Source organism: Lygodium microphyllum, chromosome 11 (genome assembly GCF_053477565.2).
Source record: "Lygodium microphyllum isolate KBCC chromosome 11, Lygodium_microphyllum_v1.1.10, whole genome shotgun sequence".
NCBI lineage: Eukaryota > Viridiplantae > Streptophyta > Polypodiopsida > Schizaeales > Lygodiaceae > Lygodium > Lygodium microphyllum.
In genome coordinates, this window is record NC_141145.1 from 4,456,462 (window position 1) to 4,528,550 (window position 72,089).

Below are 72,089 nucleotides of genomic sequence, written 5' to 3' on the forward strand. Positions count from 1 at the left end.
TAATAATGCAGCTAGCTAAGGTTAAGGCTCTCTCTTTTTAAGCTTGAATGAAGCAGCTGTACGGGGTTTTGGTAATGGTAGCTTTTTCGCTGCATTCTAAAGTGCAAAAAGCGGGGGGGGCAAAAGACGGTGGGTGGATCGATGGCCGTGCCGGGCGGGTAGGGTCATTTTATTTTTTCTTCTTTTCTGTTTTTATTATTTATTTATTTTTATTTTCTTTCTTTTCTTGTAGCGGTTTGTTGCTTGTTCCGTTCGTTGTTTGTTAAGTTAGGGTGGTGGAGGTGGTAGCAGGGGGCCGTCCCAAGCCCCCCGCGGCAAGGCTGTCCCCGCGCCTTACCCCCCGCCGAGAGACAGCGCCTCCTCGGACGACAGGTGGCATGGAGAGCTCCCTCGGCCCGGCCATCGTCTCCGTTGCATCATATCCCCACCGACGCGAGGTCTGCAACAAGGAGAGCCCACCGGGGACAGATGAGATGGGAGGCGCCGCTCTCCGCACACTTTATAAGCAAAGCCCGGATTACGCGCCGTTGCATGTGGGATACGCGGGATGCAACAATGTTAAAGGATAAGACATCATATACGTACCGAACGCAATAAGCCTACGTACCGAAGGTTTTCTTGAACATGGAGGGCTTGCTCTCAGAGGATGTGTAGTGTGCTCAATTATAGAAAACTTGAATAGAGCATGGTCCTCGAATAGTACTTGCAAGGTAGGATTCAAAGGGTCTCCTGCATGCTTATGCTTTTGCCACCCCACTCGCTCCATCTCATTTTCTCTTGATGCATCCCCACAGGAATATTCCTCAAAATCAAAATGTTCAAGAACCAATCGAGTGTTGTAGCCATCGGTTTCCTTCAAGGCTGTATACATCATGCAAGGGGGTGCATTCTTATGAAGCATAGGGCTTGTTTTTCATGTCATGGTCCATCGTTTCGTTTCTTTAGGATCTGTAGCATATGCTAGGAGTATCTATAGAAAACTTAGAGATGCTTTCTCATTTTGTAGCATACTAGGGCTACAGCATGTGAGGACTAACACATTGTACAAATTGAGGGGCACATTGCATGATGCTCTAGCTCATGCTTCGTTGACTTGAATTTAAAAACATGTGCATAGCTCTAGCTTCTATTTTTTGAGAGCCAAATTTTGATACTAATCTTACCTTAACTCAAAGTGGTGTGAATTCTTATACTCAATAGCTTCCAATGCATTTCTACGAGCTCAATTTGCATGTGCATGCTTCAAGTCTTTACTTTTGGGAAATGGTTTACTGCGTTCCTTCAAAACAATGTAAGTTTCCTTATCCCGCCTTCTTCGATACACTGTATGCTATGTGCAATATGGCCAATGATAAGGCAACCATGATGTGGCTGAGCATGCATATCGGAAAATCAACAAAAGTTCCTCAATTCAATGCCATGCACATGTTTAGTATTGAAAACGCATTTTGGGGCTAACGTGCAGAGGGGGAAAAAAAGAGACAATAAGCTTCTACCGGCTCTATGATGCACACATGCATGATGATTGAAAAGGTAACTAAGTTGTGAAGGGGCATATGATAGGAGGGGAAACTAGAAGTTTCCAATATCTCCATTGCATGTATATACCCTTCCATAGCACAACTACATGATAATAAAGGGTTTTGTGTATGTGGGTAATTATAATGATATCTCAAAACTTGATAGGATTAAATGGCATGCAAAGGTAAGTGAAGGAAAGATACATATGAGAGAGAGATACACACGTATGCAAAGCATATGGAAGGCCTATCTATTCTAGTTGTTGCTGTTTATAAGCCCGGGGAGTCTACCTTATAGAACATGTAAGATACCACACACAAGCTCAAAGGATAGGATATTTTGTTTGATTTTATTTATAGGATTATATCTATAAAATGGGGTTCTTCAAATAATAATTTAAAAAAAAAACAGGGAAAGATTAGTTTATGGCCTTAGATCATGTAAACAAAGAGTATTTCTTAATAGCCTTTGAGTGCACATTATATAGATGAGTTTTTATAGGTGCACCCCTACGTTTATAAGTCACTGACTTTATCTTCATGTTCAGATTTGTCTAGTAAGTTCCCATCCCAATTGTTATTTTGATTCATGTCACTGGCCTTCAATGTTGCTTTTGCCTAGTTACTCTTCCTATTGTGTTCCTATCATTGTCACTAAAAAACGTTTCTATAAACATTTAATATGTAGGCACAACAAGCAAGATTCTTAGAGAATTTCTAGTTGTAACAACTCTTATATATACAGCCACATGCAAAACATGTTGGAAATACGACAAAAGCGGGTGCATGTAGTATACCCATTATGCTAGCCTTGTACTTCTAAATCTTTTGTATCGTGAATGGTTAATTTAAATCTTGAGACTTGGTGAATTCAATGTTTCATTTAAGAAAAGTGATAAACAAAGCTCCTCTTGAATTTTGACGAAGTTAAAGAGAGTCGTCTAAGACTACCCCTACCCCTTTTGGACATCTTGATTCGCTAATGTAATATCGAATTTTTTGTTCAACTACCACCACTTCGACATGAGAATATTCACCTTATGTTATTTCTTCCATGTAAATGGCTCCACCCAAAAGGTAAGACCCATCAAAGACACGACGAACTATGACAAAATCTTCTTTACTTTGAAGCCACAATAGGCCTACAACCTCCAACTTGTGCTATGGAACATGGGGAATTAGAAACTTTTCTTGTTGAACAAGATAGGCAAGGCCATAACAGGCAATGATATAGCCAAATTGCTGATTAAGTCAGTGTAGACTCATTGGAGGACATCAAGGTCATGAGTAGACTTGCACAAATGCTTGGCTCCATGGCTTTCATTTGGGAGTTCATGCTAGATATTAAGGCCTCTACAATGTGTGCATCATAGAAAAAAGGGGAGATCATGCTTGCCAAAGTTACACAACAAGAATTGGTGGAGCTCGTCCTAGGCATGGACATCGGTTGCTCTTTAGTGCTATCTAGGACAATGATTTTAGAGTCACCACCCAAATCTTCCATGCTACGTTCACTTATGTTAAGCTGATTAGCTATATCCCCAAGGGCTTAATGGAGGACATCATGGTAGGAAGATTAGCCAAGTCAAATTTGAATGAATTTTGGCTTAAGGCTATTACAAAATCCACCATAAGTATTAGTAAAGTTTGATTATTCTATTGTATTAGAGAATTTTTCACACCAATGAGGACTCCAAAATGACAAATATAACGTATTCCAAAATGCAATTTTATTTCGAGAATGTGAGATAAGCCTTTAATATACAAAAATGATAGATTACTCTAACACATATTTCCTTCTTTAACAAACACAATGAACAAATCACTTGAATGCAAGAAGATTCTTACACTTTTATTGTAACTGGAAATACTAGTTTCTTACGAACACAAGTACAAGCATCACAGTTTAAATCCTTTTCCAGAGAGTGGCTGAAGTGTTAACACTCTTAACAATAATATTTTTATTACCTAGATACGCTATTGGAGTGTGAGTGCACATGTCAAATAGCAAAGACTAGGTAGTTTCTATGCTTGTATTGTGAGTTAGTGTGAGCACCTCCAACGCAACACAAGTATACAATACCACAAAGTTTAAATCCATTCGTAGAATGTGATACAAACCTTTAATAGACATAAAAATGGATGTTTTATAGCTTACACTTACTATTGGAATGCAAATGCAAGTCTTGAGGACTAGCAATAGAAAATCCAAGAAAATTGTATGCTTGTATTATGAAGGAAAGTGCAAGCCTCTAATACAACATAACACAAATGAATAATCCTAATATCCTATTTCTAGAGTGCGAGGCATGTCTCTAATCCACACATATACAAAGGGAGACTAAAATTATAAAAATACTTTTAAAGTATGAGGGAGACCTCTAGCACAACAAAAGTATTTAAAATAGAAAATGATTTATAAATTATATTTTAAAATTAAAATAAAATTATCCCTAAAAATGTACCTATGGACTACCATTAGTTGAGTCGGAGGCGAAGCAAAAAGGGAAGAAACTAGTCAAAGGCTTTCAAAATGAATAAAATGTTTTGAAACCTTCATTTATGTACTTAAATTTTTGTTTGTAAGTTTTACAATCAAAAGCTTTTGATCACTACTCCAATAAAAGATGATAATGATGATTGTAGTCTTTGTTGAGATGTGGAGAGAGAAGATATGTAGAGACTCGAGAGGGAGAGAAGAAACACACCATGTAGACTCCCGAGGACTATTTCATATTAATCACAATCTACATATATATATGTGAGACCTAGTCTAGATAGGGTGAGCTATATATAGCTCCAATATCCCCACTCAAACAAAGGTCTCTAGTTGCAGATGAAAAAACCCTTGGGGAGCACAAGGGAAAAACCCCAGCTCCTAGATACAAATTTACAACCATGATCAAGAAGGATTATTGTCAGGATTGTGGGAGAGAAGGAAGGAGTCTCGCTTGAAGCTTTCTTGCTTGCACAATGGGGGAAGACACACAAGGGTGGAGGCTGAAAACAGTTTTCCTCTTCTTAGTTGTGTAAGCCAAAAGAACTCTAGTACAAAGAAATAGAAGAACCCTATATATGGGTCTCAAACCAAACTCAACTAACTAAGGTGGCATACTAACTGAGCCACAAACTAGAGTAGATAAGGACAGCTATAAACCAACCGCGTCTGCAACTGACAAGTCGGTGACATAAATACATAACGGTCACCCTGGCGTATCACGAGTGGAGCTCGATATCTCAACACTCCCCCTCGAGCTCAATCCCAATTCCTGCATACCAAGCAGGTCTCTGAACTTGCGCAACTTCTCTGCGCCCAATGCCTTCGTGAATATGTCAGCTACCTGATCCTCTGTGCTGACATAAACTAGATCAATAAGACCTAGTAAAACCCTTTCTCGCACATAGTGATAATGCACCTCAATGTGCTTTGTTCTAGCATGATAGACTGGGTTATTTGCCAAGTGTATACTAGTCATGTTGTCACAATAAATGACAACTAGCCCATCTGTAGACTGATGCATATCATAAAGTAGCTTATGCAACCAAGCTACCTCACATGCAGCCATTGCTGCACCCCTGTACTCAGCCTCTGTGCTTGACAAGGCAATTGTAGGCTATTTCTTGCTGCTCCAAGTGACTGCAGCACTCCCAAAAGAGAACACATATCCACTGGTAGATCGTCTATCAAAAATACTACCAGCCCAATCAGCATCAGTGTATCCATGTAACTGTATCTGAACCCCAGTCTCATAGAATAGTCCATACTGCAATGTGGACTTCACATACCTGAGTATGCGTCTAGCCACATCCAAATGTGGTTTCCTAGGAGCCTGCATAAATTGACTTACCAATCCAACAGCATAGCTCAAATCTGGCCTGGTAATAGTCATATAAATCAAACTTCCTACTATGCGTCTGTACATAGTAGGGTCTTCTAGAAGCTCACCTGCATCTGTGCTCAGCTTCACATTCTGCTCCAAAGGAACTGAAATAGGCTTACAGCCTGTCATCCCATATTTGGACAGCATGTCCAATCCATACTGCCTCTGCAAGAGCTGAATCCCACTTGGTGATCTAATCACCTCAATGCCCAAGAAATAACGCAGCTCTCCCAAATCCTTCATCTCAAACTTCTACTTCAATAGCATTTTCACATGAAGGATATCTTCATCACTGTCACCTGTCATAATCAAATCATCAACATAAATGACAAGTAGCATAATACCTTTCTCTGTTTTTCTCACATAAAGTGAGAAATCTGCCTTGGAAATATGAAAGCCAATAGTGACAAGATACTGTCCTATCTTGTCAGACCATGCTCTAGGTGCTTGCTTCAAGCCATACAAGGCTTTCTTCAACCTGCAAACAAACTCAGGATGAACAGCATGCACATAACCTGGTGGCTGCTCCATATAGACCTCTTCTTGCAAATCACCATACAAGAAGGCATTCTTTACATCCATATGATGTAAAGACCATCCCTTTGATGCAGCCATAGCAATGACTGCTCTTACGGTTGCCATCCTTGCAACCGGATTGAATGTTTCTTCATAGTCAATGCCATATGTTTGTGCATACCCCTTGACTACTAATCTTGCCTTATATCTGTTCACAGAACCATCTGCATTGTGCTTCACCTTATAAACCCACTTACAGCCAATTGCATTCTTACCTTTAGGAAAATGTACTAACTCCCATGTAGCATTTGCTTCCAAGGCATCCATTTCTTCATCCATGGCTTTCTCCCATTTTTCTTTTCCCATGGCTTGCTCAAAAGATGTGGGTTCTGGTTCCTGTATCACTTTGACCATATATGCATAGTGAATGGCTATAAATCCATCATATTTCAGCCTATCCACAGGATACCTAGCTCTCGTAGACCTGCGCAAAGTAGGTTCACTCCCAGGTGCTCTCAAAACATCCTTGGTCTTCCTTACTCCAGGTGTAACAATAGAAGGAATACCCAACTCATCATCAATGCTCTGTTCTGAGCCACTGGATTCACCATCCACATAAGAGTGACCTGCATTCACATCAAACATGGGCTGATCAACCTTCTCTTTTCCTTTTCGTGATACCCGCATACCACTATTTGCATTGCTTTGAGAAGATTCTCCTGATCTCAATCTGCCTGTCCATGGCGAAGAATGTGAATCACTGCTAGAGGACGCTCCAGGTCCACTAATATTTTGTGACTGCTGCTGTGAATTCTGTGCAGCATTACCATTTTGTGCATCTACATCATCAATCACATTTACTGGTTTATACCAGCTACTCATCTCATCAAAAACAACATCTCTGCTCACTATAAACTTACGAGTAGAAGGGTTATAGCATCTATACCCTTTTTGCTGCAGAGAGTAACCAATAAAGATGCACTTCTCAGCTTTTGGATCCAACTTGGATCTCAACTCATCTGGCACATGTACATAGGCAATGCAACCAAAAATTTTCAAATGAGAAATATCTGGTTTCCTACCAGTATACCTCTCCTCTAGAGTCATTCCATGTATTGCTGCAGTGGGAGTCCTGTTCATTATGTAGACTGCTGTAGCAACTGCTTCAGCCCAATAAAAAACTAGCAAGTCTTTTTCATTGAGCATGGCACGAGATACCTCTCCAATATGCCTGTTTTTCCTTTCTGCAATTCCATTTTGTTGTGGTGTATGACTGCATGAATATTGCTACTTTATGCCATGCTCCTGTAGGAACCTTGCAAACTCATTTGAGAGGTACTCTCCCCCTCCATCTGACCTTAGGCATTTTATCTGCAGGCCTGTTTCTTTTTCAACCATAGCTTTAAGAGTTTTGAAATGCCCAAAAACTTCACTTTTCTTTTTCATAAAATACACCCAAACTTTTCTGCTATAGTCATCAATAAAAGTAACAAAATAATGACAGCCTCCAAGAGATGCAGCTTTAGTAGTCCACACATCAGAGTGGATTAATTCCAATGGCTTCTCACTCTCTTGCACATGTCTAGGAAATGGTTTCCTTGCCTGTTTTCCAAACTGACAGGCTTCACATACCTTATGCATTTGTGCAACCTTGAATTTAGGCAAACTTGCAACAATATTTTGGGCCTGCATTGATTTAAGTCGCTGTACATTAACATGACCAATGCGTTTATGCCAGATATCAATATCTGCAACTACACCGGTCCCATGTGCAAACATTGCTGCACTCAATTCAGACATGTCTGCATCCAATGTAAACATTCTGCTCTTCTTCTTTCCTTTTGCTATCAAGCGACCTTTATTTTTCATATCCTCAACAAAGCATCCATGAGGATTAAATCTGACCTGCAAGCCCTGCTCAACCATTTGACCAACAGAAACCAGATTCTTGGTGATATTCAGGACATGAAATACATCGGACATGTATTTCTTTTTCCCATCCTGCATAGACAAAGGAATTTTTCCAATCTGCACAATAGGATGTGCAGTATCATCACCAGTCTCCACAAATCCTGGTTTTTCCATTTTCCTTGCATCCTCCATCCATTTTGCATGACCTGTCATGTGGTTTGATGCACCTGAGTCAACATACCATACATCGTTGCTTTCTTCTGCACTTGTCACAGAATTGTTCATGTGTTGCACCATAAACTGATGCTCATTTCTGTCATCACCCTGTCTACTAGAGGATGCAGAATTTCCTTGTTGCAGTTTTCCATTCATGATGTCATTCTGCTTTTTATAGCAGTCTTTAGCCATATGACCCATTTTACCACAATAGTAGCATTCAACATTACTGTTTGCATTTTGGCCTCTTTGCCATCCACCACGACCTCTTTGGCTCCCCCTGCCTCTAGAGTTACCACGTCCTCCTCCATAGGACTGGTTTTCTTGAGTTTGCTGCATATTCTGATTTCTACCACGGCCTCCAAATCGGCCTCCTCTACCTTTGCCTCTACCTCTTCCAGCATTTGAGTAGAAGACAACTTCTTTTGAAGTTCCTCCTGAAGAAGATGCACCACCATTTCTCTGCTCCTCAGAAATTAGAAGAGCAATCAACTCCTCAAAATCAGGAAATCTTTCACGGACAGAAATGGATGTTCGGAACTGTGCATAATCCTTTCCTAGAGCATTCAAGGTCACGGAAACCAAATCATCATCTTCCACTGGCGACCCAATGGAAGCAAGTGCATCTGCAATCTTCTTCACCTTCATGTGGTAGTCATTGATGCTCATATTTTCTCTTTGCACATTGTGCAACTCTTGCTTGAGCTACATTTTCCTGGCTTGCGTATTTGTGCTATACATCTTTAACAGAGTATCCCATGCCTCCTTTGGCGTACTTGCATCCTGAATATGCACAATCATAGAGTCTGAAATGTTGATAGACAGCCAATACATAACTTTCCTGGCTCTCTCATGCCATGCTTTAAATGCCTGCATTTGCTGTTGATTGGGAACATCAAGAAGAACTGGTTCTTCTTCATTTCCTGCAACAAATTCCCAATATCCTTTTCCCATGAGAAAATTCGTCATTCTAAACTTCCATGCTTGGAAGTTGTTCTTGTCAAGCTTTTCAGTGACAATCTGTGAAAGAGAATCAGACGCCATTACAGAACACTGCAAAAAATTCTGTCACTGCAAAAAACACAGCTTCACCCTCACAAGGGCAAATCTGCAAAACTGGCGAAAGTGGTATTTGACCACACAGTCACTTCCTAGTGACGATTTTGCATCAACAGGCAACAGGGATGATTCTGTAACTCCCAATGTCTCTGCACACAAGCATATGATGCAATCTCTGTGATAACTTTTCACCGACCTGTAGAACAGTGGTCGCACAGCATAAAACAGGGCCTTTTCCTGAGTGCGTGCAGAAAACTTCTGCCTTCAAAATAGGCCCCGAAATGGCCTCAAATCAAAAAAACAGGGTCGCCGAGAGCCAAAGCTCTCACCCGCAGCATATACTGCCCTCTTGCTTCACCGCGAAGGGCGTCTCAACCTGAGACAATGCACTCTTGCGATTTTCGGCTGTGCTACCTGCAGAGATCTGCTCCCAAAACAGAAAATGAAAGCAACACTGCTCCTCTTACCAGAACACCGCGAGCTTGGCTTGCTTTCTTGAGCTCCTTACCACGAACAAGGCTCTGATACCATGTTAGGATTGTGGGAGAGAAGGAAGGAGTCTCGCTTGAAGCTTTCTTGCTTGCACAATGGGGGAAGACACACAAGGGTGGAGGCTGAAAACAATTTTCCTCTTCTTAGTTGTGTAAGCCAAAAGAACTCTAGTACAAAGAAATAGAAGAACCCTATATATGGGTCTCAAACCAAACTCAACTAACTAAGGTGGCATACTAACTGAGCCACGAACTAGAGTAGATAAGGATAGCTATCATGTAGCTATTATTCATGGGCGGTGTACCAACCGCGTCTGCAACTGACAAGTCGGTGACGTAAATACATAACGGTCACCCTGGCGTATCACGAGTGGAGCTCGATATCTCAACAATTATTGTGTGTATGTAAAGTGAATTTGTGTATGTGAAGTGAAATTGAATATTTATTTACAAAGATGACCAAGAGTTCTGAGATGTATACGCATGTGTGAAGTATCCCATGTATGCACACAAGTGTCTCTTATGCTGGCCGAAAATTATACAACAAAGGTGGACTTAATTACCCTTGATATGGGCCCCATGGATGTTGTTTTGGGTTGTGATTGACTTCATTAGTTGGAAAAAATCTTTATGGACTTCTCTCAGCTGTATATGGAGTTTGTAATGCATGGGCAGCTTGTACATTTGGAGGCATTAAAGAAATTGCAGATTTTTGGCTTATAACAGTAAGAAAACTCAAATAGAAATTCAAGAAATGCTCCCAGATCTGTCTTGCATTTGCATAAGGATAATGATAACCAACACACCTTGGGGAATTAAAATGCAACACTAAAAGCACTTTTGGCTGTGCCTACAAAGAGTATGTACAATGGCACTACAATGTCGTAGTAGATTAATTCCCAAAGATTGAAGTTGAGACTACTCCAAGTTCCAATTCTAGTAGAATAAAGCGTACTTCATTGAGTCCTTTAGTGAATATATATGCAATCATCTGATCACTTGGACAATGTTCAATCATGATCATGCCTTTCTTTACTTCATACCAAACATAATGATAATGTATTGCAATATGCTTAGACTTGTTATGTTGAACATAGTCTTTAGCAAGACTAATGGCACTTTGGTTATCACATCGAAGTGGTATACTGGAGAGAGGACGATGGCCAATATCTGATAGAACTTGTTGAAGCCATACTAACTCTCGAGCCACTAAAGATGCAGCTACATATTTAGCCTTTGTAGTGGAAACAACAACACAATGTTCTTTCTTGCTAGTCTAAGAAACATGACAACCATTGATAAAGAAACAAATTCCACTTATAAAATGCATAGATAATTGAGAGCTTGCCCAATCTACATCTGTATAACCCAAAAGCTGATGGGTTACCGTCTATGGGATCCACAGGCACATAAAATCATCCGCAGCCATGATGTAGTCTTCCATGAAGACAAGATTCGTAGACAACTTGAGAGAGTTGTGGAGATATGTAGGGTTATATTTCAAGAGGAGCCAAGTAGATGCTCATGGCCAAGGTGTTGGATAGAATGTTGGGCATGCAATAAAGCTTGCAATGCAGTGTTCTACGAGAGATAGATGCCCACCTGATAGATTTGAGCCCTCCATGCACTATGTCTTAGTTACAGATGAAGGATAGCCTCTCACCTATGATGAGGCTATGCGTAGGGGTAACAGTTACTCCTAGGAGAGGGCTATGCATTTTGAGATAGATTCCTTGGATAAGAATATGACTTGGGATTTGGTTTCTTTGCCCTTCTACTGGCAATAAGGCTCTGCCATGCAAGTGGGTGTACAAGCTGAAAAGTACCCCTGGATATCCCAACCCAGCATACAAGGCTAGATTGGTAGCAAAGGGTTTTAAGCAGGAGCATGGTAATAACTTTGATGATGCCTTCTCTCCTGTGGTTAAGATAACTACCTTGTGCTTAGTCTTGGCTTTGGTTGCATAGCTTGACTTGGACTTGTACCATATGGATGTCAAGATAGCTTTCTTACATGGGGACTTGCATGATGGGATTTACATGGAGCAATCTAAGGGCTTTGCAAAGCCTGGCATGGAGTACCTAGTGTACAAGTTGAAGAAAAGTCTTTATGGATTGAGGTGCCTTTTTCTTCCTTTGTCCTCTGCCCTTTTGGCTATCTCCTTTTTCTATTTTCCCACTCCTCTAATCCATTTTCCCGCTCCTTTGCTGCGGTAAACATTACCCCCCTCCTAGCTAAGTGCCAGTCCCATGGCGCTGTGGTGGGGAGTAGTGGGGTAGTTGGGGTTGTTGCTAAGTGGAACTGGTGGATAGATGACCACAATCAAAAGATGCTATTGTGAATGAGAGGTGATAGAGTTTAATTAACGATAATTGGGAGAGATTCCGGCATGGTTTAGACTTCATGAAGATGCTTGGTATTTCTTACACAGTTGTAGCTCCCATTCTACAATGGCTGATAAAGGTTTTGCATGGGCATCTCTAATCCTGTTCATTACCAGTCAGCTATTGAGAACCATGTAGCCATGCATCCCGTGCTGATCGAAAAACACTTAATCAATAAGCAATGTGCAGGTCTAGGGGTTTGAACATACATTTGGAGAATATGAGGTTCCAAAATCTATACCAATGCTTCCATCACTGAGTTTTGCTTCTTCTTGATTTGGTTCAGTCATGGTAACCATCAACAAGCAGATGGTCGGCTACATCAAGCATGTTGGTCCATCCCACCAACCATCGGAGTATGCAAAAGCTCCTGAAGCTGCTGTAGTGGTGTCCTGTCCGACTCAGGGAAAAATTCATGGTCATTAGCGAATGTCGTGGATGGTCTTCTTTAGCTGGGTAGCCATTCACTGAGTCATGATCATAGCTTGCAAGAGACAGTTGTGCACTCCCTAAGGGGTGTGTCTGTCTCATGGTGTGGTGTAAGTGCATTGTGTAGTGGAATTGGAAGATGGGTCTAACCTTGGATAAGCCCTTGGTAATGTTCCACACTTGAGGAACCAGTTCGTGTATTGTTGGAGGTACAGTGCAAAACTTAGGGTGACAGGTCTGGAAGTCCTGCCCTTGATGTGCCCTAAGCGTGAAGTGGGGGAGGGGCTCGGAGTAAACCCTAGGTGTAGTGAGTGAAGTGAGCCCTCGTGCTTTTTTCTTTTCTCTTTTTATTTTTCTTCTCTTTTTTTTTTTGAAGAATTGCATACAAGGAAGATGTCCTGGCTAATGCCTATCACCTTCAGCGGGATTACGAGACGGTTGTAAGCATTGGGATAGGAATGCACGACTTTGTAGATATTCTTTAATACCGGCCTGAGCCTTTAGAGGTGTGGATGACAAGAAAGGATGATTACACCTCGTGAACCGGGTATCACTCATATCCTCTAAGATTTCTAGGAAAAAGGAGGGAAGTAGGGTTGCCCTCATCATTAGTTTAGTCATGGCTCTACTATCTATCCCTAGGTTGATGTCAAAAAAGAGTGGAGGGAGGTAGGCTTCCTCGGCTGTGGGTCTCTGCATTAGTAGGAACTTGATAAGCCTAGGATAATTATAGGTAGTTAAGAAGGCTGGATTTGGGCAAGAAGAAAAATCTGTGAGGAAGCAGTTGATAGATGGGAGGAGATCCACTAACCTAAAGACTAGGCATTCCTCGCAGCTCCGGGCATTAACATTATATATCTTAGGAAAGTCAAAATCCCCATGAATATTTCGATCATAGTCAATTCCATGCCTACGGGGGTAGGGCATGTAGATGGGGTCGTTGCGTTCTTCCGGGAGCGAGCTGCAGAAGGCGGTCCAGGTGTCAAAATTGGTATCCCGAATCCTCCTCCGCCACTTCAGCTGTGCCTCGTAGCCTTGGACAATTTTGGGAACCCTATTTACCTTGTCTTTCCAGTAGTCTTCAGGCTCGTGCCTCCATCTGGTTATTATGAGGCTTCTTTCCTCTGTCCACCTGTTTGCAAGATCATTAGCCAGATCCTTGATCTTGGCTAGAATACCTAGAGGCAAAGCATTGTCCAGAGAGCGTGGATAAGCAAATGAAAGTTCAAATGGCCTCGTCTTGAACTCCCATTGATGCCATATGACCAATTCCTGAGGCCAATTGATAGGATGGGGATCCCCCCGTAGTGGCACAGGCTCTTCAGGGAATTGTCTTGGCAGTGATCATACTCTGCGTTGGGCTTCCTCTGCTAGTTTCTTGTCTTCTTCTTCGGGCTGCCACAATGCGCTCGGGCATATGGGCATCTTTGGGCTCTTCATGCGGGAACCCTTATGTAAACTATGGCTTACAATAAAATGTTAGAAATTTGTACCTTCTAGCATGTCATGATGCTCTTCACCTTTAAGCTATACTATAGTATCCTGCAGAGCATCTTCATGTGTTTTCTTTACAGTTAAAAATCTTTCCAAGTTGTGCATCTCCTTGTGTATTCTTGCTGACTCTTTCCCAACCTATCACACATATACCAACCAGAGTGTTTGAGAAAGCACAATGAAATCATGTGTAGTCATATGTATATAGTGAAACTTGCAAGGTGCATGTCTCACCTTGAACATAAAACATTAACATACACTGTGTAGCTCACTACGAACTTATTCAAGTTCTGCATCCAATTTCTCCTCTTTTGATACACTGTCTAGATTATCTGTCTCCTTCTTAAGCAAAGAAGAATTCTATTGAGAAAAGAAAAGCTTGTAAATTCCAGCAAAGTGCCTGACCAAACATTGTACCAGTACATATTGGCATAAGAAAGCATAACCATGCACAAAGTTTAATTATAGCTTTAAAAACGGGAAAGCAGAGTGATAACAAGCTTGCAATTCAGTTGCACACCTTTTTAATACTGGAAGATTCAACTAGAGATGTGAAGCAATTAGTTCAATAATATTCCTCCCACTGATTCAGGTACTTTTCCAGCTTTTCTTGAAGAATATTGAACATTGCATCAAAGCCCTTTAAGATAGCACAAATAAGTATCAAGAAAGACATGCACAAGGAATAGAAAGAGGCTCAATAGTGTCTCTATGCACATATATATGCTTTCTCATTATCCAATCTACTAGACAACTTTCTCATTGCCTAAAAGAGCTTAGGTTTAAAATCTAGAAACGATCAGTTTTGGAATGGATCCAATAATCAGCACCTTGGAATCATATGAGCTAAGAAAACCAGTGTCGCTAAAACCCAGCCAAGTAAGGTGAGAGCAAAGACTCAAGGAAAATGGCCCTTCCAACACTTTTCTTCATTGTTCTGCCACATTGAATATCGTGAATTGCATCACGTGAAATGAATACACAATCAAAGAAAAAGAATCATGCAATTTCATCACAAACCAAGACAACAATTATTTGCAGTATTACGACTATGCTTGACATAAGGTGCATCTACCTGCTAGTCACAAGACAAGGGAGATCTTGCATGTAGAATAATAGGGAGAAGCTCCTTCTCACCTGCCATGGTGACCACTGGTCCTACCAAAGATAGCAAGGAAGTCTACAACATACAAATGACAATAGTGAATAACAATCAAGCCAAGTCACAAGTAGCTTTATTCAAGATCATATTCATACTTCAGACTTTGAAAATGAGGCAGCACCTACAAACCACCTTCAAAAAATAGTCGGAGGTGGTTGAGACTAGTTGAGACAGCTACCCATCCACATCCAAGAGCTAATGCCTTGCCTCCTCCTCTGTTGCAAGCCGCATTGATCACTGAATCATTACCAAGAAAACTTATCATTCCATCATTCATTTATGAGAAGCACAGTAGAAATACTGCACAAAAAGTTAATTGAAATGGAATGGGTGGACCTCACTATTGTTTGCCCAGCTACTTAAAGGCAGATAAAGGATGGTACTTGGATTCTTTTTCCCATTCCTATGAGATGCAAAAATGCAGCCACTATCATTCATAGCAGCCATTTTGAAGCCAAAATAGTCTATCATTGAGGACATAGGAACCCCTTTCCATGCATCATGAAACTCCACCTACAAATCCCCAAGAAAAATCAATGGTGCAATAGAGCCTGGTTTGACTATTGTAATCAATGATCATCATGCATCTGATTATGAGAACATTGCAAGGGAGAAAACACCTCTATGTGTGATAGCTCTTCATTCTAACAGCTGGTGATGCTGCCTATGAGATTGAAAAAAATAAAATGGGGCTTGCCTGAACTAGGCATAGTAGAGCAAGGTTGAAAAGGAGTTTGTAATGCATGCACTAGGTGTCCACCTATAGTGACTCCAAATGAGAAGCTTATGTTTTTATTCTAGAGCAGAGCCTCAACTTTAATAGAATGACTGTTGGAGCCTGTCATGACCTTTGTTCATTTCCTTCTTTCTTAAATCAGGATGTGAAGGAGAATTGGGTCTTCTATCAGGTGAAGATCCACCTTCTTCCTCACTATGAAGCTACTCTCCATCCTCCCCATCATCACTGAAGTGTAGCATCACTTCTCTATCAATAACTAAAGGAAAACTAGCATCACTACCAGGTAGGGTCATGTGAGATGGAACAACAAGTTCCCAAATACCAAATTTTCCATTCAAGTCACCAATGGCTAAAGCATTTCCTTTCGGTCTCCACACTAAGCTGCAGATTTGAGATTCAAACTTCTGGTAGTATATGTCTTGCATGTTATCCACATCCCATATGATGACTTGATTGTCACCTCATGCAGTTGCAAGGTATTTGCCATTTGGTGACCAGGCTAATCAGCCAATTGAAGCTGAATGCCCACCTTTGAGGCTAAAGACCTTTTCACCTGTATCCCAATCATACATAATCACATCCATGCCATTTTTTGTGCCAAGAACTACCAAGACATCTCCCTTTCAATGCCAAGAAATTTCATTCCTCCTAGGGTGCAGCATGGTACAATGTGTGGATTTTCTTGATAGATGATAGGCACCAGCACATGATAGAGCCATCACTACTAGTAGAGCTAATGCCAAAAACTCATTGTTGGGGTCAAGTGTAAGGCTAATGATAGGTGCATTGTGGCCTTTAAGGACTCTCATAATAGAGCTGTCAATGGTACTGATAATCTTGATGCCATCATCCTCTTCTCTTGCTACAAGCAAAGAGCTTATGGAATTGAAGAAAATGGGATGGATGGGAAAAGTAAAGTGAGTAAGTGCTTTGGAACTCTCCATATGAGAAAAACAAAGAGGAAGGCTATGAGAAACACTCACTGTGCAACTCGATCTCTGCAATGGACAAGGGCTATCCTGAGTTAAACAAATTGATTCGCATAATAAAAATTAATGTGATCCTATATCTAAGGCTCTGAGCCATGAACTCATGCCATGGTAAAATTCATGCAATCATGTATTAGTTTGAAGGTGTGAAGAGACACAAGGATAAAATTGTGACTGCTAGAGAAGATCTCATGCCATGTAGTGTCTCTGAATAAATCTATATGTTGTAAATAGAAATCTTCACAGAGAAGCATTTAGTTCCACAAAACAAGAACTTGAATGAAATGTTGCAATGTTTGATTGCATTTAGAGAGTAAAGAGTGAGACTACGAGTGTTGGGAAACATCTGGTGCAACATTGTGTCCACAAAAGAACTTTGCATAGATTTCCAGAAAATAAACATTTTGTGCACATGATAGAGCCATCACTACTAGCAGAGCTAATGCCAAAAACTCATTGTTGGGGTCAAGTGCAAGGCTAATGATAGGTGCATTGCGGCCTTTAAGGACTCTCACAATAGAGCTGTCACTGGTACTGATAATCTTGATGCCATCATCCTCTTCTCCTACTACAAGCAAAGAGCCTATGGAACTGAAGGAAATGGCATGGATGGGCAAAGTAAAGTGAGTAAGTTCTTTGGAACTCTCCATATGAGAAAAACAAAGAGGAAGGCTATGAGAAACATTCACTCTGCAGCTCCATTTTTGCAATGGACAAGGGCTATCCTGAGTTAAACAAATTGGTTAACATAATAAAAATTAATGTGATCCTGTGTCTAAGGCTCTGAGCCATGAACTCATGCCATGGTAAAATTCATGCAATCCTATATTAGTTTGAAGGTGTGAAGAGACAAAAGCATAAAATTGTGACTGCTAGAGAAGATCTCATGCCATGTAGTGTCTCTGAATAAATCTATATGTTGTAAATAGAAATCTTGACAGAGAAGCATTTAGTTCCAAAAAACAAGACAAGACACTTTAGATGTTTTGCATCTTGTGCAGAAGTGTTTCTGGAAGACAAATATGCAGGAGAATGGCTGAGAATTGATCAATATCTCAGTACATTAACAAAGAGAGATGAATGGTCAGATGAGGAGTTTAAGAAGATCAAGAGGAAAGCCTATGGATTTTTCTTAAAAGATGGATACTTATGGAAACATGCTAAAAAGAAACAGGGTATGCCATTGCGAGTTTTGGGTGACAGAGCTTCACAAGTAAAAGTAATGCAAGAATTTCATGAAAGTTTGTGGGCTGGTCATTGAGGTGTTTGGGGTACTTTTATAATGATCAAAGAAAGATATTGGTGGCAGGGTATGTATAAGGATGTTGCTCACTTTGTGGAAACATGTACGACATGTCAAATGTATTCAATTGTGAGACATCAAGATGGATTGCAACCCACATATCCATTGTCTCTTCATTTTAAGTGGGTGGTGGATTTGGTCACAATGCCTACAGGTCTTTGACAAATGAGGTATCTTGTGCTTGCTCATGAAGACTTGACTAATCAAGTGGAAGGGAGAGCTCTACGTACTAAGATGGCAAATGCCATATGTACTTTTCTCTTAGAAGAGATCTTTTGTCGATAAGGCTGTGTGGGAAAAATTACAGCAGATAAGGGTGAGTTGGATGCAGATGAAGCTCATGATTTCTTTGCACGGTTGGGGATAAAGATTGCTTTAACTTCAACCTATAACCGTGAAGGAAATGGCAAAAGTGAAAGAGGTCATCCACCTATTGTGAAGGCATTGGCAAAAGCATGTGGAGAGAAGATAAAAGAGTGGCCATGATTGCTCCCTTATACTTTGTGGGTTGACAGAACAACTCATAGTACTGTTACAAGATATATGCCTGTAGAATTGATGTATGGTCAAAAACCTATCATGTCGATAGAAGAGATGACTGTCACATGGAGTCTGTTAGCTTGGGAGGAGGAGTTGAATTGAGAGGAGTTGTTGGCCTTACGCATTAGACAGTTGGAAAGAAAGTCAGAAAACATAGAGGTAGCAACTACAAAGTTAAGGGTAGCAAGGATATAGAACAAGAAATGGTTTGACAAAAGACATAGACTCAGACCAAGAACCATACAAGATGGGGATTGAGTATTGATTTATGATAGCAGGTTAGATAACCAGCATAGTGCCATGAGTAAAGTTTCCAAGAGATGGTTTGGACCCTATGTGGTAAGACAAGGGTTTGATAATGCTACTTATGCATTAAATGAGCTGGATGGGACAACCATAAAACTTTTGGTAGCAGGGAAAAGAATCAAGTTATTCAAAAGGCGGAAATCTACTGCTTATGAGTTGCCAAAATTGGAAGAAAATAGTGGCCATGATACAGGGGCTAGCTAGGAAGATATGGAAGATGAAGAAGTAAAGGATATGGTTGTAGAGGATGAGGAGCTGGACTCAGAATCCAGTGACAACTAGGATTTTAGCACATACCAAAGGATATGCAGGTTCAGAGGGGGTGGATGTCGTGATGTTATGAGGACATAGTGTGAAAATGTATGGAATGCATCATCATCCGACTTCTCTATTGATCTAGAGAGTCAATGTGATCTGAGCCATTAGTACTAGTGCGAGTTGCATGGATTATCTGAAAATACTAGATTTTTGGATAATTTAAGTCTATTTTTGATATTATTTATTGTAAAAATCTGAAAAAGTTAGAAAAAGTTTCTAGATTAGGATGGCATGCAAAAAGCTAGTTGCTTTTTCAGCCAGTTAGAGAATTTTCACAAGAAGGACAGATTGACGAAATCGCGCGTGTCACGATCGCTGTAAACAGGCTGAAAATTGCAGATTGAACTGAAAGAAAGAGTGATCTGGGAGATCCATGATCAAGTGTCCTCGGGTTTTACCCCCCTTTCAGAGCCAACGGAGCCATCAGATTTGGGTTCTGTGCAGTAGAGAAAGAGCTGATTTTTCTGATCCACGTTTTAGGTCTACGAAGGAGCTCCAAGAGAACTAATGCTTGGAGATTGGTTCTGAGTAGAGCAAAGATTCCAGGTTCTTTCAATACATATTGTTTCAATTCATTGTGATTTTTTTTTTTCGTGTTTACCACTTGGGTATTCTCTATATTCTCTTCCATCTCCTATCTCTACTTACTTCTACTTCTGATCCCCGGTGGATTCGACCTTTTGACAAAAACCCCTCCGACACCGTTCTAACTTATCCCATTCCCAAATAATGCATACAATTTGCACAGGAGTGAGCCCGACACTCTTTTACAAGGATTCGGGAGTGCCTTCACATTTAATAGCGCACTTTTACTCTTTTCTTTTCTCGAGGCAACACTGAGGCCTTCTAGAGAGGTCCTCATTCAGATTTTCAAGGTTTGACCTCCATCAGGGGTTCCTTTTCCTTCCTTTTTCATGTGCCCTTTCGATTATCTCCTTCTTCCATTTTTTCTGCTCCTCTGCTCCATTTTTTGATCCTATGTGCTGTGATAAACATTACCCCCCTTCTAGCTCAGTGCTAGTCCCATGGCAATGGGGTGGGGAGCAGTAGGGTAGTTTGTGTTGTTGCTAAGTGGAACTGGTGGGTAGATGACCACAATCAAAAGGTGCTGTTGTGAATGAGAGGTGATGAAGTTTGATTAATAATGACTAGAGAGATTTTGGCGTGCTTTGATCTTCATGAAGATGCTCAACATTTGTCACACAGTTGTAGCTCCCCTTCTACGACAGCTATCAAAATCGGGGCTCTGTAATCATTTGGAGAATATGAGGTTCCAAGATCTATGCCAATGGTGGGTCCATCACTGAGTTTTTCGTCTGCTTGATTTGGTTGAGTCATGGTAGCCATCAGCAGGCACATGGTCGGCCACATCAAGCATGTTGGTCCATTTAACTGTCGGAGTATGCAAAAGCTCCTGAAGCTACTATCATGGTGTCTTGTCCGACTTATAGAAAAATTCCTATTCATTAGTAGATGTCGTGGATGATCTTCCTTAGCTCGGTCGCTAGCCATTGAGTCATGATCATAGCCTGTAAGAGAAAGTTGTGCACTCCCTAAGGGGTGTGTCTGTCTCACGGTATGGTGTAAGTGCATGTGTAGTGGAACTGGGAGATGGGTCTAACCTTGGGTAGGCCCTTGGTAATGTCACACACTTAAGGACCCAGTTTGTGTGTTGTTGGAGGTGCAGTGCAGAACTTAGGGTGACAGGTCTGGAAGTCCTGCCCTTGATGTGCCCTAAGCGTGAAGTGGGGGGAGAGGGTAGGGGTGAACCCTAGGTGTAGTGAGCAAAGTGAGCCCTCGTGCTTTTTTTTTTGGGAGAATTGCATACAAAGAAGGCATTCTGGCTAGTGCCTATCACCTTCAACTGGAGTACGGGGTGGTCGCAAGCATTGGGATAGGAATGCACGACTTTGTAGATATTCTTTAATAGCAGCCCGGGCCTTCAGAGGTGTGGATGACAAGAAGGGATGATTGCACATCATGAAGCGGATAACATTCATATTCTCTAAGATTTCTAGGCAAAAGAAGGGAAGCAAGGTTGCCCTCATCATTAATCTAGTCATGGCCCTACTATCTATCCTTAGATTGATGTCAAAAAAGAGGGGAGGGAGGTGGGCTTCCTCGACTATATGTCTCTGCATCAATAGGAATTTGATAAGCCTAAGATTTAACACACCATGTGCATGATGGGTAAGTTTGATTGGAAAACTCTGCATAGTACCGCACTAAGAGAGATGGAAGGGACGCATGCATCTAGACTGTATCCTGAAGGCCTAGATGAAAAGTCTTGCATTTCCAAATGTGTCAACTGAACTTGGTTAGAGGGAGATGAGTAAAGAATTGGAAGAATAAAAGAACCCTGGTTGGGTTGCAAATAAGGCATGTCAGTTGCCTTGGTTGACTCGTTCATTACATGTGGTTAGGAAGGCTGGATCCGGACAAGAAGAAAAATCCACAAGGAAGCGGTTGATAGATGGGAGGAGATCCTCTATTCTAAAAACTAGGCATTCCTTGGGATTCCGAGCATTTGCGTTATATATTATAGGAAAGTCAAAATCCCCATGAATGGTTCTGTCATAATCAATTCCATGCCTACGGGGGTAGGGCATGTAGATGGGGTCGTTGTGTTCTTTAGGAAGTGAGCTACAGAAGGTAGCTCAGCTGTCAAAATTGGCATCCCAAATCCTCCTCCGCCACTTCAGCTGTGCCTCGTAGCCTTGGACAGTTTTGGGAACCCTGTTTACCTTGTCCTTCCAGTAATCTGCAAGCTCTTGCCTCCACCTGGTTATTATGGGACTCCTTTCCTCTATCCACCTGTTTGCAAAATCATTGCCCAGGTCCTTGATCTTGACTTGAATGCCTAGAGGGAACACACGGTTGAGAGAGTGTGGATAAGCAAATGAAAGCTCAAATGGTCTCGTCTAGAACTCCCAGTCATGCCATATGACCAATTCCTTAGGCCGATCGATAGGGTTGGGATCTCCTCGTAATGGCACCTGCTCTTCAGGGAATTGTTTGGGCAATGACCGTGCTCTGCGTTGGGCTTCCTCTGCCAGTTCCTGCCTTCTTCTTCTAGCTGCCACAATGCGCTCGGACATGTGGGTATCTTCGGGCTCTTCAGGCAAGAGGTCTAGTAGAGGCAAACTGGGCATTCTTTGTTGTTCTTCTTCAGCATCTTGCTCCAAGTTCGGACCCTCTTCGACATTTTGCTCGGCCACTGCTGGGGCCACTTGTGGTGGTGGTGTTGATTGCTCCTGTTCTTTGAACCCAAGTTCCTTAAGCTCAACAGTGGAGAGGTGAGCATGGCGCAGGTAGTGAAATTGCTGCTCTTTCGTGATTCATGTGCCTATTGGAAGCTCCCGTTCTTGAAGGCCATACCTTAGCGCTCGGGTAGTCAGTTCTAGCTTCCTTCATACCTTCTCCATTGAATCATTGCCCTCTGTTTGGGTGACATGTAGTACTGTGCTGAGAAAGGCTTGCCTTTGTGCGTTGGTGCATACATCGGCAACTTCTACCCTGGATTTGGCAAGCACTCTCTTGCACTCAACCACCACCAAGCGTTTTGTTAATTGCCTAACCCTTTCAAAATTGTTCTTTTCCCACTCATTGGCTCTCTCTTCCATCTTCTTTCTTTCCTCTTCCAAGTCACTTGCCAAGGTGGTTACCACCTGTTGCTGTTCATTTGTTAAGACCCAGAGTTGGTTCCACTCCCTGGATTTCCGAGCCATCTGTTCTTCAATGATTTCTTTTGCTTGATTTGCAATGCTGAATCTCTGTTCTACCTCAGCAATTAGTTCTAACTTTTCTTGCGCTAGTTGCTCGTGGCTTTGGATCTCTACAAGGTGCAATCTTCTTTGTGTGAAGGCCATGGCCATGAGGGCCTCTGTGTCTCCCTTGGCAATCTCCAATGCACCTTGCAGTCATTGTGCCTCATGTTGCAACCTTTGTGCTTCTGTTGTGAGGATTGTCGGCCTTTCCTGTGCTAGGAACTCTATCTCTCTCTCCAGTCTGTCTTGTTCCTCGAGTTCATACCATAGCTGAAAAGCTATGGGGGTTTGATAAGATTTGGGTTTTTGAGATGATTTAGTTGAAGAAGAAAACCTCAAGCTTTTTCTTTTACTTAGCATACATGAATGGAATGAAAGACTTTGTCTTGATTACATCAAATGCATATATGGATAATAAGCTAATACATTTAGGGATTATCTCAGATTTAATCCAAATGCATACTCCAAATGCAAGCTCAAAGAGTTTCTATTTCATGAACATTAATGGACAACAACTCCAAGATACAAGTATTTTGATGGTAGACTCTAGTACATCCAAGACATAGATCAAAAACTCATGACATGCATTGACAAAGCATAAAATTTACTTCAACCCTGCTTTAAAACAGTAATTCTAGCCCATAATCAAGCTCCAAAAGTGCACATAATCCCAAGAATAAGCTTCTCTAATCATTCACATATGAAGCCTTGATGTTAAGAGGTCAATTCCTTCTCTTACAACCGCATAGATCACTTGTTTTCTCATCAAAATGGACAAGAACAGTGGGATGCCCTGTTTATGACTAGTTTTTTCAATCCAAAATAGCCCATACACCTTCAAAATGCTCCCCTTTGCTTGCCCCCAAAGTCACTCAAGTACTTGGGTAGAAGACGGACTTCATTGGACCATGAATATGGTAAAAGAATGAAAGAAGATGTACATAAGAGCAGGGTGAATACTTTGCCTCAGGTTTTTCCCTTTTATGGAATGTCATACCATTCATTTTCGTCATACCAAATGGACGGGCAAGAAGAACTCTCACCTTCTTTGTTTGTATCTCCTTCTTTAGCTTCAGTTTGCCCTGAGTTTGCATGCTTTGGAGCATGCACCATAGCCCACAGTTCATCCTCCATCAGCCACATGTATGCATGCCTGATTTTTGTGTCAAAAAATGTGGGTTGCATTCCCTTCAGCTCCCACACTTCAGTTTGACCATTTAGGTCACTTATAAGTCATATAAGTCCATTATTCCAGGTCCCATACAAACCTAGTGGACTTTTGGCACTTCTCTTGATTTCCAGGAAAATTTTCCTCTTGAACCAATGTGACTTAGCCTGTAGACTGTCAATTACCTCCACTTGATCAAGTTGTGGGTTCCCATAGACTTAATTTTTGTCAATATATATTGTATAACTGAAAATTGTATGATAGCTACAAAAGAACTTATGAAATTAAGTGATATCTAAGTCGGATGTTGGGTAACAATGACTAAATTATGTATGAAAGTTCCTCATGTGAATCCTAATGAAGTTCTTCTGCAAACATAAGAACTCTATGATTTATATCATAAACAGAAAACTCTTTGACAGCATGACTACGTCCTGCCCTTGCAAGTCAGCGGTCGGCAGTATGCTCCCCTTTTCCCTCCACCCAATGCTTTAATTCTTGCCATAAGGGAGGGTGTTGCCAAAGCAAATCTCTTAGGCTCACGGTTACTGGAGTGGTTACTAAAGTGGTGAGGAGGTTGCTAGGCGATTGCTTCCTCCTTGGTTTGCACTCTTTGGCCATATGTCATGATTAGCTTGCTGATATGCTTCCTCCTGGTCTTGCCTTCTATGGCATCTCACGTGGTGTGGGTACGTTCCCCGATTGAGGTCGCGATGGTGAAACGAGTATACTCACACTAGAGAGGTCTTCCATTTGGTCTTCTAGTATGGGATCCACATCTTTAAGGTGTTCCCGGGCATCCTTGACCCACTCCTTGACTTTGGCTGTAGCCTCGAGTTGCTATCTGGGGTGGGGTATTCCCCTACCTTGGCACTTCCCAGTTATGTTGTCTTAGGGACTGAAGTGTTTGCCTTTGCATCAGTAACCCTCTTTCTTGTCACTAGAGTTGTGGCTTCCTCAGTCTTAAGGGTAATCTTTGCGTCTATTATCTTTCTCCTTCTCCTCCGCCTTTTCTTTTCCAACGAGGCTACATCCAGGTTACTTAGCCCAAGCAATGAGAAGCATGTTTGTTTTGTCTGTGCTTGCGTCATGACATGCAGTGGGATGGGCGTATCCTCACTGCCAAAGGTCTCCACACCGAGTAGCCCCAAGGGTACGGAGGGCACGTTGGCAAAACTAGTTGATGGCTTCCGTCTAGGACAGTCAGGAAATAGGTGTGTGATTCCACACTCGGTGCATCGGAGGTCAACTTTATCCTTGTTTTCCTGTTCCCTTTTCGGGCAGCATGATGAAATATGGCCTGGATGACCGCATGTCCATCATGAGATTGGATCTTGACTTGGTCCTCCAAAGCCTCTGCCTCTTCTTCTACCTAGCGCCATTACCGGTATTGGTGAATAGTCTATCAGGACTGGATTTCCTTCCTCATCATAGGAGATGTATGGGTTCACATAGGTTTCCTCTTCACTAGATTCTTCCACATAGTGAACAAGAGAGTCAATCGATGGTTGGGTTACATAGGGCCCTAGTGGTATGGGTATGCTTGTTGGGTTCATCTCTAGCCTAGGAATGGCCAGTCTTTTGTCATTTGGTGTTGGAAGTGCCAGTTGGGCTCCCCTGCCAAAGAGGTTAGGTGGCTTGTTGCCTAAGTATGGAGGGTTGTATTGCTACGCATATGGAAATCTCCTTGGCAATCTACAATGCAATGGGTCATGAGTGAACCTACCATAGTTTGAGCACAGCCTAGATCTAGGATCTTGGCACTCGGCTGGGAGGTGGTTTCCACCACAGTGTATACACTGCACATGCGACCGCACAAGCTTCCTCATCTGTTCTTGCAATCATGCAAGCTCCATTCTTACCTCAACCAGCTCCTGGCCTTGGTCAACACCTTTTCCCTCATCCCATATGCTAGAGTTCTCTCTCTCTCCTAAAGCTGTTTTCCACTCTGGAGCTCTCTGACTTGTACTGTCCCTATTGGTGTTCCTCATGCTTCACTCCCTAAGCTGATCTTCCACCCTTATTTCCTCTTCAAAGACTCTAGCTAACACGTCTTGGTGTAGAGTGGAGTTACTAGCCAAAGCCTTGTAGAGATCCTCGCTTCAAATTCCATTTATAAACACAATAGACACAGCCTTCTCATTAGGTTGCTCATTGGCAGGGATCCTCTTGAAGAGGCCATGCACATGAGTGATGTAGTCTCTTACATCTTCCTTTTCCCTCTGGCAGACATTCATCAACCGGAGGATGAGATTGTCAGAGTACCCTACCTTAAAGAATCTCTTAATAAATTAGTCTTTAAGACGGGCAAAGTTCGTGCGCTCAGCTGCATCTAGACTAGTGTACCAAATTCTCCCCTTGACACCTAAACACATCCTGAAAGCTTGAGAGCGTTGTGCAAGGTTCCTGAGACCGTTTGCTTTGCAAACTTGTTCAAATTGCTCCACAAAGCTATATGGGTCATTGCTAGGTTCATACTTGTCTAGCTGCTTTGCTACAATAGGGATACTAGATTGCCCCTTTGCCCCTTGCGTACCCCCAATCTCGAGAGTAATGTTGTAGCTAAGGCTATTGTGCTTTGCTCAGTAGATGTATTGTCTATGAGTCGCATGGCTACAAGTTCACTCAATGATAAGTCAGCCTCTGCTGCTCGCTCTCTCTTTGCATTTGGTCCTGCTTTGGTTGCACCAGCCAGGGCTAGCACATGGGCCTCGTACATGTCTACATCTTGTTGGCGTTTCCTAGCCTTTTGCTCCTAGTTTGGCTGCACCAGGGCTGGGCCTCATACATGTCTACATCTTGTTGGCGTTTCCTAGCCTTTTGCTTGTGGTTATAGGCAATTATACTCTCTCTAGAACCTTTCTAATCGCCTTTCTCTCCTCTTCTAGATTTGCTACCACTTCTTCTATTGGCTTGCCCTGAACTACTGTCCTAGTCACTCAAGTCATACTCATTGACTAACTCCTGCACTAGGACTAGGAATTCCCCCAAGTCCAGTCGGTCCTTTCCTTGTCTGCCTCGTGATCCTGACATTGCTCCCACTTCTAGCTCCACAAGGTCATTGATCAATTTGAGTAGCTCTGGTATCGCGCCTATTTATTAAGGCGTTGGATAATTATTTATTATTTTGTATGTGCATGGGCGCACGATTATGATATTTGTATTTGGACATTGTATTGGGTATGCCTGGCTCTTTGGGCGCCCGCCCATTAGATTTATTTCTATTTGGCACTAAAGCAAACTCAAAAGCCAAAAGCGTGCTATTTTGTAATTTGGGCTATTATTTGAGCTTGAAGATGATTAATACATAAAATATATGCTTTATGGAGTGCTCACACAAGGCATGGGGGGAGATTGCACCCAATTGGTCTCTTATTCATGTCGTGCATGCTTTCTACCTTGAGTTTTGTGCAAAAAGTAGAGTTATTTTGTTCTTGGAGGCCTTCCAACGCTCACTACACAAGCATACAGCATCTGATCTGTGCACTAGTGGTATCAGAGCGAGTTGAGATCAAGAGCTTCCAATCGCTACCCATCTTGTGCGAAGGCGGAGCTCCCGGAACGATTGAGCTCTACAGTTAGTTTCATCGCAAACGGTCGATACGGGTGGATTCCTGGTGGTCAAGAACCTCTGTCTCTATAGCCTCTGATCGCGAAGGACCAGCCTCAAGAAGCGAAGGACCACGTCAATATCTTCCTATTCAAGTCATTTTTTCTCAAACAAAACAGAGATAAGCTTCATCTTTAATCTTCAAAGTTTAAGCTAAAGCTTAAAACTAAGCTTTTAAAAAGCCTAGTGATTCAAATTGTTTAATCGGCGTCAGCGGCATCATCCCGTGATTTTTGGCGGAAAAATCGCCCCCCCTAAAATTCGTCGTTAAGTTGCAGACTAGTAAAAGCTTGAGTCCCATAAGCTTTACAAAGGCTCAATCACTTAAATCCTGCAAGTTTTATCACTCTGCAAGTCAGGAAGGTCAATCAAGTTTTCAGAAGTCAAAACTGACTTATTCCAAAAACTCCCATAAGGACTGTTCCTGTGCAGAAGCACAAAACTGCAAAGTTGTTCCCTAGAAGACTCTGTTCGTATACGCAGACTTGCTGAACCAGTTTCAGCACATGTAGAAGGTCATACACAAATTTTACAAAGACTTCAAATCCCACAACCCCAAAAGTCAAATACCATGAAAGCCAAACAAAAATCTATAAGCCTTGTATACCCGACTTTGAGCTACGCTCATCCCGCTAATTGGATTTTGAGAGTGTGAGGTCTTTTGGATTTTTACAGGATGACGAAACAAAATATGGACGATTTAATGGCTAAAGGCAATCTTCCTAAACCTATGATGGAACAAAAATTGGATTTAATTATGATGCAGCTTGATGAAGAACAAAGAGCCCGACAAGCTTTGCAAGTTCATTTGGCCAATTTGCAATAATCGACTACTGACAAAGATGGACCACAACCCAAAGATCTTATCCGATGAACCATCGATGTGACTCTCGAAGCTCAATCCATCTGCAAGGAAACAAAGATAAGTAAAAGAAATTTCAAATTCCGTACTTTCAATGGAACTCGAGATGGAAAGACTGTTCTTGCATTCATCAGTCAGTTTGATGATTATTTTCATGAAGAGACATATGCTGAAAAAGACAAAATTAAATGTGTCACTAATCATTTAGTGGATCGAGCATCTCTTTGGTGGACCGTGGTTTGTAAGAGCATAGATTGTCCCACTACCTGGGAGAGTTTCAAAAAGAAGTTTATGCAGAATTACCTTCCTCCACAATTCCATGAAAAAGCCATAAAGCAATGTGATCTTCTTTAGCAAAGAGATCATGAGCCTATTTCCCAGTACACCGAACGTTTTTGGAATGCCCTACTGCAACTTAGAATGCTTGAAGACGTACTTGAAGCGACTCACAAGCGCAAGTTTATGTCTAGATTACTTGGGCATTTCTATGCTGAAGTCAATATGTTCAAGCCTGCAACCCTTGAAGATGCAATTTCTTTAGCTCATGACACTGAAGACAAGATTCGAGGAAGAGACAAATGTCCACAACAATTTCAAGCAAATGGTAACTATGGTTCTAAGCAAATCAATTCAAATTTTAGATGATTCAATCAAAGTCGATTTCCTTCATCATCTTTTTGTAAGTCTTGGACAAAACCACTTGCTTTGCCATCAAATATCAATCAAAACCCTAAGCCATCCTCACAGCCAAATCCTAATATTCCTAGACTTCCTGCCATTGCCAACAATGTATCTAAAGCCAAACCTATAGTATGTTACAAATACCATCAACCTGGACATCTAGTAGCCAATTGCCAATCGAAGAAGCCTCCTGTCCATATCAATTATCTTGGAGCAATGAAAGATGAAGAACATGAGGAAATGCCTGACTTTACGGAAGATGACGATGACATTGCTACTCCTTCAGATACTTTACCAGGTATGCCAACTCCACATTCTTTGTTGACAATGAAATGTTTAGTGCATGGAAAAGAAAAGATTATTTTGCATGATGATGGTAGTACACATGATTTTATTTCTGCAAAGTTAGTGAAAGAATTGAAATTACAAACTGTTCCTACGCATTATCGCATTAAAGCATCATTCTTAGGCACAAGGTATAATGGAACACAAGAGGTGCATGACTTAGAAATTAAAATTGGAGAATACACTAAACGAAGGAATTTCCTAGTTGTACCTTTACAGTTCAGTGATATTATCCTAGGTATGCCTTGGCGTCATCAGCATAATCCTGACATAGATTATTCTACGCATTCAATTAAAATTCATTTTCAAGGAAAACACATTACATTGTATGGTATGCATGCATCTAATAATTTTCCACTTGCTTACTCATACTCAAGCTAAACGTGCATTACGTAAAAGTAGTAAATCTTATCTAATTTGGGTGAATGAACTTCAAGCTAAAGAAAAACATATGCACCCTAGGCATAAAGAATTCCTTGCACAATTTAAAGATTGTTTTGTTGAAGATTTACCACCTGGACTACCTCCTACACGTCCTGAAGACCACAAAATAGACACAACCACCATGTAAAGCACCATATAGGCATAACCAAACTGAATAGAAAGAAATTCAAAATCAAGTTGAGGATATTATTAAATAGAGGATTAATTAGACCTAGTAGTTCTCCATTTGGCGCACTTGTTTTGTTGGTAAAAAAGAAGAATAATACTTATCGCATGTGCATAGATTATCGTGCCCTAAATAAGGTTACTGTAAATAATAGATATCCAATTCCTAGGGTAGATGATCTTATGGATAAACTACAAGGTTCTGCCATATTTAGTAAGATAGATCTTAAATCTGGCTATCATCAAGTGAGATTGGATAAATCTGATATATTCAAAACTGCATTTAGAACACAATTTGGACATTATGAATTTCTAGTGATGCCTTTTGGATTGACTAATGCACCTGCTACATTTAGCCGAATGATGAATCACATATTTTTGAAATATCAGCATTGTGTTATAGTATTCTTTGATGATATCTTGGTATTCAGTAAAAATGAGAAAGAGCATTATGAACATCTGTCTTTGGTTTTCAAGTTGTTGAAAGATAATCAGTTGTATGCTAATCCAGAAAAGAGTGAGTTCTTTCAAAGAGAAATTGAATATCTAGGTCATATTGTATCATCAGAAGGTATTAAGGTTGTCCCTAAGAAGATAGAAGCAATATTAAACTGGCCTATACCCAAAAATGTGCATTTTCTAAGTCTTGCTAGTTTTTATAGGAAGTTTGTGCAAAATTTTTCATTACTTGCTTTGCTTTTGACTAAATTTTTAAAGAAAGGTATTGTTTATCATTGGTCTGATAATCAACAAAAATCTTTTGATTTATTGAAACATGCATTAACCCATGCTCCTGTATTACAACTACCTGATTTCAACAGACCATTCTTTTTAGTAGTTACTGATGCTAGCGGATCTGGAATAGGAGCCGTACTTATGCAAGATAATCATCCCATAGCCTATTCTAGCTGTAAACTAAAACCATCCGAACTTAAATATTCTACTTATGATAAAGAATTATTAGTTGTTGTACAAGATTTAAGGCAATGGAAACATTACTTAATGGGTTCTGAGTTTATGATTAAGACTGACCAACAAAGTATTAGACATCTTCTTAGTCAACCCCAAATATTTGACCGACATATCAAATGGGCAGCTTTCATTCAGAGTTTTCATCCCCTTATATAGTATCAACCAGGTAAAGAAAATGTAGTAGCTGATGCTTTAAGTAGAAGATTGACCATTCATAATATCTGTGTCATATCATTTGATTCTCTAACCCCTATGAAAGATACTTATCATCAGGACATTGCTTTTCAATCTGATTGGAATAAATTAGTTGGAAATAACTGGATTCCTATTGATTCAGTGTCTTACAATGATGGATTCATGTTTTATGAAAAGATATTATGTATTACAGTTCCATTTAGATCTTTTGTTTTGAATGAAATTCATTGTCCTCCATATCAAGGTCATAGAGTTATCATATCTGCTTTGCGTACATTGACTGAAAATTTTTATTGGCCACATATGGACACTGATGTATCTAACTTTGTTTCTAAATGTTTGGTTTGTCAAAGAGTTAAGAGACATCATGGTAAACAGTATGGTTTACTTATGCCTTTATCTATTCCATCACGACCATGGGAACAGATTTCTATGGATTTTATTACTGGTTTACCTAATACTAAAGCTAACCATGATATGATTTGGACTGTTGTAGATAGGTTTAGTAAATAAGGATATTTCATTCCATGCAAGAAAACTTTAACAGCATCTCAGGCAGCACAATTGTTTTTGAAAACTGTTTTCACTAATCATGGATTACCAAAAGTTATTATTTCTGATCGTGATTCTAGATTCTGTAATAATTTTTGGATTACTTTGTTTGCTAACCTAGGACACACAGCTACAAAGAAAGCACCATTTGAAGTGATTTATGGTTATAGATTGTCTACACCTGTTGCATCTTTATCAAATAGAATTCAGAATGCTGATGATATTGCTAACATGCATGCTACTATTTTTTATGAAGTTAAAGACATGATTGCCAAAGCCCAGCAATCATATACAAAATAAGCCAATAAGAAAAGACAGGCCATGAATTTCAAAGTTGATGACTATGTTTGGTTAAGAATAGAAAAACATAGATTACAATGTGTAGATAAACGCCCAGTTGTGAAATTAGCACCTAGATTCTATGGACCATTTAAAATCATTCACAAAATCAATGACAATGCATTTAAGTTAGAACTACCACCACATTGAAAAATTCACAACACCTTTCACATTAGTTTATTATGGCCCTTTAGAGGCCAATTACCTGTACACCCTGTTTATGAAAACCCACCTTTGTTAGATGAAGAGACTGAAATCCTTGAGCCTAAAGCTATCATAGATATTGACTTTATGAACACTAGAACTGGCCGTAGATATTCTAGATATTTGGTCAAGTTTAAAAACCATCCTGTTGAAGAGGCCCAATGGATGCATGCTAGAGACTTAGATGCTTTCCCCACTCTGTTAGCTCCACATTGAGCTAATAGCAATTGAGGATAATTGCTATCCCACCCCCGGGGTATGATGCCATGAGACATATTTCACGGTGGATTTTGTGTCACGGTGGATTCCGTGAGGTTTTACAGTGGATTCCATAAACTTTGTTGACCGCCAAGGCTCATACACAAAGTGGATTCTTTGTGCGAGAAGTCGATGGGAACGCCTATCCTTTTCGGGCGTTTTATTAATTTAGTGTGTACATGGGTGATTCCATAGCGGGTGATTCCAAAAAATACCTATTAAATTAATAAACGTTTATGAGTTTAGAGTGCAAACTCGTGATAAATTAAGGTTAGGATTGATTTATTTATGTAGCTGAAGACTGCTAGGTATTCACTTTTGTCGATTTAATTGTATTATTTTACTAACGATTGTGAATGCTTCGGTTGTGATGTGTAGAGATAGCAATAGTGGCAGAGGAAAGCATTGGAGGATAGCGTGTATTCGAGTTATCACTTATATTTTGATGGGCGCATACCTTAGGCATGGCACCTATATTTTGTCACGCCTATTTATTAAGGCATTGGATATTTATTTATTATTTTGTATGCGCATGGGCGCACGATTATGATATTTGTATTTGGACATTGTATTGGGTATGCCTGACTCTTTGGGCGCCCGCCCATTAGCTTTATTTCTATTTGGCACTAAAGCAAACTCAAAAGCCAAAAGCGTCTTATTTTGTAATTTGGGCTATTATTTGAGCTTGAAGATGATTAATACATAAAATATATGCTTTGTGGAGTGCTCACACAAGGCATGGGGGGAGATTGCACCCAATTGGTCTCTTATTCATGTTGTGCATGCTTTCTACCTTGAGTTTTGTGCAAAAAGTAGAGTTCTTTTGTTCTTGGGGACCTTCCGATGCTCACTACACAAGCATACAGCATCCGATCTATGCACAAATTGGTCACTGAAAGTCAAGTCAAATTCTAAATTTGTTCTACTTAGTGTCTAGCTATTCGGGGTGAATCCTCGGTTATCATGTCTAGCCTCTAGCTTCTAAGGGCTAAACTAGGTTTCCTTGGGGATCAGAGATATGAACAGGGTGGCCATGACTGTAGGGCAGGTTTGAAAACCCTCTATTTAAAGTTCTGGTGAAGTGGTCCAATTCTGGGAGTCGGACGAGTTGGTATTCTGGGAATCGGACAGGCTAGTCCGAGCTTCATGCTAGGAATAGTGGTCTGATTTGAATTTTGGACAGGGTGGTCAAATTTTACTTTGGTCCGATTTCCCTAGTCGGACATGGGAGGTTCAACTATTGTGATGGGTCGAGTGGTCCAAATCCAGGACTACAACATGTAGTCCGATTTTGGCACTGGGTCCGATTATAGCAGTCAAACGAGGGTGGTCTGATTTTTGAAGTGGTCCGATTTTCGGAGTCAGATGGTCCGACTCTAGAAATCGGGTGGTCCTATTCTGGGGGTCGGACAGGTTGGTTTGATGGCGTAGACGACGGTCCGCAGATTGCGCGCGAGGCTTCAAGGTCAATTCCTACTCTCTAGAATCATCTTGTGCCTTCCACATAGGTGCAAAACAATGCATGGAACTGCCAGGCCCACCTCGAATCAATGTGGTGCTCGAATCGATCAGTGCTTCAACGATCTCCCCGCAATTCTCTCTCTCTCTCTCTCTCTCTCTCTCTCTCTCTCTCTCCCTTGCTCTCCAGCTCACTCTCTTCCCACAAGGTAGAATGTCAAATGTGGTCTTTCCTAGTTCCTTGGGCCTCTTATTTCCCCATCCTAGTCTGCTGCAACCTCAGAAGTTAATCCCTCACAATCTTTTAGCCAAAAATCTGAATCTGTGCCCCTATTTTCCTGTTTTCCTATCCTAATCTTAGCCTAATGCAACAAAAATCAAAACTAGAGATGGGAATGGATGGTCCTACTCTAATACTCAACAACAAATTAAAATACTTACTTGCTCCAAGGATCAAAACCTCCTAAATCTCCTAACTATCTCAAGCACCGGTTCGGGCTGTAAACCCTACTTCTATGCTCGATTCGATGCATGCGGCACTCAAGGGTCGATTCCGTTGGTCCCGGCAATGGAACCAAAATAGAGGGGAGCTACGGAGCTCTACCCCGAGACCTACGGACTGCTTATTATTGATCAAGCGTTTCAAGCGGAGCGGCCATGGTTACCTCTCACATAGCCAACGGACAATGCCTACCTTACAAGTGTAGTGAGCTTACCTTGATGCTCGCTCGAGTTTCCTCCTCTCTCTTGCACTTGGGTAGCTCCACGATCCTTGTGGCAAGCTCAAGAAACCTCAAGCCCCCTCCGTCAAGCTCCATCCTCCATAGCAGCGTAAGAGAAGAGAAGAGAATATAAGAGAAGAGAAGATGAAGAGAGAAGATGGGGAGCTTCTTCTCCACAATCCCTCACTCGCACAAACTCACTCCCTCACTCCCTCACACTCCCTCAATCCCTCACTCAAGCACAAGAAAGAAGGAAATAAACAAGAGAAGAAGAATAAGAAGCTTTGGACACACACAAGAATGAGCTTCTCATTCACTTTTGAACTTTATATACATGCCCTACTTTTTGGGCGGTCATCCCCACTAGCCTAGGCCCTCTTTTCCTATTTCCCACCGTTCTAACTTATCACATTCCCAATTAATGTATACAATTTGCATAGGAGTGACCCCAACACTCTTGTACAAGGATTCGGGAGTACCTTCACATTTAATGGCGTGCTTTTACTCTTTTCTTCTCTCGAGGTGACACTGAGGCCTTCTGGAGAGGTCGTCATTCAGATTTTCACGGTCTAACCTCCATCCAGGGTGCCTTTTCCTTCCTTTGTCCTGTGCCCTTTTGGTTATCTCCTTCTTCCATTTTTTCCGCTCCTCTGCTCCATTTTCCAATCCTCTGTGCTGCGGTAAACACTTGCCATCTCAACACTACTTATCTTGTGTATGGCCCTATAGGGGTTACCTCTTTTTTGGTATCTTTAAAGTCTTGCTAGGGCTTTTGTGAGGGCTTGTGGGCTCTTGGCCTAAAAGAAAATTTTATTATTTTATGTTTCTTTGGGTGGTCTTGTGGAGCTCAATTTCAAGTTTTCTATCTCAACTCAATAGAAGTCATTTTGTTGGCTTATTTGCTTATTATTTAGTTTTATAATCAACTTTTTTGTTTAGTTCAATGATATAAATGTGAATGGTTTTTGGTGAGGTCAAAACTCTTACTTATGGAAGTAAGACAATTGGCCTATGGGCTCCTGGATAATTGTGATTAGCTATTGCAAGAAGTTCTGATGAAGCTTGCCATATTTCTTGTGATCTGTGTATTATCTTTTGGAGCTTTCTAATCCCTAAGGGTGTCTCCCCTATCTGAGATGCACCAATTGTATACCAGGATTTTTCTTATCATTCTAGTAAGGATATATATCATATGCTTGTGTCCTATACAATAACCCTTGAAGAATGATGAAAATGATACCCTTAAAGATAAGAAAGATTGATTGTGTTCCTTTGTCTTGCCTGGTCTGAGCCGTTTTAGACATTGAATCTCGTGATATCTCATCCCTTGCTACTCGTATTCAAGCGTAATGCCATTCTTGCATCTTGATTGGTTGGGTGGGTTATTAGGCAAAGTTAATGGTTGTAAGTGTGGTATTGGTACCCTTCTCCCATTATGCTACTATTTTATATGAATGAGTTATGTCTTAAAATATTGAAAGAGGGATAGAGATAAGTGACAACACAAGAGTAGCAAGAGTTCAATTACAAAATAGTATTGAGCACTCTATTTATGAAGATGAGGTACCTTTATAAAGGCATTACAACTAGTGGTTTTGGAAGGTGCTTTTAGCATCTCCAATCACACTTAAGTAGTTTTTCCTAGTTAAGTGGAGTAGGTGAAAAGTGAGTTCCTATCTACACTTGTTATAGAGAGATTCTCCCTTGATTCGTGCATGAAAAGTGTAGAATAGAACATAATTGTTCCTAATATCTATGGCCCATCTCCAATCCCCTCTATACATATCACATGTTTGGATTACCCCCCCCCCCCCCCATTTAACTCATGATGTAGACAACATTATGCATGACCATCTTTTGCAATAGCTCAGTTACCACATTACTTGCAAGGGGCATGTGTGTCTCAGAGATGTAAATGGTTTAGTAGACTTGCACTTTTAGATGAGACAATTTTAGCCAAGGCCTATATATATAAAGTTACAAGGTGCTTATAATTATGATTCGTGACAATTACAAAACAGAGTCCACACTTTATGTAGTCCTTCATATGTTGAAATATCAAAAGGAGACTTATTTCTCTCTTTTTATTAAAATTCATGGAAAGGGCTTTGTGGCAGGCCCTAACTTTAGCATACCATAGGAAAGTTCAAAAGTCTGTTATGGGGGTTGGTTTAGTGAGTCAACAAACTAAGCACCCCAACAAACTAACCACTTCTTTGTTGTTAGTAACTAACTCATGCATTTAATCATAGATTGTCTAGAGAAGGAAGGAAGGAAAACATGAGAGTTGAAGCTCTATTTGATTTATCTTTATTTTTCTAGTAATTGATCTTTTCCCTTTCTAGCCAATATAATGTGTGTTGTAGATCTTGTTGGATATGAATTTTATACATAGTTATTGGTGGAGAGAGGAAGCATCACTCATCACGTTTGGTATTCCAATAGATGAAATTATGATTTCTTATGAATCATCTGTTGTTCAACCTTCTAGCCTAGATTTCTTCTTATTCTTCTTCTTCAACCCAATATAGGAAGGTTCACCCAAAATCTTTTTCTATTCTACAAGATGTAGACATATTATCTTGGTTAGATCCCTTAAAAAATGTTGCAGATGATCATCAATGGTAGCAAGGAGAAATATTCAATAAAGGAAAAATGGTTTTGGAAGGAATTGTATCCACATGGTATATTCAACAACTTGAAGAGTTAAAACATAATTGGAATTCTTTCAAGATAGCTATAGTACCAAATTTTGCTCATGACAATGTAGCAAAAAGTGATATCCAAAAGATTTAATGAGTGTGAACAAAAGGAGCATGAAACAATTTCTCAATTTATTGTGCATTTGAAGAAAATTGTGATGAGATTTGATATAAAAATGATAGAGCACATGAAGTTATTGTTTTAATGGCCTAGACTAAGACACGATCTTCGTACAAGGTTAAGTTCAAGGTCTTGAGACTTTTGCGTATGATTATTAGATTGCTAAAGGAATTGAAGGAAACCTTCTCAATGATGAATAAGATATTTTCAACAAGAAGAAAAAAAGATAGAGCCAACCTTGATAGTCATTAATTTCCAAAATGCTCAAAGACGATTACTTACTAAAGATACCCAAGGATAGCCAAAGTGTTTCAATTGTAATGTGTGTGGTCACATATCCAAGAATCGTTGGAAGCCACAAAGACCATGAAATGTAATAAAGAAAGTAAATACAAGATGTTCAACTTGAAGATCTTTCATTATCAAACAACTCCTAGGTGAATGGATGCAAGAAGCAAACCATTCAAGCCTCAACATGAAGTTCTCAAAAGTGAATTGTAGGCACAATTAGTGTGAAAAGTAATGGTTTAAATTTAGAAGTATTATTGGATTCTTGAAGTTATTTTTCTTTTATCAACTCTAATTTAGCAAGCATAATCAAAGTTTATTGATAGCATATTCAAGAAATTCATGATAATGTAATGGTGCAACATGGACTGCAACATGATGTTTGACATGACTGTGGAAGAGCCATGCAAATAGGAGGGTGCCTAATATACCATGCTAGATTGGAGCCATGGAGGATTGAAGAAAGTCGAAAGGCTGAGAGGGACCAATGCTCACTTTTGGACTCACTGTTGCTCACAAAGAAAGCATTTGGAAATTGGATGCAGGTCATGATACTTATCTTGGACATAATCACTTGAGAGTGACTCAATATTGTTTAGAGTGGAAGAAATCGAGTGCCATTCTAGAGGCACCAGAACCTAGAATGGAATTAGAAGATGGGAAGATGACGTCTGCGCATGCCAGTGATGGAATTTCACCCCACCTCACGTTGATGAGGAAGAGAAAGCTACAATAATGCAAAAAGAGATAGTTGAAACATGACATGAGCATTTGACACAAGGCTAAGTCAACACTAACGTTTGACACGAAGCTAAGGCAATAGTAACGTCCCAACTAGCGCAAGGTCGATTAGAAGACTGTAGGGATATCACAATCACGGTGCATTGTTCTGGGTCTCCATGGAAGAAGTTGTGCTTTGGGACTACAGCATAATAAGGGCCATATAACATGTTGAAGCAAGTATAGAAAGGGGTGGAACTATTAGTTGTCAATTGTGTAATCATGCCTGCATGAAGAATGATCTATTATGGCGACAATCATGGGAGGAAAGTGAAGAGGGTTTTGAAGAGCTTTTGGAGTGCCAGCACAAGGATGATTACATGATTACATGATTACATGCCAATCATAATTATTTTCACCAATTGAATGACTATCACAAAGAATTTTTAATCATTTCCTACATAGGGGAAAAAAAACAAGAAATTCCCTATCAATTCTCTGCTAAAGGATACACATAGGTAGGGAAAGTAATTCATAGGGAAGATAAAACATTTCCTAGTTACAAAAACTAGGGAATCCCTAATTTCTCTAACTTATGTGAATTTTTAAGTAGAAAATTATATGCCAAATTTTCAACTAGGAAATTATATAGAGATTTCCTTGGGGGGATCACCTTATAGGATAGTTTAAAAACTTTTTTTTTACATTTTGTATCATTTTATATACCCCTTTTGTGAATTTTAGAGGCAATAGTTATATCTTTTCTATAAATTTAAAATTCAAAGAGTGTAATTTCATGGCTCTTTTTATATAAATCAAATTAAAGCATGATGTTGGAATACTTTAGCCATGGAATTTTATTTATATCTACGATAAAAAATTCCTCGCTCCAATAAAACTTGTGTGTGATAATGATTGGCTGAGAAGGAGCTTGAATATAAAGGAAAAAAATATGCCATAAATGCCAACATATCGATCTACATAAAATGCTCAAATAAACATCATAATGGTCACAATAAAATGTCTAAAATACCTAGAAATGTCAAGTATGAATTAAACTCACACAAGCTAATCAAATTGATAACATCCTCTCTTAGATCATGGGTGATTTGATATAATAGAATGATATAATGATAATGACTCATCATAGTCTATACAACAAAGACCACCAAAATAGGACCATGGATATCCAAGTAGTGGATGATGAAGCCACCACTAATGTGTTTCAAAGAGAATCTAAGTGTCAATGTTGAGCATCTAGTACAAGATTATTCCATAAAAAATGCTTCTAAACATATGTGACCATAGATTCCTTTCCTTTGGTCAAGATTGCCAAAGTGTCGCCTCATATGAGCTCAAACTAGGAGCTAATACTTCTGTGTCAAATAATAGCCTATCATGGACTTAGATGTCAATCTTAACTCTAAGATTTCAAAACTTTTCAAACTTCAGTTGGTGTGTTCAGGATGCTCCCTTCTAGAACTTGTGTACCTATATATCTTTATAGATGAGGCATACTTACCCCATCTCACCACCCGCTTACTCGTCCTCTCTTGTGTTGGAGAGTCATAAGGGATGATTGTATCACTGGTATTGGAAAGAAAGTGGAGACACCAAGTCCTTTTTGCGGTCTAAAGAAGATGATCATGTCTATTTCTTGGCCTTGGCCTTTTCTAGGATCTAAGTCGGAGTGTCTAAGAAAGATGATGATTGAGTAGAGGAGTTAGGATCTTGCTTCATCTTCATCTCTGCCTTCCTTGAAGCCTCTACCTCTTTGCAATCCTTGTGAAAAATGTCCCTTTTTATCATAATGATAATACTTGGATGGGCCTTCAACTTGTTCTGCATGATGCCACCTCCCTCTGATGCTATAGAGCCCTCACATATGGGATGCTCTAAATCTTCACAACATGTCAGCTGCTCCATATACACCTCTTCCTACAAGTCACTATGCAAGTATAAATTCTTGACATCGATTGCTACAAAATCCAATCTTTGGGTGCTATCAAGGCAATCACACATGTTGCCATGCTAGCAACTGGAGTGAATGTCTCTTCATAATATATGATATATGTTTGAGCATAACCTTTTGCAATCAGTCTAACATTACACCTGCTAACATAACTTTCTATGTTATGCTTGATTTTGTAAATCTACATATAGCAAATAACTTTCTTGCCCTCAAGAAATGGTACAAATTTCCAAGTCTTATTGGCTTCTAATGCAACTATCTCATTCATTGCTACATCCTAATAAGCATGACCAATAGAATCCTTAAAGCAAGTGGGTTCAACATTCTCAACCAACTTTATTATATAAGCATAATGGTGATTTTCATAATGTTCAAAACTAAATCATTTAATAGGGTATCTTACCATGCTAGACCTATGTACCATAGGATAACTCGGTAGAGCCTTTACCTTACCATGTGCTCTTTTTACACCTGGTGTCTTGACTGAAGGAATACCAAGCTCATCATCCAAGTTCTTTGAACCATATTGGAATCTCGATCAGATCCCAAATGACTTGTAGATGCATCATTACCATCCGACACGTTTTTATTCCCTTTGTCTTTACTTGTAATACGTGTAGATGCACCTGAAGATGTGGGGCTACTCATTAGTCTCCCAAACCAAGGGCTAATTGTAGATGTAGTATTGGATGATGTTTCTGGTCTACTAAGACTATGATTTTTGCTTCTTGTTTTGCACATAACTATCATGATTATCATAATCATCTAATGTATCACCACTAGATTCATATCAATAGCTTATCTCATTAAAAAGGTATCCCTCCTCACTCTAAACTCACCTATGATGATTAGGTTATAATGACAATACCCTTTCTACTCTAAAGAGTATCTAATTAAAATACATTTTTTAGCCTTTTGATCAATTTTCTTATGTAGCTCATTTGGTACATGAACATATGCAACACAACCAAACACTTTCAGGTGTGACACATTGGTCAATTTGCTTATAAAGCATTCTTTAGGGCTTATCCCATGAATTATACCTGTGGAAGCTATTCATAATATAGACATCAATATGAATAGCCTCATATCAAAAATATTTTGGCATATTCTTTTCAACCATCAATGCTCGTGTAAATTTTGCAATATGTTTATTTTTTCTTTCTACAATCCCATTTTTTTGTGGGATATATTTGCGAGTAGATGGTCTCTTTATCCCGTGAGACCTCAAGAAGCCAGTAAACTCATTAGAGAGGTAATCTTCTCTTCCATTTGACCTCAAGTACTTAACTTTCAAGTATATTTCTATTTCAATAGCAGCCTTGAATGTTTTGGAGTTCTCAAATACATCACTCTTTTTTCTTCATGAAATATATCCGTAGCTTTCTTGAACAATAATCAATAAACATGATAAAGTATTTGCTGCCACCAAGAGATATATTTTGTGTAGGCCATGAAATATGTGTACTTACAACATCAAGTATATTTCTACTTATATATTTGTCATGAGAAAAAGGTTGTCTTGCATGCTTACCAAACTGATATGCTTTATACACCTTATGAAATTTTATAACTCTAAAAACAAGCAATCCTGCAATCAGCCCTTTAAACTACATTAATTTCAACCTTTACACATTTGTATGTCTAATATATTTGTGCTATATTTTAATGTATGCAACCACTTCTTTGCTTTTAGTATACATAGCAACATTCATACTAGGAATTCTAGTTTTCAAAGTGAACATTGATGAACTCTAGTTCCTTTTGTGATCGACTTGCACTTATCATTAATGTCTTCTACAAAACAACCTTTTACATTACATCAAACTTGCAACTCTTCCTTTATCATTTGTCCAACCACTAAATTCTTTGTGATTGATGGCACATTTAATAAATTTGATAGACTCTTTTGTTTGCCATCATGCAAGGATCAATGATTGTTTTAAATTTGTAAAATTGGATGGCACCATCCACACATAACCTAGATTTTGTAAATCCTTTTTCTTTCCAAACCATTGAGCATGACTCGTCATATGATTAAAGTCACCTAAACTAACCAATCATATATCATCATGTGTCCCATTTCTTGGAACAGTATTCATCATATGCTACAAAACAAACAAATGCTCATGTTGGTCATCATTTTGTCATGAAAGAACGATGCATAGTTTTCTTGTTGTAATTTACCACTCCTATAGTTATCATCCTTCTTAGTATAACAGTGGGCTACAAAATGACATGTTTTACCATAATAATAGCAAACAATACCAAAATTGCCAAAACCTCTATTTTATCATCCACCTCTTCCTCTAGAGCTCCTCGTGTCTCTAAAGTTTTCATGGCCTCTTGAAATCTTCATTTCACCAAATTGCTCATTTAACTTGTTTTTTTGGTTATCACCAATACTACTATACCACAATCTCTCGAAGAGGATCTACCACATTCCCTTTCTAAACTTGAGTAAAATGCTTGAACTTGTTTACCACTTCTCTTAGATAATTCACCCTATATATTGATCCCTTTGGTAATCATGAGAGAGACCAACTCATCAAAATCTCAAAATGTCTTTCATATATATACAAAAATAGCAAATGATTTCTAAGCCTTCTCATTATTAAGGCCATCCAAAGTACATAAAACCAAATCAACAACATCAAGCATTGTATCAATCATTGCATCATCAGTACTTCAATTCACAGTAGATATTAGACTACACTTCATGAGTTTTTACCTTATTATAGTCATCTCTTGAATTGTCATGAAGGCCTTGTACCCCTTGAATTGTCAACACATTGGTGGTCCCAATAGATCCACACAAGAGAACACCATCCTCTTCATGTAGGTGGTCGATATCCATCAACAGAGTCAGAGTTATACGAGACTCCAAAATATGAAGATTTTCAACAAGCACATCTAGCTTTAGAAAGTCATATAGTCCAAAGTATTGGTCATGGTATACACAATTATTTCAACACAAGAACTATTGAAACCCTAGTAAAACTTAGGAAGGCCATTAAACTTCAGACTCTTCTTGTAGAAAGCCAAGAGTCCATTGAACTGATGCTCCTCTCCTTTCTTTATATAGTGTTGGCCTCCTTAGAAAGGTGTGTTATAATGTAGTCTAGGGAATACACAAAAAGAAAAATAGGAGGGAAGACACACTGGCTGCTCTTATGCATAATAGTATTCCCCCATCCCCCTACATGAACATCCTCCTTTACCAGAATGCATGTTGCACCCCCACCCTCCTTTGCATTCCTAAAAGCATGCAAGGAAAATCCGTTTTTTTCCCACAATGCATGATAATATATATTAAATAATTACTTTTCTCCTTCTCTTTCTTTTTCTCCAAGTCAACTATCATTCACCAATCAAGCATATTTGAATGAAGTTTGAGAGCTTTTTCCCATCCTTGTCCATGTTATCATTCACCATGCTTATGGCCACACAACTTACATCCACTAGATCATGTATGGAGGTGTTATCAAGAAAGCCATGAGACACCTTTCTTGTATATACTGATCATTAACCATTCCTCCTATCCTTCCAAAGATATAAAGGTACTCAAAAACAATGCTAAAAGCATGTACTCATTAGTCGTACAATGCCACCCGTTTCACCATCAAAAAAATTGGCCCCTTCATGCATGAGCCCTTATTCATCTAACTTAGATCATCTATACAATCAATCTCACTAGCCAAACCAAAATATATGGATAGTTTCACTAAGTTCAACTACTCAAAACATCAAACTCATGTCCTTTTTCCTAGGGTTTTCATAAGTGGATGCACAACATCACGACATCCACCCTCTTTGAACCTACATATCCCTCTCATGTGCCACATTATGTAGCCACCTAGATCAAACACTAATATGATCATGACCTTCTTTTTTTGAATAAGCAACCTCCCACTAGGATCAAATAGCCAAGTCATCGGTATATTCTAGAATGCATAACAATTCCATCTAGATCATAAGGCATTGATAGTGCATGACATCCCTCATTCATATAGCCTTCCATGACTAATACCCATGAACTCATTAGATCCTCTGAGATCAAAGGGTAAACCAAAATATTAGTGCAATATCCTATATCTTTGAGTCTATGCATGGTTGGAGCATCCATCTATGCATTGGTGTATTCATCCAAAGGATATATTTATTTCATACCTTCAACTCTGATAGCATCATCCATCTCTTGCACATTAGCATCAATATAATCCATCATCACATCCCCATTAATAATGTTAGACTTGTCAACCATAACATTTGTAATAGTCTCCTCTAGCATTACATTTGTCAATGCATCTCTCTCTTGAGCATCAATCTACATAGCAAAATCATAGCAAAATCATGAATCAAAACCTCTACATAATCATAACCCTCCCTCTCTCTTATTCAAAAATTATTGTCAGTAAAAATATATATTTCTATGCCTCTCTCTCATTAATAAATATACATATGTATGTGTGCATGTATTTATGTGTGTATATTGGAAGTCTTAATATGCTCATACACACATGTACACACATATGATTAGTTCAAAGTATAGCCTATGAATATTAATATTACAACAACACGATGTCAAGTTAGCAAAGACGTGCACAATGAGAGATCGAGATCATGTCTCTCTCTCTCTCTCTCTCTCTCTCTCTCTCTCTCTCTCTCTCATCAACCATATTGATTGAACATGGAATTTATACTTGTTTTCACCAATCAATATCCGTTCTTGCCACCACAACAAATACTTCACAAATTTTTACGCTTTAATAATGAGTTTTTCAAAAAAGAAAAGTTTAATGAGGCTACTAGAGCCATGTATAAAGAAAAAATTCTTGTGAGTATTCATAATGGATGGAAATGTAGGCTTGTTTATACACCAACCCATGCTTACTGAAGAGAACTTACATCTATTATTTGGAAAGAGAAGAACTTTTCCAACATTGCCCATTATGTGACTAGCAAAGTATGAAATCTGCTAATTCTTAGAGCAAATGAATTTTATTTTATTGAGAAAATACAAACATACCTTGCTTTGGTTAGCTATGATCAAGTTTATAATAATCTTTTACTATCATTATTTGTCAATTTGTGAAATAATAGTACACTTGCGAAAGGTCAATGTAATACAAATCTTAATCCGCAGTGCGATCATGGAGGTGATCCACCCATGCAAAATATCCTTCCTTAATTAAATCCTTTAAGAATCAAGCACAAACAAGTCATTCATCCCTAATATCATTTTCCAAGAAAACATTCCTTTATTTCCATGGCGGCTTCTCATCACAGACCCTTGCTATGCATTTAGCTTAAATCACAAGCACTTTGAATAATCATCTAAATAACAACTAACAACCAGTTGAATGTAAAAGCATTTAGGATGTTGTTCAATCAACCAACAAAACCAATTGCATTCTTTCCAAACAATGCGAGAATAGATGATATAACATTTCCATCGTATATTTGCTCTCCCCCTTCGGATCTAAGAGCAATACTATGCAAAAATGTTTCTTAACACTTCCTTCCTTCGGCCAGGGCATATGTTAAGGGTTCAAACACTATTCATGATGTAAGTTCTATAGGTCACTTACCTTGATTGATAACCCAACCCTGAAATTGGATTGGCAAAAGTCATCATTATCCAACGGATCTCAAGACATCTTAGTTTTAACCCTTATGATTAATTTATTGTACTAGCTCTTAATTAATTCATGAAGCAAATAGGAAATTATCCTCATATATCAAAATATGTTAAAGGCATAACGTGTAAATACTTGATAAGATAAGTGCGAGATTATCTTAAGTAATTAGACTCCAACAGGCCTTGCCTTGAGCTAGAATCTAGTTCTTCTTAATATTTAAGCTCTTAGGCTAAGTATTTTTGAAGTATCTAAACTAGTACTTTCTATTCATGATTCTTAATGTCATATTCTTTTAGCAATAATGCTATTTATAACCCTTGACTATGCTTTCACCTAGGACTTGTATGCATAGTCTTTTAATATCATTCTTTTAATGACTATATCCTTCATAACCCTTGACTAATTCTTCCTTGTAATTGCTTTATCAACGAATAAGCCATATGCAACTAGGTGCAATTAACTTTCCTTAATATATGCACTTTGCAAGCTCCATCTTATGAATATGTGAGATGAAATGATCTATACTGGTGCATGATAGTATGGGCCTAACGTATCTCATACAAGAATCAAAACAAGTATCTATCAATTTGAAAATACATTACTTACGACCGGAACCGCAATTGGATTGACGGTGATGCCTTCGTTGGAAGCTTTGTTGTAGGTTATGGGATTGCCATCCACACGTGACATTCTTCGCTTGGGGGCCATTTTCTGTAAGTAGACTCAAGAGATTAAGAAGGCGGAATAGATTTGAGATGGGAGAGTGTAAGAGAAGATGGGAGACTGGGATAACAAATTAATGGCGGCCTTGTGGGCCTATCATACAGCTTATAAGACGGTTGTAGGACAAATGCCCTTTAGGCTGACTTATGAAACGGAGGCCATTCTACCCTTAGAGTTCTTTGTCCCTAGCTTAAGGATAGCAGCCAGGAGCATTGGAGGGAGGAGAGGCTTGGACCAACTACTTTTTAGAGTTAGAGCATTTCACAGAGACTCAACTCTTATCCATCCACGCTCTAATTTGTGAGAAGGCACGAAGAAAGATGTGGTTTGACAAGCATGTCAAACAGCACAACTTTGATGAGTGGGACCTTGTTCTACTATACTCTGTGAAGGGTCACAAAAAGAAAATGAAATTTAAAGGGCTAGGACCTTTTCGAGTACGTACAATTAGTAGAACGGGAAATGTTGAATAGGAGACGCTCGAAGGTGAAGAAATAGGCTTTTTCAATGGCAGTCGCATGAAAAAGTACAATCCTCCTTCCCATCCATTGCACGAGCCACCTATGCTTGAAGCCCCTGTCAATGTCTGCGTGGCCACTATTACGGAACTGACAGATCAAGATGAATAAGCAGTGGCACCCGCCTACCTACGAATCACGGTCACTATAGAACGGATGTAATCTTTTGATGCCTTGATCGACAAAGGTGCCGACTATAATATCTTGACGCATGACCATTGGACACGGATTGGTCAACCTAAATTACAGCCCAAAAATGCTAAACTCGATCCATTTGGGACCCGGTAATAAGTCACTACTTGGTCGCACTTTTAAAAGGCAGATGAACTGCAATGTGTACTATAACCTAGATCGCATCCATCTTGCTATAGGCAATGTGTGCATAGTGACTACTTTCAGCAAGGGTTATCTTGATCCTTCTCCAATTGCAAAGCCACTGATAGAGACTCCTACGACCACGCCTATGACCAAGCCTAGGGAGAAGGGCTGTGATATCTCACCCCATGCTCAAACTACTAGAACCAAGCCCACCAAGGCCATTCACAAGGCCAAGGAGTCCACACTCATATGGGTGCCAAAACGACAAGGGCCACCTCCTTGTAGACCATAGAAACGTGCTTCTAAACACAAAAACTATCAGTCATAGCCTAAGAGGAAGCTTAGATGCTATCGACGTAGGTGTATGACCATGCCGCAATGGATCCCCAAAGATCTCTTGTGAGCACAAGGATACTATGAGGGAGACCCTTGGATATGGGTGCCTAAGAGTGGACATTCAAGAGGCTAAACTCTAAGCAACCTCACTCTAGCTAGAGAGGCTTGCACATACGGAGCCCAGGCTGCAAAGCAAGCTGGACCAACACCGGTTGTGATTAATGAATCCCAACACATTTATCGTCCAAATCTAGAACCCATAATTATCCAAGTCAGAGGAGTTGAGCACCCCCATGGCTGACTCAGATAGAATGAAGCACACCTCCTAAGCCACTGAAGCCCACTGCAGCATCTCAAAGTGCTCCAGAATGCAAAGTCCCATCTGTGACGCTAGCAATGAAGTCATCATTGTCCAGCACAATTGCACCATCACCACCAGCAGGTCTTAGGCCTTTGTACGAAAGACGATCTTTCTTTTCAGTGGCCAAGGATCTTGCTGAGACCTCGAGAGATGACGTAGTGACATGCATCAAGGTGTTAGATAACACCTTCACCACATTCACTAGGAGCTATGAGAGGCTTGACCTAGGTCTTCTCGATGAACCCCTGCTTCTGATGTTCATGCATTGCCATGCAGTTGGGAAGACTATGAATTTATGACCGTCAAATTTCCCAAAATTGCCGCTGCATTAATCGCTAATGGAGAAATCTCAAAGGAGCAAGCCATTCTCAAAAGACTAATTACCTCGTACCGCAAGCCTGCTCGCTCTGCACCTGAACAAGAACTAGAGGAGCTCATGCAGCTTGCTAGCTCTGATTCTTCATTCTTACAATTGTGGTATGCCTTGCGACTCCAATGGGAGAAAAGAGGTTGCCACATCATGACCAATGCCGAACAAAGAAGGACAATCAAAACAATTGAATATGACCCTACTTATGTGGCACCTCTTTCATTTAGGGTTTCGGCCATTACACATAACATACACTTAGATGACCATGTGTTAGCCCACCCTTGCATTGACCAATTCCTTATGAAAGAGGAACTGCACGTTGCTAGACACCTCAACTCTGGGGACATCTTTCATGATGTCTTAACCTATATCACCCAAGCTTCCATACGGCCATGTGAACTTGATCGTCATGCCCAGCTTGAATATAACCCTAACCTCTATACTTGGCTGTTGGCCAAGTAACTCGCCCCACAAAGTTCATGTGACTCCTCCTTCTTCCTTTGCTAATCCTAGGAAGGATGTCTTTAAAACTTAAGGGGGGGGGGGGGGGGGGGGGGGCGAGGGGGAACAAAGTGAGAGCCAAGTGATGTAGCAAGGTGTAGTGATGGATGAAAATGATCAACTGAATTTAAATAGGAAAGAATGCAAGGAGGAAATAGATATTTCTTTTGAATTATTTCCAAGTTTCATACCTCTGGAGCAGCATGGAAAATTATCACACACATTCTTTCTTGGGTTTTTGTTAATGATGAGTCAATTCATAACGCTAATATTGGCATGGTGTAATGACAGGCACCTACCATGGCAGGACAAGAAAAGGGAGGTAAACTTCCATTCACTGAAGAGGAGCTGACAAAGTATGGGATTAGTGTTGAGACACGTGGATTTAGTCAGTTCACGTTCAAACATACCCTGAATTTAGACAATGCCATCCTAGAAGAGCCAACAGTGAAAGAGTTGGTGGATAAATGCAACCTCCGAAAGTATGTGGAAAAGGTCGAACAAGCTGTAGATTATAGCATATACACAGACTTTTTAAAGAGCTTTGATGAAGGTAGGAGCTCTGGCACGGTCACAGTAAGGACTGGTGACCAGGAAACAAGGGTGCAAGTGCCCCTTAATGCAGCTATCGTCGAGAAAGCCCTGGGGCTTGTGTCCAAGAAGGAGAGGTGCCCAAGAAGAGATGTATATACCATGATGGGAGCCAAAAAAGATGACGTGCACACAGTGGGATGGAATCAGTTTGGCTGATATTCCAAACCCCGCAACAAAGATGCAAGCTAAAATGGTCCATGCCATTTTCTCAAGACAGAGATACAACGCTTTAATGAATAGAATTGAGGTGCCATTACTAGAGAGCATCGTTGTAGGAGTTCCAGAGGAGGTGGATTGGAATGGTTTTATGTAGAAAACTATCAAGAGTTCAGCCGTGCTCCTGGCTCCAGCTGTAGCACACCAACTAGTGGGGATTCTCCTACTTCTACTACATGATCCACAAGGAAAAAACGTGCTTTGAAAGCCTCCACAATCAGATATGGTGGTGTCCTAATGACGGCAATCATCCATGAGGCTATCAAGGATGCTGGTGTAGATGAAGAGCAAGCTGTGCATCAAAGCTCACCTCACTGTGAGGAAGAAGGCTCGAGTGAAAGGATAATAAGTGACAAAGGAGAGTCAGAGGTACCACCTACTCAAGCGGCTAAACCATGGGAGCAAAAGAAGAGTGACAAGAGCCAGAAGGAGAAGAAAGAAAGACTGAGAAAAGAAGAGTGAGCCAAGATGAAGAGGGCTCAAAGAGATTCAAGAAGGGTGGAGGAGGAACAAAGGAAAAAAGAAGAGGAAGAACTCAAAAAAATTAGAGAAGAAATAAAGAGGGTAGAAGAAAAGAGGCAAAGAAGGGCAGAGGAGAAAGCCGAAGAACCAAGAATGAAAGAACTTGTTGAGTTGGCAGAGGCCACTCATAGATCTATCGAAGAAACCCATGGGGGAGGAGAGATTGATCCTTTGAGTCCCCGCCATGAAGCTAAAGCAAGTGGCAGTGTGAAAACAGCCCTAGTAGTTGTAGGCAAGGACAAGTCCCTGCTGCACCCTCTACCTTCCTCCTTTGTGCCAGTATCAACCAACACCACAACCACAACCGCCCTGCAACCCATGCCCTCTCTAGACACGGCCCAATTGATGAACATGATGTAGCTACTTGTCAGTAAAGTGGCTGAAATTGTACCAAAAGCCGGAGTAAAAAGGCCCGATGCCGCAGATGCCGAGTCTAGGCAAGATAAAAAATGACATAAGCTAGAGGCATCAACCACTACAACCCCTACTCCCATGCCATCTGGTGCCGACTATGACGCTTATATAGCTGAGCTTATAGCACAATTGAACAAGGCAAAAGAAGATAGCCCTGGTGGAGTTAGAGAAAGAAAAGGAAACTTCGGCAGCCTTAAGGCTAGAAGTTTCAAAGCAAGGAGTCGATCGAAGAAGGGAAGTGAAAACTCTACAAGATCAGCTGGAAGCAAAGACCAAGGAAGCCCATGACAATGAGAGCTGCCAAGACAAAGGCTGGAAGATGAAGAGCAAAACCTGGTGGCAGAACAACGAAGCTTGAAGTTACTAGTGCAGCAGTATGCTAACTTGCAACAGAGAACTACCGAACTAGAAAGGTATAGACAGATAGAAGCTCAGGAGGGCGAGCCAAGTGAGCAACTAGAACATGCCATAGCTTTCTGGCTATGGTGTGAACTTGAAGAACAAGATAGATTGGAGAGGAAAATAGAGTTCCTAGAACAAGAAAGGCTGGGAGTTCCTGGAGTAGAAGCACAAAGGCTGCAAAATGAGGCACAACGACTGCAAGATGCATTGGAGATTACCAAGGGAGACATAGAGGCCCTCATAGCCATGGCCTTTACCCAAAGAAGATTGCACTTCACAGAGATCCAAAGTCACGAGCAGCTTGTGCAAGAAAAGTCAGAGCTATTTTCTGAGGCAGAAAAAAGATTCAGCATTGCAAATCAGGCAAAAGAAATTGCTGAAGAAAAGCTGGCTCGAAAATCTAGGGAAAGAAACCAACTGTAGTTGTTAACAAATGAGCAGTAGTAGGTTGTGACAACCTTGGCAAGTGAGCTAGAAGAGGGAAGAAAGAAGATGGACGAGAGAGCCAGTGAGTGGGAAAGAAACAATTTTGAAAGAGAGGGATTTAAGATAACGCTTGACGGTGGGCGCTGAGTGCGAGAGAGTGCTTGCGGAGTCCAAGGTAGAAGCTATTGATGTATGTGCCAACACACAAAGGCAAGCCTTCCTCAGCACAATACTACATGTCACCTAGGCGGAGGACAATAATTCAGTGGAGAAGGTAAGAAGGAAGCTAGAACTAACCACCCGAGCACTAAAGTATGGCCTTCAAGAACGGGAGCTTCCAACATGCACATGAATCACAAAAGAGCGGCAATTTCACTACCTACGCCGTGCCGGCCTCTCCACTGTTGAGCTTAAGGAACTTGGATTTGAAGAGCATGAGCCCCCACCACCACCACCACAAGCGGTTCCATCAGTTATCGAGTAGAATGTCGAAGAGGGTCTGGACTTTGAGCAGGATGCTGAAGAAGAGCAACAAATAATGCCCAGTCCGCCTCTACAATCTGTGAGAGAGAATCAGACGCCATTACAGAACACTGCAAAAAATTCTGTCATTGCAAAGAACACAGCTTCAGCCTCACAAAGGCAAATCTACAAAACTGACGAAAGTGGTATTTGACCACACAATCACTTCCTAGTGATGATTTTGCATCAACAGGCAACAGGGATGATTCTGTAACTCCCAATGTCTCTGCGCACAAGCATATGATGCAATTTCTACAGTAACTTTTCACCGACATGTAGAACAGTGGTTGCACAGCATAAAACTGGGCCTTTTCTTGAGTGCGTGCAGAAAACTTCTGCCTCCAAAACAGGCCCCGAAATGGCCTCAAATAAAAAAAACAAGGTCTCTAAGGGCTAAAGCCCTTTCCCGCAGCATATACTGCCCTCTTGCTTCACCGCGAAGGGCATCTCAACCTGAGACAATGCACTCCTGCACTTTCCGGCTGTGCTACCTGTAGAGATCTACTCCCAAAACAGAAAATGAAAGCAACACTGCTCCTCTTATAGAACACCGCAAGCTTGGCTTGCTTTCTTGAGCTCCTTACCACGAACAAGGCTCTGATACCATGTCAAGATTGTGGGAGAGAAGGAAGGAGTCTCACTTGTAGCTTTCTTGCTTGCACAATGGGGGAATACACACAAGGGTGGAGGCTGAAAACAGTTTTCCTCTTCTTAGTTGTGGAAGCCAAAAGAACTCACATACAAAAGAAATAGAAGAACCCTATATATGGGTCTTAAACCAAACTCAACTAACTAAGGTGGCATACTAATTGAGCCACGAACTAGAGTAGATAAGGATAGCTGTCATGTAGCTATTATTCATGGGCGGTGTACCAACTGCGTTTGCAACTGACAAGTCGGTGACATAAATACACAACAGTCACCTTGGCGTATCACAAGTGGTGGTTTACCTGGATGTGGTTTTTGGCGTTTCGGTACCCATAGAAACATGGACTCTTTGGCCTTGTGAGCGCTCCTGGTGGGCATGGATCTGGGGTTGAGAACTCAGCATGAGGCCATAGTTTCCATCTGTTTAGACTCGGGCTGAAGCGTGGTCGTAGGGGTTTCTATCGGCAGCTTCGTAAAAGTATGGGAGTTAGGGCAGCCCTTGCTGAAAGTCGTCACTATGCGCACATTGCCGATAGCAAGATGTATGTGATTCAGGTTGTAATCCACATTACAGTTGGTTTGTTTCTTGAAAGTGCGACCTAATAGTGATACATTACCAGTGTCCTTAGTGTCAGGCAACACATGGAAGAAGGCCGGTAAACTTTCATACTTGATGGAAATGACCACCTTGCATTTCCCTAGGAGTGGGTAAGCGGTACCCCCAAACGGGGTGAGTTGAGCGTTAGTGGGCTGTAGTTGCAGTTGACCAATGCATGTCCAATGGTCATGTGTTAGGATGTTGTAGCCAGCACCTTCATCAATCAAGGCGTCGAAACAATACACTGCTCCTGCTGCAACTGTGATCCGCAGGTACGCCGGTGCCACTACTTCCTCGTCTTGATCTGTCGGGTCAGTTACAGTAGCCATGCGGACTTTCAGTGGGGGGTTCTAGCATGGGTGGCTTATGTAATGGATGTGAAAGAGGATAGTACTTTTTAATGCGGCTGCCATTAAAGAAGCCTATTCCCTCACCGTTAAGTGTTTCCAACTCGACATTTCCGGTCCTACCGATTACGCATACCCTGAAAGGCCCTAGCCCCCGAAACTTCATCTTCTTTTTATGTCCTTTTACCAAGTACAGCAGAACAAGGTCCCCTTGTTCGAAGTCTCGCTGCGTGACATGCTTGTCAAACCACATCTTTTGTCAAGCCTTTTCACAAATGAAAGAGTGAGTGGCGAGGAATCGGGTCTCCGTTAAATGCTCAAGTTCTACTAAGCGGTTGGTCCACGCCTCTCTTCCCTCCCAACGTTCCTGGACTACTAGCCTCAAACTAGGGATGAAGAATTCTACGGGAAAAATGGCTTCAGTTCCGTAAGTCAGCCTAAAGGGCATCTGTCCCATAGCCGTTTTATAAGCTGTGCGATAGGCTCACAAGGTCGCCATTAGCTTGTTATCCCAGTCACTTCTCGAAGTAAACACGACTTTTGTAAGCACATTGACTAGAATTTTGTTTGTGGATTCGGCTTGGCCATTAGCCTGAGGGTAATAGGGAGAGGACTTCCGATGAATTATTAGGAAGGTAGAGAGCAAGTGGGCAATCACTTCATTAATGAAGTATGTGCCTTGGTCGCTTACAAGTTCGATTGGACAACCGAACCGTGAAATGACCTACTCCCACAAGAATTTTGCGGTGGTCCTAGCATCGTTCTTCCTCGTGGCTCGTTCCTCTGCCCATTTTGTTAAATAGTCGATTGCCACTATGATGTATTGAGCTTGGGAATATTGTGCTGTAGGACTGACAAGACCAATAAAATCGATGCCCCATTTTTCAAAGGGTTGTCGGGCCATGACAGGGGTCATCTCCATCTTGTCCTTTTGCATAGGCACTTTGGTCCTTTGGCACTCATCGCAGTGCTGTACAAATTTATCTGCATTGCGGAATAGGGTGGGCCACCATAGCTGGGATTGTAACACTTTTCGGGCTGTTGTGTTCCCACTAAAATGCCTGCTAGCGATCACTGAAAAGCTTGACAAGAACAACTTCCAAGCATGGAAGTTTAGAATGATGAATTTCCTTATGGGAAAAGGATATTGGGAATTTGTTGCAGGAAATGAAGAAGAACCAGTTCTTCCTGATGTTCCCAATCAACAGTAAATGCAGGCATTTAAAGCATGGCATGAGAGAGCCAGGAAAGTTATGTACTGGCTGTCTATCAGCATTTCAGACTCTATGATTGTGCATATTCAAGATGCAAGTACGCCAAAGGAGGCATGGGATACTTTGTCAAAAATATATAGCACAAATACGCAAGCCAGAAAAATGCAGCTCAAGCAAGAGTTGCATAATGTGCAAAGAGAAAATATGAGCATCAATGACTACCACATGAAGGTGAAGAAGATTGCAGATGCACTTGCTTCAATTGGGTCACCAGTGGAAGATGATGATTTAGTTTCTGTGACCTTGAATGGTCTAGGAAAGGATTATGCACAGTTCCGAACATCCATTTCCGTCCGTGAAAGATTTCCTGATTTTGAGGAGTTGATTGCTCTTCTAATTTCTGAGGAGCAGAGAAATGGTGGTGCATCTTTTTCAAGAGGAACTTCAAAAGAAGTTGTCTTCTACTCAAATGCTGGAAGAGGTAGAGGCAGAGGTAGAGGAGGCTGATATGGAGGCCATGGTAGAAATCAGAATATGCAACAAACTCAAGAAAACAAGTCCTATGGAGGAGGACATGGTAACTCTAGAGGCAGGGGGAGCCAAAGAGGTCGTGGTGGATGGCAAAGAGGCCAAAATGCAAACAGTAATGTTGAATGCTACTACTGTGGTAAAATGGGTCATATGGCTAAAGACTGCTATAAAAAGCAGAATGACATCATGAATGGAAAACTGCAACAAGGGAATTATGCATCTTCTAGTAGACAGGGTGATGACAGAAATGAGCAATTGTTTATGGTGCAGCACATGAACAATTCTGTGACAAGTGCAGAAGAAAGCAATGATGTATGGTATGTTGACTCAGGTGCATCAAACCACATGACAGGTCATGCAAAATGGATGGAGGATGCAAGAAAAATGGAAAAACCAGGATTTGTGGAGACTGGTGATGATACTGCACATCCTATTGTGCAAATTGGAAAAATTCCTTTGTCTATGCAGGATGGGAAAAAGAAATACCTGTCCGATGTATTTCATGTCCCGAATATCACCAAGAATCTGATTTCTGTTGGTCAAATGGTTGAGCAGGGCTTGCAGGTCAGATTTAATCCTCATGGATGCTTTGTTGAGGATATGAAAAATAAAGGTCGCTTGATAGCAAAAGGAAAGAAGAAGGGTAGAATGTTTACATTGGATGCAGACATGTCTGAATTGAGTGCAGCAATGTTTGCACATGGGACCGGTGTAGTTGCAGATATTGATATCTGGTATAAACGCATTGGTCATGTTAATGTACAGTGACTTAAATCAATGCAGGCCCAAAATATTGTTGCAGGTTTGCCTAAATTCAAGGTTGCAGAAATGCATAAGGTATGTGAAGCCTGTCAATTTGGAAAACTGGCAAGGAAACCATTTCCTAGACATGTTCAAGAGAGTGAGAAGCTATTGGAATTAATCCACTATGATGTGTGGACTACTAAAGCTGCATCTCTTGGAGGCTGTCATTATTTTGTCACTTTTATTGATGACTATAGCAGAAAAGTTTGGGTGTATTTTATTAAAAAGAAAAGTGAAGTTTTTGGGCATTTCAAAACCCTTAAAGCTATGGTTGAAAAAGAAACAGGCCTGCAGATAAAATGCCTAAGGTCAGATGGAGGGGGAGAGTACCTCTCAAATGAGTTTGCAAGGTTCCTGCAGGAGCATGGCATAAAGCAACAATATTCATGCAGTCATACCCCACAACAAAATGAAATTGCAGAAAGGAAAAACAGGCATATTGGAGAGGTATCTCGTGCCATGCTCAATGAAAAAGACTTGCCAGATTTTTATTGGGCTGAAGCAGTTGCTACAGCAGTCTACATAATGAACAGGACTCCCACTGCAACAATACATGGAATGACTCCAAAGGAGAGGTATACTGGTAGGAAACCAGATATTTCTCATTTGAAAATTTTTGGTTGCATTGCCTATGTACATGTGCCAGATGAGTTGAGATCCAAGTTGGATCCAAAAGCTGAGAAATACATCTTTATTGGTTACTCTCTGCAGCAAAAAGGGTATAGATGCTATAACCCTTCTACTCGTAAGTTTACAGTGAGCAGAGATGTTGTTTTTGATGAGATGAGTAGCTGTATAAACCAGTAAATGTGATTGATGATGTAGATGCACAAAATGGTAATGATGCACAGAATTCACAGCAACAGTCACAAAATATTAGTGGACCTGGAGCGTCCTTTAGTAGTGGTTCACATTCTTTGCCATGGACAGGCAGATTGAGATCAGGAGAATCTTCTCAAAGTAATGCAGATAGTGGTATGCAGGTATCACAAAAAGGAAAAGAGAAGGTTGATCAGCCCATGTTTGATGTGAATGCAGGTCACTCTTATGTGGATGGTGAATCCAGTGGCTCAGAACAGAGCATTGATGATGAGTTGGGTATTCCTTCTATTGTTACACCTAGAGTAAGGAAGACCAGGGATGTTTTGAGAGCACCCGGGAGTGAACCTACTTTGCGCAGGTCTACGAGAGCTAGGTATCCTGTGGATAGGCTAAAATATGATGGATTTACAGCCATTCACTATGCATATATGGTCAAAGTGATACAGGAACCAGAACCCACTTCTTTTGAGCAAGCCATGGGAAAAGAAAAATGGGAGAAAGCCATGGATGAAGAGATGGATGCCTTGGAAGCAAATGCTACATGGGAATTGGTACCTTTGCCTAAAGGTAAAAATGTAATCGGCTGTAAGTGGGTTTATAAGGTGAAGCACAATGCAGATGGTTCTGTGAATAGATACAAGGCAAGATTAGTAGTCAAGGGGTATGCACAAACATATGGCATTGACTATGAAGAAACATTCAGTCCGGTTGCAAGGATGGAAACCGTAAGAGCAGTCATTGCTATGGCTGCATCAAAGGGATGGTCTTTACATCAGATGGATGTAAAGAATGCCTTCTTGCATGGTGATTTGCAAGAAGAGGTCTATATGGAGCAGCCACCAGGTTATGTGCATGCTGTTCATCCTGAGTTTGTTTGCAGGTTGAAGAAAGCCTTGTATGGCTTGAAGCAAGTACCTAGAGCATGGTCTGACAAGATAGGACAGTATCTTGTCACTATTGGCTTTCAGATTTCCAAGGCAGATTTCTCACTTTATGTGAGAAAAACAGAGAAAGGTATTATGCTACTTGTCATTTATGTTGATGACTTGATTATGACAGGTGACAGTGATGAAGATATCCTTCATGTGAAAATGCTATTGAAGCAGAAGTTTGAGATGAAGGATTTGGGAGGGCTGCATTATTCCTTGGGCATTGAGGTGATTAGATCACCAAGTGGGATACAGCTCTTGCAGAGGCAGTATGGATTGGACATGCTGTCCAAATATGGGATGACAGGCTGTAAGCCTATTTTAGTTCCTTTGGAGCAGAATGTGAAGCTAAGCACAGATACAGGTGAGCTTCTAGAAGACCCTACTATGTACAGACGCATAGTAGGAAGCTTGATTTATATGACTATTACCAGGCCAGATTTGAGCTATGTTGTTGGACTGGTAAGTCAGTTTATGCAGGCTCCAAGGAAACCGCATTTGGATGCGGCTAGACGCATACTCAGGTATGTGAAGTCCACATTGCAGTATGGACTATTTTATGAGACTGGGGTTCAGATACAATTGCATGGATACACTAATGCTGATTGGGCTAGTAGTATTTCTGATAGACGATCTACCAGTGGATATGTAATCTCTTTTGGGAGTGCTGCAGTCACTTGGAGCAGCAAGAAACAGCCTACAATTGCCTTGTTGAGCACAGAGACTGAGTACAGGGGTGCAGCAATGGCTGCATGTGAGGTAGCTTGGTTGCATAAGCTACTTTATGATATGCATTAGTCTACAAATGGGCCAGTTGTCATTTATTGTGACAACATGAGTAGTATACACTTGGCAAATAACCCAGTCTATCATGCTAGAACAAAGCACATTGAGGTGCATTATCACTATATGCGAGAGAGGGTTTTACTAGGTCTTATTGATCTAGTTTATGTCAGCACAGAGGATCAGGTAGCTGATATATTCACGAAGGCATTGGGCGCAGAGAAGCTGCGCAAGTTCAGAGACCTCCTTGGTGTACAGGAATTGGGATTGAGCTCGAGGGGGAGTGTTGAGATATCGAGCTCCACTCATGATATGCCAGGGTGACCGTTGTGTATTTATGTCACTGACTTGTCAGTTGCAGACGCGGTTGGTACACTGCCCATGAATAATAGCTACATGACAGCTATCCTTATCTACTCTAGTTCGTGGCTCAGTTAGTATGCCACCTTAGTTAGTTGAGTTTGGTTTAAGACCCATATATAGGGTTCTTCTATTTCTTTTGTATGTGAGTTCTTTTGGCTTCCACAACTAAGAAGAGGAAAACTGTTTTCAGCCTCCACCCTTGTGTGTATTCCCCCATTGTGCAAGCAAGAAAGCTACAAGTGAGACTCCTTCCTTCTCTCCCACAATCTTGACACACACCCCCTAGGAAATACACCACTTTTCTTGTAGGTTATGTTCATGTTTCAAGAACGGGCTGCTTGGCTGAAGGCGATCATCTACTACATCCTCCAATGACAATGAATTTTTCCAAAAGTCGAACATGACCTCATTACTGCAACTTTAGGAGCTTTGCTGGGAAGGCTTCAATGGCTCAACAGATTTCATGTTGACAACTATCCGCCTATTGATGGGTTGCCATTGGCATAGATCTTGGAACCTCACCGTCCGATGATCCATGTCCACTACCTCAAGATCTACGGATCGCTTATTAGCATCACAAGCCTAAAGACTTTCAACTCAAAACTGAAGGTCCTCTACTCCCAGACAAGGGTTTTCAGTCTAGGCCATGGCTTCTCAAGGCAAACAACGTTCGGGGGGTTTCTCCAGAATAAATCCCTCCAATACCATCCTCCTAAGGGACTACTTCTTGTTTCAAGCGTTTCGGATACTCAAACGACGACCGGCTCCACAGGGGTGCCAGAACAATGAGAAAGATGCCGAGAATTGTCAGGAAGACTAAAGCACGCTGGAATCTCTCCTGGTCATTGTCATCAAACCCCATCACCTCTCATTCACAAGCCTCAATGTCCTCTACCCACCAGTTACACCTAGCAATAGCATCATCTATCCCACTACTTCCCACCACAGTGCCATGGGACTGGCACTCCTCTAGGAGGGGGGTAATGTTAACCCCAACATGAAGAAAGCAAAAGAAAGCAGAAAAGACACAGGGCAAAGGCAGAAAAAAGGTAGCCCAACTAAAGAAAGAAGAGGAAAAAAGACCAAAAGTGCAAGGGCAACCTTTAAAGTCCAAGGCAAATGCCGAAGGGGAAAGGTGCATTTTAAAATAGAAAAGGCGCACCCTGAAATCTTGTAAAAGAGCGCCAGTGCAATTTGTAAATGTAGACAAGCGGTGGAAAGGAAGCTAGGAGGATAGACGGACAATGAGAAAAGGGGCCTAGGCTAATGGTCGGCCATGTAAAAAAAGGGGGATGACCGCCCATGGAAATTAGGGCATGTATATAAAGTTAAAAAGTGAATGAGAAGCTGATTCTCGTGTGTGGCAGAAAGCTTCTTCTTCTTCTCCTCTTGTTTCTTGCCTTCCTGCTTATGCTTGAGAAAGGGATTGAGAGAGTGTGAGAGGGAGTGAGGGAGTGATTGTGTGAGGGTGAGGGATCTTGGAGAAGGAGCTCTCCATCTTTTCTCTTCATCTTCTCCTCCTCTCTTCTCTTCTCTTGTCTCGTGCATGGCTATGGAGGATGAAGCTCATGGGAGAGGGATTGAGGTTGCTTGAGCTTGCCTCAAGGATCGTGGAGCTGCCGGTGTGCAAGAGAGAGGAGGGTACTCGATCGAGCATCAAGGTAAGCTCACTACACCTGTAAGGTAGGCATTGCGCGTCGGCTATGTGAGAGGTAGCCATGGCTGCTCGGTTCGAAATACTTGAGCAATAAGTGGTCCGTAGGTCTCGGGGTAGAGCTTGAAGAGCTCCCACAATAGATTACAAAGTGTAGATAAACACCCAATTGTGAAATTAGCACCTAGATTCTATGGACCATTTAAAATCATTCACAAAATCAATGACAATGCATTTAAGTTAGAACTACCACCACATTGGAAAATTCACAACACCTTTCACATTAGTTTATTACGAGCCTTTAGAGGCCAATTACCTGTACACCCTGTTTATGAAAATCCACCTTTGTTAGATGAAGAGACTGAAATCCTTGAGCCTGAAGCTATCATAGATACTGACTTTATGACCACTAGAACTGGCCGTAGATATTCTAGATATTTGGTCAAGTTTAAAAACCATCCTGTTGAAGAGACCCAATGGATGTATGCTAGAGACTTAAATGCTTTCCCCATTCTGTTAGCACCACGTTGAGCTAATAACAATTGAGGACAATTGCTATCCCACCCTGAGGGTATGATGCCATGAGGCATATTTCACGGTGGATTCCGTGCCACGGTGGATTCCGTGAGGTTTTACGGTGGAACCCATAAACTTTGTTGACCGAGGCTCATACACAAAGTGGATTCTTTGTGCGAAAAGTCAATGGGAACGCCTATCCTTTTCGGGCATTTCGTTAATTTAGTGTGTACATGGGTGATTCCATAGCGGGTGATTTCGTAAAATACATATTAAATTAATAAACGTTTATGAGTTTAGAGTGCGCACTCGTGATAAATTAAGGTTAGGATTGATTTCTAACCAATTGATTTATTTATGTAGCTGAAGACTGCTAGGTATTCACTTTTGTCGGTTTAATTGTATTATTTTACTAACGATTTTGAATGCTTCAATTGATGTGCAGAGATAGCAGTAGTAGCGGAGGAAAGCATTGGAGGATAGCATGTATTCGAGTTATCACTTATATTTTAATGGGCACATACCTTAGGCATGGCACCTATATTTTGTCGCGCCTATTTATTAAGGCGTTGGATATTTATTTATTATTTTGTATGTGCATGGGCGCACGATTATGATATTTGTATTTGGACATTGTATTGGGTATGCCTGACTCTTTGGGCACCCGTCCATTAGCTTTATTTCTATTTGGCACTAAAGCAAACTCAAAAGCCAAAAGCATGCTATTTTGTAATTTGGGCTATTATTTGAGCTTGAAGATGATTAATACATAAAATACATGCTTTGTGGAGCGCTCACACAAGGCATGGGGGAAGATTGCACCCAATTGGTCTCTTGTTCATGTCATGCATGCTTTCTACCTTGATTTTTGTGCAAAAAGTAGAGTTCTTTTATTCTTGGGGACCTTCCGATGCTCACTACGCAAGCATACAGCATCCGATCTGTGCACTAGTTGGTCATTAAAAGTCAAGTCAAATTCTGAATTTGGTCTGCTCAGTGTCTAGCTGTTCGGGGTGAATCCTGTCAGAGATGTGAACAGGGTGGCCACGACTGTAGGGCAGGTTTAAAAACCCTCTATTTAAAGTTCTGGTGAAGTGGTCCAATTCTGGGAGTCGGATGGGTTGGTCTTCTGGGAATCGAACAGGGCTGGTTCGAGTTTCACGCTAGGAATAGTGGTCCGATTTGAGACTTGGACAGGGTGGTCAAATTTTACTTTGGTCTGATTTTCCTAGTCGGACAGGGGAGGTCCAACTACTGCGATGGGTCGAGTGGTCCAAATCCGGGACTAGGACACGTGGTCCGATTTTGGCACTAGGTCCGATTATAGTAGTCAAACGGGGGTGGTCTGATTTTCGAAGTGGTCCGATTTTCGGAGTGATCCGATTCTGGGAGTCGGATCAGAAAAGTGGTCCGATTTTCGGAGTCAGACGGCGGTCCGACTCTAGAAATTGGGTGGTCCTATTCTGGGGGTGACATGTTGGTCGGACGGCATAGACGACGGTCCGCGGGTTGCGTGCGAGGCTTCAAGGTCAACGCCTACTCCCTAGAATCATCTCGTGCCTTCCACATAGGTGCAAAACAATGCAAGGAACTGCCAGGCCCACCTCGAAACAATGTGGTGCTCAAATTGATCAGTGCTTCAATGATCTCCCTGTAGCTCTCTCTCTCTCTCTCTCTCTCTCCCTCACTCTCTAGCTCACTCTCTTCCCACAAGGCAGAATGTCAAATGTGGTCTTTCCTAGTTCCTTGGACCTTTTATTGCCCCATCCCAGTCTGCTGCAACCTCAAAAGTTAATCCCTCACTCTCTTCTAGCCAGAAATCTGAATCTGTGCCCCTATTTTCTTGTTTCCAACAGCAGTAGAACCCTTATATTTTCCTTTGTTTTCCTATTCTAATCTTAACCTAATGCAACAAAAATCAAAACCAGAGATGGGGATGGATAGTCCTACTCTAATACTCAAAAACAAATAAAAATACTTACTTGCTCCAAGATCAAAACCTCCTAAATCTCCTAACTATCTCAAGCATCGCTTTGGGCTGCAAACCCTACTTCTATGCTCGATTTGATGCATGTGGCGCTCAAGGCTCGATTCCCTTGGTCCCAGAAATGGAACCAAAATGGAGGGGAGCTACGGAGCTCTACCTCGAGACCTACGAACTGCTTATTGATCAAGTGTTTCAAGCGGAGCGACCATGGTTACCTCTCACATAGCCAATGTGCAATGCCTACCTTACGGGTGTAGTGAGCTTACCTTGATGCTCGATTGAGTTCCCTCCTCTCTCTTGCACTTGGGTAGCTCCACGATCCTTGTGGCAAGCTCAAGAAACCTCAAGCCCCCTTCATCAAGCTCCATCCTCCATAGCTGCGCAAGAGAAGAGAAGAGAAGAGAAGAGAAGATGAAGAGAGAAGATGGGGAGCTTCATCTCCACGATCCCTCACTCTCACACACTCACTCCCTCACTCCCTCACACTCCCTAAATCCCTCACTCAAGCACAAGAAAGAAGGAAATAAACAAGAGAAGAAGAAGAAGAAGCTTTGGCCACACACAAGAATGAGCTTCTCATTCACTTTTGAACTTTATATACATGCCCTACTTTTTGGGCGGTCATCCCCACTTTTTACATGGCTGGCCATTAGCCTAGGCCCTCTTTTCCTATTTCCCACCGTTCTAACTTATCACATTCCCAACTAATGCATACAATTTGCATAGGAGTGAGCCCAGCACTCTTGTACAAGGATTCGGGAGCACCTTCACATTTAATGGCACATTTTTACTCTTTTCTTTTCTCGAAGTGACACTAAGGCCTTGTGGAGAGGTCGTCATTCGGATTTTCAGGGTCTAACCTCCATCCAGGGTGCCTTTTTGTCCTGTGCCCTTTTCGTTATCTCCTTCTTCCATTTTTTCCGCTCCTCTGCTCCATTTTCCAATCCTCTGTGCTACGGTAAACACTTGCCATCTCAACACTACTTATCTTATGTATGGCCCTGTAGGGGTTACTGCTTTTTTGGTATCTTTAAAGTCTTGCTAGGGCTTTTGTGAGGGCTTGTGGGCTCTTGGCCTAAAAGAAATTTTTATTATTTCATGTTTCTTTGGGTGGTCTTGTGGAGCTCAATTTCAAGTTTTCTATCTCAACTCAATAGAAGTCATTTTGTTGGCTTGTGTGCTTATTATTTAGTTTTATAATCAACTTTTGTGTTTAGTTCAATGATATAAATGTGAATGGCTTTTGGTGAGGTCAAAACTCTTACTTATGGAGGTAAGACAATTGGCCTATGGGGTCATGGATAATTGTGATTAGCTATTGTAAGAAGTTCTGATGAAGCTCGCCATATTTCTTGTGATCTGTGTATTATCTTTTGGAGCTTTCTAATCCCTAAGGGTGTCTCCCCTATTTAAGATGCACCTATTGTATACCAGGAGTTATCTTATCATTCTAGTAAGGATATATATCATATGCTTGTGTCCTACACAATAACCCTTGAAGAATGATGAAAATGATACCCTTAAATATAAGAAAGATTGATTGTGTTCCTTTGTCTTGCCTGGTCTGAGCCGTTTTAGACATTGAATCTCGTGATATCTCATCCCTTGCTACTCATATTCAAACGTAATGCCATTCTTGCATCTTGATTGGTTGGGTGGGTGATTAGGCAAAGTTAATGGTTGTAAGTGTGGTATTGGTACCCTTTTCCCATTATGCTACTATTTTATATGAATGAGTTATGTCTTAAAATATTGAAAGAGGGATGGAGATAAGTGACAACACAAGAGTAGCAAGAGTCCAATTACAAAATAGTATTGAGCACTCTATTTATGAAGATGAGGTACCTTTATAAAGGCATTACAACTAGTGGTTTTGGAAGGTGCTTTTAGTATCTCCAATCACACTTAAGTAGTTTTTCCTAGTTAAATGGAGTAGGTGAAAAGTGAGTTCCTATCTACACTTGTTATAGAGAGATTCTCCCTTGATTCGTGCATGAAAAGTATAGAATAGAACATAATTGTTCCTAATATCTATGGCCCATCTACAATCCCCTCTATACATATCACGTGTTTGGATTACCCCCCCCCCCCCCCCCCCCCATTTAACTCATGATGTAGACAACATTATGCATGGCCATCTTTTGCAATAGCTCGGTTACCACATTACTTGCAAGGGACATGTGTGTCTCAGAGATGTAAATGGTTTAGTAGACTTGCACTTTTAGATGAGACAATTTTAGCCAAGGCCTATATATATAAAGTTACAAGGTGCTTATAATTATGATTTGTGAGAATTACAAAAGAGAGTCCACACTTTATGTAGTCCTTCATATGTTGAAATATCAAAAGGAGCCTTATTTCTCTCTTTTTATTAAAATTCATGGAAAGGGCTTTGTGGCAGGCCCTAACTTTAGCATACCATAGGAAAGTTTAAAAGTCTGTTATGAGGGTTGGTTTAGTGATTCAACAAACTAAGCACCCCAACAAACTAACCATTTCTTTGTTGTTAGTAACTAACTCATGCATTTAATCATAGATTGTCTAGAGAATGAAGGAAGGAAAACATGATAGTTGAAGCTCTATTTGATTTATCTTTATGTTTCTAGTAATTGATCTTTTCCCTTTCTAGCCAATATAATGTGTGTTGTAGATCTTGTTGGATAGGAATTTTATACATAGTTATTGGTGGAGAGAGGAAGCATCACTCATCACATTTGGTAATCCAATAGATGAAATTATGATTTCTTATGAATCGTCTATTGTTCAACCTTCTAGCCTAGATTTCTTCTTCTTCTTCTTCTTCTTCTTCTTCTTCTTCTTCTTCAACCCAATATAAGAAGGTTCACCCAAAATCTTTTTCTATTCTACAAGATGTAGACATATTATCTTGGTTAGACCCCTTAAAAAATGTTGCAGATGATCATCAATGGTGGCAAGGAGAAAAGTTCAATGAGGGACAAATGGTTTTGGAAGGAATTGTATCCACATGGTATATTCAACAACTTGATGAGTTAAAACATAATTGGAATTCTTTCAAGATAGCTACAATACCAAATTTTGCTCATGACAATGTAGCAAAAAGTGATATTCAAAAGATTTAATGAGTGTGAACAAAAGGAGCATGAAACAATTTCTCAATTTATTGTGCATTTGAAGAAAATTGTGATGAGATTTGATATAAAAATGATAGAGCACATGAAGTTATTGTTTTAATGGCCTAGACTAAGACACGATCTTCGTACAAGGCTAAGTTCAAGGCCTTGAGACTTTTGCATATGATATTTAGATTGCTAAAGGAATTGAAGGAAACCTTCTCAATGACAAATAAGATATTTTCAACAAGAAGAAAAAAAGATAGAGCCAACCTTGATAGTCATTAATTTCCAAAATGTTCAAAGACGATTACTTACTAAAGATACCTAAGGATAGCCAAAGTGTTTCAATTGTAATGTGTGTGGTCACATATCCAAGAATTGTTGGAAGCCACAAAGACCATGAAATGTAATAAAGAAAGTACATACAAGATGTTCAACTTGAACATCTTTCATTATCAAACAACTCCTAGGTTAATGGATGCAAGAAGCAAACCATTCAAGCCTCAACATGAAGTTCTCAAAAGTGAATTGTAAGCACAATTAGTGTGAAAAGTAATGGTTTGACTTTAGAAGTATTATTGGATTCTTGAAGTTCTTTTTCTTTTATCAACTCTAATTTAGCAAGCATAATCAAAGCTTATTGATAGCATATTCAAGAAATTCATGATAATGTAATGGTGCAACATGGACTGCAACATGATGTTTGACATGATTGTGGAAGAGCCATGCAAATAGGAGGGTGCCTAATATACCATGCTGGATTGGAGCCATGGAGGATTGAAGAAAGTCAGAAGGTTGAGAGGGACCAATGCTAGCTTTTGGACTCACTGTTGCTCATAAAGAAAGCATTTGGAAATTGGATGCAGGTCATGATACTTATCTTGGACATAATCACTTGAGAGTGACTCAATATTGTTTAAAGTGGAAGAAATCGAGTGCCATTCTAGAGGCACCAGAACCTAGAATGGAATTAGAAGATGGGAAGATGACGTCTGCTCATGCCAGTGATGGAATTTCACCCCACCTCACGTTGATGAGGAAGAGAAAGCTACAATAATGCAAAAAGAGATAGTTGAAACATGACATGAGCATTTGACACAAGGCTAAGTCACCACTAACGTTTGACACGACGCTAAGGCAATAGTAATGTACCAACTAGCACAAGGCTGATTAGAAGACTGTAGGGATATCACAATCACGGTGCATTGTTCTGGGTCTCCATGGAAGAAGTTGTGCTTTGGGACTACAACATAATAAGGGCCATATAACATGTTGAAGCAAGTATAGAAAGGGGTGGAACTATTAGTTGTCAATTGTGTAATCATGCCTGCATGAAGAATGATCTATTATGGCGACAATCATGGGAGGAAAGTGAAGAGGGCTTTGAAGAGATTTTGGAGTGCCAACAGAAGGATGATTACATGATTACATGATAACATGCCAATCCTAATTATTTTCACCAATTGAATGACTATCACAAAGAATTTTTAATCATTTCCTACATAGGGGAAAAAAAACAAGAAATTCCCTATCAATTCTCTGCTAAAGGATACACATAGGTAGGGAAAGTAATTCATAGGGAAGATGAAACATTTCCTAGTTACAAAAACTAGGGAATCCCTAATTTCTCTAACTTATGTGAATTTTTAAGTAGAAAATTATATGCCAAATTTTCAACTAGGAAATTATATAGAGATTGCCTTGGGGGGATCACCTTATAGGATAGTTTAATTTTATTCTTTTTGAATTTTGTATCATTTTATATACCCCTTTTGTGAATTTTAGAGGCAATAGTTATATCTTTTCTATAAATTTAAAATTCAAAGAGTGTAATCTAATGGCTCTTTTTATATAAATCAAATTAAAGCATGATGTTGGAATATTTTAGCCATGGAATTTGATTTATATCTAAGATGAAAAATTCCTCGCTCCAATAGAACTTGTGTGTGATAATGATTGGCTGAGAAGGAGCTTGAATATAAAGGAAAAATATATACCATAAATGCCAACATATCGATCTACATAAAATGCTCAAATAAACATCATAATGCTCACAATAAAATGTCTAAAATACCTAGAAATGTCAAGTATGAATTAAACTCACACAAGCTAATCAAATTGCTAACATCCTATCTTAGATCATGGGTGATTTGATATAATAGAATGATATAATGATAATGACTCATCATAGTCTATACAACAAAGACCACCAAAATAGGACCATGGATATCCAAGTAGTGGATGATGAATCCACCACTAATGTGTTTCAAAGAGAATCTAAGTGTCAATGTTGAGCATCTAGTACAAGATTATCCCATAAAAAATGCTTCTAAACATATGTGACCATAGATTCCTTTCCTTTGGTCAAGATCGCCAAAGTGTCGCCTCATATGAGCTCAAACTAGGAGCTAATACCGCTGTGTCAAATAATAGCCTATCATGGACTTAGATGTCAATCTTAACTCTAAGATTTCAAAAGTTTTCAGACTTCAATTGGTGTGTTCAGGATGCTCCCTTCTAGAACTTGTGTACCTATATATCTGTATAGATGAGGCATACCTACCCCATCTCACCACCCACTTACTCATCCTCTCTTGCATTGGAGAGTCATAAGGGATGATTGTATCACTGGTATTGGAAAGAAAGAGGAGACACCAAGTCCTTTCTGCGGTCTAAAGAAGATGATCATGTCTATTTCTTGGCCTTGGCCTTTTCTAGGATCTAAGTCGGAGTGTCTAAGAAAGATGATGATTGAGTAGAGGAGTTAGGATCTTGCTTCATCTTCATCTCTGCCTTCCTTGAAGCCTCTACCTCTTTGCAATCCTTGTGCAAAATGCCCGTTTTTATCATAATGATAATACTTGGATGGGCCTTCAACTTGTTCTGCATGTCACCTCCCTCTGATGCTATAGAGCCCTCACATATGGGATGCTCTAAATCTTCACAACATGTCAGCTGCTCCATATACATCTCTTCCTACAAGTCACTATGCAAGTATACATTCTTGACATCCAGTTGCTACAAAATCCAATCTTTGGGTGCTATCAAGGCAATCACACATGTTGACATGCTAGCAACTGGAGTGAATGTCTCTTCATAATATATGATATATGTTTGAGCATAACCTTTTGCAATCAGTCTAACATTACACCTGCTAACATAACTTTCTATGTTATGCTTGATTTTGTAAATCTACATATAGCAAATAACTTTCTTTCCCTCAAGCAATGGTACCAATTTCCAAGTCTTATTGGCTTCTAATGCAACTATCTCATTCATTGCTACATCCTAATAAGCATGACCAATAGAATCCTTAAAGCAAGTGGGTTCAACATCCTCAACCAACTTTATTATATAAGCATAATGGTGATTTTCATAACCTTCAAAACTAAATCATTTAATAGGGTGTCTTACCATGCTAGACCTATGTACCATAGGATAACTCGGTAGAGCCTTTACCTTACCATGTGCTCTTTGTACACCTAGTGTCTTGAGTGAAGGAATACCAAGCTCATCATCCAAGTTCTTTGAACCATATTGGAATCCCGATCAGATCCCAAATGACTGGTAGATGTATCATTACCATCCGACACATTTTTATTCCCTTTGTCTTTACTTGTAATACGTGTAGATGCACCTAAAGATGTGGGGCTACTCCTTAGTCTCCCAAACGAAGGGCTAATTGTAGATGTAGTACTAGATGATGTTTCTGGTCTACTAAGACTGTGATTTTTGCTTCTTCTTTTGCATATAACTATCATGATTATCATAATCATCTAATGTATCACCACTAGATTCATATCAACAGCTTATCTCATTAAAAAAGTATCCCTCCTCACTCTAAACTCACCTATGATGACTAGGTTATAATGTCAATACCCTTTCTGCTCTAAAGAGTATCTAATTAAAATACATTTTTTAGCCTTTTGATCAATTTTCTTATGTAGCTCATTTGGTACATGAACATATGCAACACAACCAAACACTTTCAGGTGTGACACATTGGTCATTTTGCTTATAAAGCATTCTTTAGGGCTTATCCCATGAATTATACTTGTGAAAGCTATTCATAATATAGACATCAATATGAATAGCCTCATATCAAAAATGTTTTGGCATATTCTTTTCAACCATCAATGCTCGTGCAAATTTTACAATTTGTTCATTTTTTCTTTCTACAATCCCATTTTGTTGTGGGATATATTTGTGAGTAAACGGTCTCTTTATCCTGTGAGACCTCAAGAAGCCAGTAAACTCATTAGAGAGGTAATCTTCTCTTCCATTTGACCTCAAGTACTTAACTTTCAAGTATATTTCTATTTCAATAGTAGCCTTGAATGTTTTGGAGTTCTCAAATACATCACTCTTTTTTCTTCATGAAATATATCCATAGCTTTCTTGAACAATAATCAATAAACATGATAAAGTATTTGCTGTCACCAAGAGATATATTTTGTGTAGGCCATGAAATATGTGTATTTACAACATCAAGTATATTTCTACTTATATCTTTGTCATGAGAAAAAGGTTGTCTTGCATGCTTACCAAACTGATATGCTTTATACACTTTAGGAAATTTTATAACTCTAAAAACAAGCAATCCTGCAATCAGCCCTTTAAACTACATTAATTTCAACCTTGACACATTTGTATGTCCAATATATTTGTGTTATATTTTAATGTATGCAACCACTTCTTTGCTTTTAGTATACATAGCAACATTCATACTAGGAATTCTAGATTCCAAAGTGAACATTGATGAACTCTAGTTCCTTTTGTGATCAACTTGCACTTATCATTAATGTCTTCTACAAAACAACCTTTTACATTACATCAAACTTGCAAGTCTTCCTTTATCATTTGTCTAACCACTAAATTCTTTGTGATTGATGGCACATTTAATAAATTTGAAAGAATCTTTTTTTGGCCATCATGCAAGGATCAATGATTGTTTTAAATTTGTAAAATTGGATGTCACCGTCCACACATAACCTAGATTTTGTAAATCATTTTTCTTTCCAAACCATTGAGCACGACTCCTCATATGATTAAAGTCACCTAAACTGACAAATTATATATCATCACGTGTCCCATTTCTTGGAACTGTATTCATCATATGCTACAAAATA

The 72,089-nt window shown here is 40.3% G+C and overlaps 1 pseudogene; it reads right to left on the bottom strand.

The window, feature by feature from the left end:
- Nucleotides 1–14,467: 14,467 nt before the first annotated feature.
- LOC148028496 (protein ENHANCER OF LHP1 1-like) lies at nt 14,468–54,244 on the bottom strand (annotated as a pseudogene).
- Nucleotides 54,245–72,089: the final 17,845 nt, after the last annotated feature.